Consider the following 72,089-nt stretch of genomic DNA (forward strand, 5'->3'; position numbering starts at 1 on the left):
TCAGTAGGATTTTAATCTACTAATGTTCAGAACTGGGCCGTCAGTCACTAACACTACTTTAACTGTGTGGAAGGTCTCACACAGTGGTCAGCAATTCAGAAAGTTAAGTGCTTTAAGTAGGTGCTTAGTCACTATTGTCCTTTCCTTTGTACCTCCCTAGATTAAGCCTTATTTTGTCAGCATCTTTGGATGGGCTGCTCCCCTTGCTTGCTCCAGGGACAATTCTAATGTAGAGTTGCCTTGGTCACTTGTTCTGTTGTTTTTAGACCATTTTCAACTTGTGAATTCTGATTATGTGGACATGGTACTTGGGAGCATGAATTTATCTGTCAGTGCTCCTGGCCTTTCCCATCTTTGCTAAAGCTGCCAAGGTGAGACACAAATGCTTCTCTTCAGAAGGGCCAGACACCAGCTACCTTGAAGTGGTCATAAAGCAGCATATAAAGAAGTCCTCCCTCTGTCCCTCCACTCCTGACTGGTTTCTGATCTCCCTTTTATGTGATTGAACATGTGTAATGGCTGTCAACTAAATAACAGGGTAAATGCTCATTTGGCTTAAGTGCCTACAGGATAAGAACCTATCCAAGAGGGGTATGCAAACCCTAGATGCGTTGTTGATACTACTTCCTTGCTAGCTGATGAACTCATGAAAGCTCTGAGCACCACTGGAAAGCCAAAGACCACTGTCATTGCAGTAAGATCTATTTGACGCCTCCCACAGAAGGAGCCAGTGGGTACTAAAAGACTGCTTACTACTCAGAAAAAAATGCTATACACTTTCCACAGACACCATAGATCTCAGGACTGATACAAGATTCCTAGCAAAAATTAACCCTGAGCTCCACTGTTAAGACCTCAACCTACCAGAATGACACTAAATGACTACATGCGCCAAACCAAGAATTTCCATTCCACTGAAGTTTGTCTCCTTCCTTGCATCTATCCACCCACCCTGGCCAAGAAGGCCCCAAAGTGACACTATCAAGATGGATTAAGACTTGTATTGTGCTGGCTTATGAACCTTCACATCTACAGGTTCTCAGGGGAATAGTAACTCATCTTGCATGCAGTGCAGTGAACATTCAGTGTTTACACTGCCTCTCAGGAAAGCAAAGCTGTTTCCTACACATCCATCCCTCCTTTTATCCGCTTCTACAATCTCTGCATTGGTAGAAGAGTATAGGTAGTTCAGGTCTGGGCCTCCAGAGAATCAGTAATTTTCCCTTCCTAACCAGATGAAGTGGCTGTTGGATCCCCCGCTCCACCGTAAGAGAAAGAAATGGACTTTTTGTGAACTTAACCATGATACAGTCTTTCTTCACAATCGACAGAAGACATCCTACCCACCCAGATGAATTGTTTTTTACAGTCTATACTACATTCAGTTTCAAATTGAAGTTAACAAGATTTGGCTATTATTCAATTATAAGTACTAATTGGCAGAAACAGAGCAAGTTCCTTTTAAGCTTAAGCCATTTCTGCCCAATGTTGCATATACTCAACAGGGAGTTGAGGATCAAACTGAGGGAGTACCTCCTTCCAGAGTCTGCAATACTCTTTATTAGCATAGTCCTGTCTTATTTGGAGCAAGAGGAAATTCAATCAATTTAAAGTGATCATTAAATTGAATCAATTTAATGATTGAATTTCCATTTACTGTAAAGGAAGAACTTACCATGGGAAGCCCAATATTTCTACCTGCCCCCCCTTCTTTGATGACAAGTGTTGTCTTGTATCTGTCATATCAGTCTGCATCAACTTTGTCCATGTTGGAGAAAAGCATTAGGGGAGAAAACACTCTTCAAACTGAGCGTGTCACCACTTGATGAATGATGGGATGCTGCTTTTCCACCAATCAGCAGAGTCTCTGCTTCCTTGATTTCCATGGCTCTCTTATATAACTCAGCAGCCTTCTCAAAATCACCTCCTTCATAGCTTTGGGAGAAAAATCAAAGTTGTAACGCACACAAGTACTACTGCTGAAACACATGCAAAATACAGATCACATTTTTCATTACAAAATAAAATACGGGATCAGCAAATGGAAGCTCTGGGCCAAATTTGGCCTCCTGAGATTGCACAAGCTGACCCTTCCTCTCCCATCCAGTTGTCAACCCAGAGTTAAGTGACTGTGACAATTCAACTTGCTGGGAAGCCAGTGGGGAATGTAGGGTCTGAACTCCCACCTATCATAATTTCTTCATTGTAACCACCCTGTGAAACTAGGTGACACCCAGAAGTGTATTTTTAAGTTCCTCTTATTCAACTCTTGTTCCTGGCCTGCATTTCATTGAAGTAGCAAACCTGAGTTTGGACTGTATTGTATCAGATTGCGAGAGATTATTGCGAGACTATTGCTTCTCCATAAAGTTCTCTGCACACAGAATATTAGCCTTTTGAGGAAAAAGGATCTACCTTAGTTATCTGCAGGGAATTTGTTCCCAGACCCCCCGTGGGTACCGATTTAAACGGTTAAACAAATCTGTGAAGAGCGCCTCAAAGGCCTTCCATATACAATTGGAAGTGTCTTCCAATCATTTCTGGGAGGTCCTCCAGCCATGGACTCGGCACCCATATAAAGTCAAACCCATGGGTTTGGCACCCATGGGTGCCAAACCTGCAGAGAAGGCAGACCCAATGTACCTCAGACATCTCCCTAACATGCTAGTTTTCTATGTGTAGGGAACTTCTTTATACAGAAGAGAATACATGTCATACGAGCTTCTGCTCAAGAGAGGGGTCAATTCAGTAAGAACAAGGTCTTTGTCATGCTCTGCAGCGACACCAGATTTATCCTCTTTGATCTGTTTCCTGCTTTCGAAAGAGCATGGCCACATTTTCCCCCATCAATTGCTTTAGTTCTTATGAGACTGGTATTATTTTATATGGGATATCCCATTGTCTGGAGCATTAAAACAGCCTTTATTTCTATGAAAACCTAAGCTGTAATATATGAAACGCCTTATTTCAGGTTGAATGTGATTCTAGAAATGCAGGCTCATGAATACTGTTAAAGAACATCAGCCTTATTTTTCAGTGTATACCCATTTTCTTGAAAGCACCCCCCAATAAAAATAAGAGCCCTGCCAAATCACAACAAAGCTACATGAAGTTCAGTACATTATTTTCCAAATTTCCACCATGGTCAACCATCTGAAGCATGTGAAGTTTCTCTTGCCACAGTTACATCAGAAAGTACAATCAGTTTGTTACAAAACAATGAAGGATGCCACACACTTTATTGAAAAGTGGGCTGATTCCTTATGTTCTGATACTGAGGGTGGTTCTGCACAGAAGGCTGCAGCTGCCACATACAGAGAAGGACCACTGGCTGGCAGCAGTTCTCAAGAGTTTCAGCCTTGAATCATTCCCAGCCCTACCTGAGATGCCAGGGGTTAAGTCTGGGACTTCCTGCATGGAAAACACGCACTCTACCAGTGAATTATGGTTTTGTTATGGCTGTGGAAGATCTGATGTGCAAGCAGAACTCCCACCCTATAGCAAAGCCTTCCTGCACACTTTAATGAAGCCAGCAGATCCATGCAAAGGAAACACACTTTAATCTGCTTCTCCAGCTCAAGTGAATACAGGAGTGAACAGGAGTGAAATGCACACTGTTCTGATTAGATAAGCAGGGGGCCTCCAAGTGTTGCTTTAATTTATTCTTTAACAAGATAAGTTCAAGTAAAGATTACCTTAGCACAGCCAAATTTTTCAATGTTTCTCCTACACGAGGGTGCATACGCCCAAAACTGTCTTCATAAACCTTTAGTGCACGCTCATAAAGCGGCAAGGCTTCTGAGTGTTTTTTCTAGACGGGGTAGAAAAGAGAAAAGTGACTTGCTAGAACAAGCATGACAGAACATTTGTTCTTTATATTAGTCAACATGAAAACACTGGGTCTTGGCTTAAATCTGTTTTAAGGTTCTGAATAGTCCCACTTTTCATTAAAATGTTATGTTTGCAGTTTAGCCAAAAGGCAGAAGTGGTTATAATAACTTTTTCCTTTAGGCTCAAACTGTCATAAACATCACAGAGCTGGAAACAAAAAATTTGTTTCCAAAGCAAGCCAGGCTGCCAAACCAAAGAATCTCATCAGAAGAGGCAAAAACATAAAATGCAAAAGAAGATTATTCCTTACAGGGAACACTGGTTACATTTTTTCCTTAGAATCCCATGTCTGCTCTCCCCACCACCTCAGTATCTTATGAAAAAAAAAGTGCAAAAGAAAGGATAAACCTCTACCATTTGACAGTAAAGAACTGCCAGGTTCACCAAAGCAGTAGCCACACTCGGGTGCTTTGGACCAAAGGATTTCTGCCGGATTTCAACAGCTAACTCATATAGTGGCACAGCTTTGTCCAGCTTTCCCTAGGAAGTAAAGCAAACATTATCTTGCTAGAAACATTCAGACAGGCTTGTTTCAGAGGAGCAGTGCATACACTCTGTCTACTTTGATCATAAATCACTGGTTAAAACTAACATGAAAAACTAGAGGCTATTTGCATAGCTATGTATACTTTCCGGGCTTTACAGTAAACCCAAGAAAAGTTTAATACTGAAACTTGTCTAATTTGCATATATCTGATGTGTGATCTTAACTTCTTCCCAAGTAGCAAAGCCTCCCCTGTTCACTTCAGAAGAGATAGCAGATTCATGCATACAAAGGAATGCACACTCTGATCTGCTTCCTCAGCTCAAGTCAAAATCAGGTGGGAGTAGTTATTGGCAGAATTTATTCTGCTTCTGCTAGTCAGTCACAAGAAGGGACAACAACCAGATACAGTTTCTTTTGGATGGAGTCATGCTTCTTCTGAAAAAGAAGGTTTGCAGTCTGGGAACCATCCTGGATCTGGGTCATCTTCAAGATTCCCAGTGGGCACTACAGCCAGGAGCATATCTCATGCTATGTATTCTTCAGCTGATACACCAAGCTTGGGGCTCTTGTAGAACTCTTGCTTGGCGTTCTTCATGGAGAACTGTGACTCTCATTGCTGTGCATGTGCCAGTAGCCACTCAACTCCACTACTGCACATACTTCATGCAGGGCTGGGGAGCTGGAAACAGTTTAGAAATTGGTCCAGAACACAGCAAGTTGACCAGTTTCTGGGGTTAGCCGCTGAGCCTCAGGCTACATATTGCTTTAAAAAGAAGAATTGGCATCTTGCCAGTCTTGGAGGAGTTCTGTTAGTTACCAATATGTCATCAATGGCGGTCTCTCAGTTATGACCCAGGGGAACTCCCCTCCACTAGAGATTCACTGAGTGAATTTGTCCAAATACATATGCCTAGGACTGCTCAAGTTCACTTTCTAGATAATTATTAATCTGAGTTTGCTTTGTCCAATATTTCTGCATTTCTTTTGGCTAAAGTTTTGCTGTTATTGATATATTATTGATATTACGGCATTGTTTTATTGCACAATTCATACTATTCCTTGCTTTGAAAATTTTAAAGTGAAAGCTAGACTGTATAGAAAGAAAGAGAACTAGATGCAGTGAAGCCTTGTTTTTGACTGGTCAAAATCCAATTCAGCTCATCCCCAGAACAAAACGAACACCTGATAGATACATGGCTGATAGTGGCAGTGTAGAAGTTCACAAAATGATGTGAGTGGAGCATGTAGTGTCTGATTCTCATGTGTCAGTCATCATGCACAGCAGCCTCTACATAGAAGCCTTTAAGCATCAATAATGCAAGAACTGATCCAGAATTTTGACCGAAGCACTCTATGGAGCATGTGTGCAGGGCTAACATCACCTCCATTCACCCAGCACATTCAAAACTATTTCCACTGTAGCCTTGAAGAGCATCTTAAAAGGATACTGTGAACCAAAGACCTTAAAGGGATATCACACCAGACAGACACTTCAAGCAAGAAAAACAGAATTAGTGCATGCATCATGCATTGACTCTTACCAGCTTCTTGTAGAGCATGGCAAGGTGCTTCACAGTGTAAGCCAGAGAGGGGTGGTCAGGCGCTAATGCCTGCCTTCTAATGTTCAGTGCCCTTTCGTACAACTCCTCCGCCTTGTCGTAGTGCTTCTTCTCATTGCTGAGAGCGGCAAGATTGTTCAACGACTGGGCACAATCTGGATGCTCAGGCCCAAGAACCCGTTCTCTCATTTCCAGGGAACGTTTCAGGAAAAGTTCTGCTGTCCTAGAATCAAATGCACATAGCAATTCTGGGCACGGTCCCACAGTCAATTCAAAAGATGCTACCGACACCAGCAGCAGTCACCAATTTATTTTAGAGGAAATGTTAGCCTGCTATGGAGGAACTGGAAACCTGGCATTGCAGATACATTAGTCAGTCCCACAAAGGAAAAGCACCTCTATCAAAGACCGTCAAAGTTTAGGTAACAACCACCATTTTTAAAAAAATGGTTGTACACCCTTTGCTCCACCAGTATGGTAGAATTCAACTCCATAGCCATTATGCTCCATTTCTGACAGGTAGAAAGAGCACATCATATACTACAATTATGCATTTAATTTGCCCTTCCAATTCTTCTTGAAATGAAAAAGATTCTTCCTAGCCATGAATGCACTTACTCGAGATTATTTTGGAGGTAGTAGAGAACTCCAAGCTCATTGAGTGTCCGAGCATTATCAGAGGTGTCTTTTCCCAGAGTGAGTCCTTCTAGCTGGAGGGCTCGTTGGCGTAGAAGAGCAAATCCATACTAAAGCACAACAAAGAGAAACTTGACAATCTAATGTTAAGGATCTATAACTAACCCCCACCTCTACCAAAATACACATTCCTGTGGGTATGGTGTAAGCATCTTTACAACTTTCCAAGCAAAGGTGAAGCCATACTTTACAACAACATGTAACTGTAATATATTGTGATACCCAAAGGTGTGAAGTGCATGAACCCACTTTGTCTAGAATAGCTATTCCAGTTCACAATAGCCTGCTTCCGCTTTCCGGGCTTGAAGGGACTAGCACTGTCAGTACTACTTGTACAAACTGTCATAAAACAGAGCCTTATGATGAACCAACTTCATTTACCAGGCTGCCTTTCCGCCTCGCAGCTTTTTGTTGAATTTTGAAGGATTTTTTCCTCAGGTGTTCTGCTTGTTCATATCTAAAATGAATGGCAAAGACTCAGTTAACAACATGGCAAAGAGTTCAACAGATTTTGAAACAGTATCACTTCCCCAAATTTCTGCTTTCTTACAGTCTTCTAGAAATTCAACAGAATCTCAGAAGTTGGGTGATACTGCATATGCTTGTACAGTGCAGATATCCAAGTCATACGTTACCTCCTATGCTCTATGCCAGTAGTTCCCAAACTTTTTAGCACCAGGACCAACTTTTGGAAATGACACTCTATCGGGATCCAACTAGCTGTACTAGACTAAAAACAAGTTTCACTGTACCTCAAAAGTTGTGCTCAAGCTCTGTTGTTATCCTTTTCACTATGGTGAGGGTAAACTGCCTTCTGGAACTCCATGTTCCATTCTGGTGGCCTTGTATGCTCCTTCATCTAGCCTTCAATAAGAGTCAAGGCACACTTGCCGACTTGCAAGTAAACGTACACATGTGGCTCAGTTTCGCTTTCCATAGGGATCAATACTTTTCCTTGTCAGTTATCAGCTTGTCCATTTCACAACCCACCAAAATTCAAGTCACGACCCAATGGTGGGTCCCAACCCACAGTTTGGGAACCACTGCTCTATGTAGATGCAATTCACGCTTGTGCCTGTGACCAGCAAGTGCAATTTCACTTTGTCTAGGCTGTTACTGAGATAATAAATGACTGACCTTTATGTGGAAGCAAGCACAATGAAACCAAGCAAAAACTATTCCTTAACATGATTTGAAAATAACTTGTGCACAGACCCATAAAATGTTTGGCACTAACGACTCGCAGGTTCAGGGTTGTTTGCAATTTAACACCTTTTATCTCACACAGTTTCCTGAAATGTACATTGTGGAATAATTCATTCCAATCTCTTACCTCATCCCTGTTTAAATTTTCAGTAAACCTTAAGATACAGTAAAAATCATGTTACATCAAACCCTCTATCAATCCAAGAACTTCCTACAACTTCTCTCCATCCCATCCTTCAAAGTACCACCAAACCCTATTTCCTTACTACATAGATTTTCCAACCCAACTGCCAAGGAATCCCACCACCATGCCAAATCAAGAGGCATGCTGAAACAAGAGGAAAAAAAGTTGGTTTTCCTTACTTATTCTGTTTCTGGAACAAGGTGGCAAGGGCGTCAAGTTCACGAGCAACTCTAAGATGCTCAGTACCATAAGCGTTTTCAGAGATCTCAAGAGCCTGCTTATACAATTGCTCCGCATTGCCAAATTTCTTCCACTGCACATACACGCCAGCTAATTGATGGAGCGACTGGGCGACTCTGGGATGATCAGGATCTAGGGCAGTCTCTCGAATCTCCAGGGAGCGTTGCAAAGGAGCAATTGCCTAGAAAGGTGTTTTTAAAGTAAGGAGATAAAAAAATAAGATTCTGCTCAAAAGATCTCAAGTAGCATGGCTGAGAAGACAAGGGAGCGGGGGTTGACTGTTGGTTAGACTCCATTTAAGGCATGTCTCCATACAGTGAAGATAACATGAAGAGAATCATGAGAACAAACACCTTTGTGAGGATTCTTTGGAGTGACTGTGGCTGAGTGGTAGAACACCCATTTTGTATGCAGAAGGTGCTAGGTTTTATCCCTGGAATCTCCATGTTGGGCTGGGAAAAGATCCTTCCTGAAACCCAGAAATCTGCCAGTCTGCATTGACAATACTGAGTGAGATGGACCACTGGTTTGACTCAGCAGAAACCAGCTTTTTACACACTTCTTCCTCTGCACACTGGAAGAAGTATGCCATTACAACAAGCTCTATGCATAGTTTCAAACCAACCTTCACATCTGTGAAGATGAGAAACTTGGGTTTTCTCCCGCACCCCCCGGGTTAAAATGAACAACTAGAGTTCTCTAGGAATTCAATTTTGCACAAAATGCTACACATGTCCAGAGCAGGAGAGAAGACAAAATATATACTACACCTTGCAAATGCACTCACCTGACTGAGAAGACCAAGGTCCTTGAGAAATCGTCCCAGAGTCTCATAAAGATCAGCCAGAGAGATCATACTTTCTTCTCCTTCACAGCTTTTCTCATACAACTTCAGAGAGCTAAAATATTCTGCTGCCATAGAGCTCTTGTCTTTTCCAAGAAGCTGCCAGTAGCTCAGCAGCTCTGCAAAATGGCCCCTATTCGAAATAAATGTATTTTAAAAATAAGAAGAAAAAAATTCACATTCAGAGAGGCTGCCATGCCAGCTGCCATTGCAGTATGCCAGTGCAATGTGCAAATAGGATTGGGCCATTAGAGAATCAACTTCTGTAATTTCTGCTTATCTTCAGTGTTCTTCAACCTTGGGGTCGGGACCCCTATGGGATCGTGAAGTTGTGGGGTTGTGGCAACTTACAGGAAAGGAAAAGGTTGAAGACCACTGGACTAGAGTACCAGGTAAAGAGGAAGGCAAATGGTGTACCCTTCAGGAGATTGTGTCCAAATCCTGCTCAGGTTCTTAGTAGTTGTGCTAAAACAGCTTTCACTAGTGCCAGGCTACATGGTAACTTTTTCTGTTCTCTCTATTAAGTATTACCCCTGGGGGCTGGGGGCCAAGAATAGGCCCTCAGTTTGGCTGTACTTGTCGTAAGAGGCGACTAAACAGCCACCGGGTAGATGGGACTCGTCAGCCTAGGAAGGCAGCTCATCTAAGAGAAGGAAACTCTGATCCCAAACCTCCACTGCCTTGTGGCTACATCCAGTTCTGGAAAAGGCTTCAGGAGTCAACCTCGAGGCAAAATCAGGAGCCGGAGTCCCTTAGGCAGTTCATGGCTGAACACAGTCACGTTCTGGCAACTCCTGCGACGCCGCTGGAACCAACCGTATTGGCTTCTGCCTTTCCATTGGACCATTCCAGCGACGTGGAGAGGGGGGATTTGCTGCATGGGTAACAGCCTATCCTCCATACCTTCTTTACCCAGGCTTCGCGCACTGGAGAGGACACTCCAACTTCGCCATACGGCGTCGGCACAACACGGGAAGCAGCAGTTTACCGGTTATAAGTCTTTGCTCGATTGGCGTAGAGCATGACGCCAGGGGCTGCTTCCGACGGTGGGAGAGATCATTGCATCTCATTGGGCAGCTACCGCCCGCCTTAAGCTGGGCAGTCCCCAGCCAGTAAGGTGTTGCCTCGCCACGGTCCGTTAACCTCATGGGGTGCGTGGGGTTTAGGGTGAAAACCGACAAGCGGATCGACAACTCTGCACCATGCAACAGAAAACAGAAAACTACTGCCCTAAAGCTGGGCACCTGGAACGTTAGGACAATGACACCTGGCTTCTCTGATGACCTGCAAGAAATAGACGACGCACGCAAAACAGCTGTCATCGACATGGAGCTGAGCAGACTGCAGATGGACGTCGTCGCCCTTCAAGAGACTAGGCTGCCAGATTCCGGATCTGTCAAGGAGAGAAATTTCTCATTTTTCTGGCAGGGAAAACCACCAAACGAAACCAGGGAACATGGCGTTGGCTTTGCGGTCAGAAATACCCTGCTGAAATCCATCATCCCACCTACTGTGGGAAGTGAAAGAATTTTGTCCCTGCAGCTCCAGTCATCAGCAGGACCTATCACTCTCATCAGTGCTTATGCACCGACTCTGTCGTCTCCAGCAGAAGCCAAAGACAAATTCTATGATGACCTGGCCACCACTGTCAAGAAAATCCCTGTAAAAGAGCCATTGTTCATCCTCGGCGATTTCAATGCTAGAGTTGGTGCTGATAACAGTTCATGGCCCACTTGCTTAGGTCAGTTTGGCACTGGGAGGATGAACGAAAATGGCCAACGCCTGCTAGAGTTTTGCTGTCATCACGGTCTCTGTGTCAGCAACACATTCTTCAACACAAAGCCCCAACATAGAGTCTCTTGGAGACATCCAAGATCAAAGCACTGGCACCAGCTCGACCTGATCCTCACCAGACGCTCCAGCTTTCCCAGCATCAAGATCACACGCAGTTATCATGGTGCTGCCTGCGACACTGACCACTCCCTGGTGTGCAGCAGAGTGAAACTGCAAACAAAGCGACTGTATCACACGAAAAAGGAAGGAAGACCTCGCATTGATACCAGCAAGACCCGGGATCAGAGAAAAGTGGAGGAATTTGCACAAGCGCTTGAGGAATCTCTTCCAGGCCCGGCCGACGCAAACGCATCCAGCAGATGGGAACATTTCAAGAATACCGTTTACAACACCGCCTTGTCCATATTCGGCAAGAAGACCAACAAGGCGGCAGACTGGTTTGAAGCCCACTCTGAGGAGTTGACACCAGTCATTGAGGAAAAGAGGAGAGCTCAAGCAGCATACAAGGTCTGTCCCAGTGAGCGCAACCTGCAGGTCCTCCGAACTGCTCGCAGCAAAGTCCAACAGACTGCCAGGAGATGTGCTAACGACTACTGGCTCCAGCTCTGTTCCGAGATACAGATAGCAGCTGACACGGGCAACATCAAGGGGATGTATGATGGTATCAAGCAGGCCCTAGGTCCAACACAGAAGAAAATTGCCCCTCTGAAGTCTGCCACAGGCGAGGTCATCCAGGATCGGGCGCAGCAGATGGAACGCTGGGTGCAGCACTACTCTGAGCTATATTCCAGAGAAAATGTAGTCACCGAAGAAGCACTGAACAACATTGAGTGCCTGCCTGTGCTGGAAGAGCTTGACAGTGAACCAACCCTAGAAGAACTTCACGTGGCCCTGGACTCCCTTGCCTTTGGCAAGGCACCTGGAAAAGACAGCATCCCTGCTGAAGTCCTAAAATGCTGCAAAGAGATCATCGTCACTGAGCTGCATGAAATCCTCTGTCTCTGCTGGAGAGAAGGTGGAGTACCTCAAGACATGAGGGATGCAAACATCATCACGCTGTACAAGAACAAAGGTGACAGGGGTGACTGCAACAACTACCGCGGCATCTCTCTCCTTAGCGTTGTAGGAAAGCTGTTTGCCCGAGTTGTACTAAAGAGGCTCCAGGTACTTGCAGAGAGCGTCTATCCAGAATCGCAGTGTGGATTCCGAGCCAACAGGTCCACCACTGATATGGTATTCTCCCTTAGACAACTGCAGGAGAAATGCAGGGAACAACGACAGCCACTCTTTATAGCCTTCATAGATCTCACAAAGGCTTTCGACCTGGTCAGCAGAGACGGCCTCTTCAAGATTCTCCCCAAGATTGGATGTCCACCCAGGCTCCTCAGCATCATCAGATCCTTCCACAAGGACATGAAGGGCACTGTTGTCTTTGATGGCTCCACATCAGACCCTTTTGACATCCGAAGCGGAGTGAAGCAGGGCTGTGTTCTTGCACCAACCTTGTTTGGGATTTTCTTCGCTGTCCTGCTGAAGCAGGCCTTTGGAACTGCAACAGAAGGCATCTATCTCCGGACCAGATCAGACGGAAAGCTCTTCAACCTCTCCAGACTGAGAGCAAAATCCAAAGTCTAGCTGAAATGTCTGCGTGACTTCCTCTTTGCCGACGATGCAGCTGTCACTACCCACTCTGCCAAAGATCTCCAGCAGCTCATGGATCGTTTTAGCAAGGCCTGCCAAGATTTTGGACTGACAATCAGCCTGAAGAAAACACAGGTCATGGTTCAGGATGTGGACTCACCTCCCTGCATTACAATCTCTGAGCATGAACTGGAGGTTGTCCATGACTTTGTGTACCTTGGCTCAACGATCTCCGACACTCATTCTCTCGATGCCGAGCTAAACAGGCGCATCGGTAAAGCAGCTACCACGTTTTCCAGACTCACAAAGAGAGTCTGGTCCAACAAGAAGCTGACGGAACATACCAAGATCCAGGTCTACAGAGCTTGCGTCCTGAGTACACTTCTGTACTGCAGCGAGTCATGGACTCTTCGCCCACAACAGGAGAGGAAACTGAGCGCTTTCCACATGCGCTGCCTCCGACGCATCCTCGGCATCACCTGGCAGGACAAAGTTCCAAACAACACAGTCCTGGAACGTGCTGGAATCCCTAGCATGTATTCACTGCTGAAACAGAGACGCCTGCGTTGGCTTGGTCATGTCGTGAGAATGGATGATGGCCGGATCCCAAAGGATCTCCTCTATGGAGAACTCGTGCAAGGAAAGCGCCCTACAGGTAGACCACAGCTGCGATACAAGGACATCTGCAAGAGGGATCTGAAGGCCTTAGGGATGGACCTCAACAAGTGGGAAACCCTGGCCTCTGAGCGGCCCGCTTGGAGGCAGGCTGTGCAGCATGGCCTTTCCCAGTTTGAAGAGACACTTTGCCAACAGTCTGAGGCTAAGAGGCAAAGAAGGAAGGCCCATAGCCAGGGAGACAGACCAGGGACAGACTGCACTTGCTCCCGGTGTGGAAGGGATTGTCACTCCCGGATTGGCCTTTTCAGCCACACTAGACGCTGTGCCAGAACCACCTTTCAGAGCGCGATACCATAGTCTTTCGAGACTGAAGGTTGCCAATACAATTAAGTATATTTGGTTATAGTGAACAGGGCTGGAGGGCATTATGAGAGTGGGGAGTGGGCAGTGATGGGGGTGGAAGATAGGGTTCTGGGAGGGGATGCGGGATCGATGAGGTCCCCAGCCTTAAGCTTTTATTTATTGTTTGTTTGGGTCATTGCATGAAAAAGGTTAAAGACCACTGACTTATCCCATTATTGCTGGAAGAGCTGGATGACTCTATCTGTATTTGGGGGCTCCTATAAAGGGTTGCTCATCCCAAAGAACGGTCAGCGCATTACTATCCTGCTAGAAAAACCAAGCTAACAACATCAGTGTAGCCATTTTCCAGGAATTAGGGACCATGCATTCACCAAGGAGCTTTCACATCTCTTTTTCTTCAGAGCAGCTTTGTTTGCTGCTTGGCAAAACCTGAAGGCATTTCAAAAGTGGTCCCCGGTGCAGCACAAGGATCTGTTCTCAAACATAAATGGCTCCATATACGTGACCTCCCCCACCTCCCTGGTGAATATGTGCACATCCTTGCACAAGTCTACAGGCTCTGTCTAGAATGTCCCTCACACTTCTTTCAGTAAGTTCTAAAACCATATAACAAGAACCATATAACAAGAAGTCTTGCATTACAAACCTTCAGGCAACTGATTTTTAAATCAGCAAGGTATATTTTGAATTAGAAAAATATATTGAATTAGAGTATGGGATGCTGCTGCCTAACCCAGCATTATCCACTCTCATTGGGAGGGCTCTCCTGGATCTCAGATGCAGGTCTTTTCCACACTGGACATCTGAGAATCTTTCCAGTTGGAGCTAAGGACTAAACTGGGCACTTTCTGCTTGCTAAGCATGGGTTTTATTATGGAGCTGTCTCCTTCGCTAACTGAGCAAGCCTCTTCAGCAAGGGTTGAAATACCAGCAGCACTGGCTCTACCCACCTAATCAATCCCATGGGTCCCAGAGACCCATTGTGATCAATGGCACAATCTTGACTAGCACTTTCCCCCCAATTAAGCACCTCATCCACTACTTCAAGAACAGGCCAAGGAGGTCTTAAGTTCCCTTCCTTCTCTCCCCATTGCAACAGTACCAAAGGTCCTGGCAAGGTCCTCTCCTTCTGTGCCTCCTGGTGCTTATTCCTCGGTTGAGGAAAGACAAGGCTTAGCACCTGAACTGTAAAGGAAATCTGCCAATGCAGTCTTTGTTGGTCTTCACTTGGAGGGTGGGCAAGCAGGCAATGAATAAGCAGCAACAGAGGCACACAATTATATACCTGTTTTACTTGTCTCTGAAGTACAAAACCATTTGCTTCTATCACATGCTTGCTTAGAAACTAACCCTTAGCAATAAGGAATATAAGAACAAAAACAAGGCACAGTCAACTGTTTTCCTTACCTTTTATAAAGGTTCTGGGACACAAAGAGATTTAAGAGGCACTTGTGCAATTTCTGCTTGTCACCTTGCTGCTGGAAGAGCCAGGGAAGCTCATCTGCACTCCGCCAAGTCACTCTCTCTTGACTGAAGAGGGATTTAGGCATGGGAAAAAGAAAAAAAAGATCATCTAAAATTATGTTGACTCACAATGCAGTCAGTGCAGTTAAATCCTTTGCTTCTGTAGTTTCATATATGGTAATGCAGCCTTGTGTGTCGTCATATGGAGGGGGAGAGACTCCACTGCAGTTCACTTGCTCAAGAGCCACAAAAGCTTGGTACTAAGCCTGAGCTATTGGCTTGCCTAAGACCCTCAAGTCGGTTTACAGCTGTGGTCAGACTGGGATAGAGTTCAATCTCTGAACGATTATGCCATAAAAACATCTATTCATCCTTAAGTTAACAATAGGAAATGGTTAGAAAATAACATGATTCATTTGCTCTCACATCCTGAAAAGCATACCTCAGCTGTATGGCGAAGTAGTCTATCAGTTTCTGTCTGTAAGAACCAAAAGCATCTGGTGTACCTTCCATGTATACCAGCTTCACTGTTTCCCAAGCCTGAAAAGGGACAATGGCTGCATGGTGTAAATACATCTTGTAAACAGGTGTTACATGAATTGACAGTCTCCAAATCACATTACACAGGAAGCAATAAGTAAATCAAGGCTCATGCTTTGCGCAGGACAGAAAATCAAATGTCAAATGAGGAGTTCAGGCCAAAATCAGTAATGGATCTTACATGATGAAAGTAATACAGTGGGCCCTTCTTATCCACGTGCTTGGCATCCGCAGATGCTGAGCTCACGTCACAGAAGTCCTCCCAGACACAAACAGAAGACTCTTTTGGTTCGTGCCAGCAGGTTCTGGTCATGTGAGGGAGAAGTTCTGGGGAGGTTGCACGGAACCTCCAGGTACGTTTTGTGCTGCCTTCTGATTTAATTATCCACGGATTTTGGTATCCATGGAATGGATACCTGGAACAGTCCTCCCACAGAGGGCCTGCTGTACTTCTTGATTGCGTGGGTGAGATCCTCCCATCCACCTTGGAACTAGGTCATTCCTTTTTTTCCATTTGAGCACAAAATTTACAACACAAGAAGCAGCATTAGGGAGGGGCAGTAGCTCAATGGCACAGTTACACAAAAGTTTCCTGTTTCATTCCCTGACACTACAGGGTATGGTAGGAAAAGGTCACTGTCTGAAACACTGGAGAGCTGCTGCTCATCTGTGTTGAGAACACGGAACCAGATGGACCAATGGTCTGATTCAGTAGACAGAGAGCTTCATAAGTTACTTCATTTGTTACTCAGCACAATTCTTAAAAGATTTTGTAGAACATGTTGAAAAATGTGTGTGGGAGGAGGGACGTTATGTATATTAACTAACTTTTGAGTTGAAATCTCTGAATGCAGGAGAGCTGTAAATATAAGCAGAAACTGTCTGATGACCAACTCAACAATGCCTTTGCCAAAGCAGAGAATTTTACCTGAAGGTGCCGAAATTTCAACAAGCCGCAGCCATATGTCAAAAAGCACATCTTGTGCAAGTGGTAAACTAGGAGGGCCAGCAGTGCCCAAGACATTTCAGGACAGAGCTCCATCAGTTCTGATTCACTTATCCCATTGTGGCTAATGGCGATGAGGCAGAGAACCTACAGAGCAAAAAACAAGAGGGGTTTTAATACATTTATCATCAGCTGTTCATTGAATCTACCACATGAACATGGAGCCAAATACAATCTCTGTCATATGAATCTACTCAACTGTTAAAATCTGGAAGGGAATCTCTTGTCCCTCTGCTTTTTGCAGGTTGCCTGGCAGTGATGCGCAAAAGGGCCTTCTCAATAGTGGCACACACACCCCTACCCCTTATTGTGGAATTCCCTTCCATCTAGCATATGCCTCTCTCCCTTCCTCCTTGCCAGTGTTCTCCTTGCCTGTCTCTTTTCATGGGTATTTCCTGAAGTTTTCTGATCTGTACTATCTTTTCTGATGTTTGTTGCTTATGCCCTTTGGTTTGTTCAACGGCCACTGTTTTGTTTTTTTTCCACTGTGCTTTTGTATTGGCTGGTTTTTATCATGCAAGCCACCTGGAGTCCCTAAAATGAGAAAGGTGGAATCATTTTTTTAAAAAAATTTTATTACAAGTCACAACAACAAAACTAGTTACCCTTTCTTGCACAGAATCGGCTATGTTTATGCTTCTGTGGGGAATATACACAGTGACGTTAAAAGGTTTCAAAATACATCAGGCCAAATTAACATGAACATGCAAGCTGCACCCCACAAAACTATAAGACACCAAAATGACAAAGTGTCCTACCCTTCTTGGGCACAGGATATAGATAATACCTCATAATGACATCTGCTTACTGCTACACATACTTAAGAATCAAATGTGTTCATACAAAATGGAACAAAACACAACCCCCTCCTCCCCAGAAACAAAAAAATCCTTTGGGAGAAAACACTGTAAACTGCCTCCCTTCAGAGGCTTTATGTTGTGCCAGAACAAGAGAAGAGCTCTCAACACACAAAGAATCCTTTTGATAGGGAGATGAGATGCTCTAAGGATTTCAGAGAAATGTATATGCTTCAATACAGAGGAGGAAATGGAGATTGGAAATGTTCTGAAAAATTGCCAGTTATGACTTGAGGGTGGGGAGAAATGGGTTTCCTACAATTAAAAAAATGTTCCTGGCTGCAAATCCTTCATGGTAAAGAGATCAGAGTGCCTTAAAAATAGGTAGGTTATCTGAAAAAAGGCAGAGGATTACAACAACAAACAGTTTTAGTCACTGGAGTCATGCAGGAGAGCAGTACAGTCAGAATGGATTGGTTTATCTAGCAAAACAGACATCTGCCTCTAACATGCATCTACAGCAAGCATTAAAGCAGTCATAAAAGCATCATATTTGCCAGAGCAAATTAAACTTCAACAGTGTCAACCTCTGCAAATTTACTTGAAAGGAAGTTCTCCTGACTTCATTTGGCATTTACACCTTAGTAAGGATGCATTAAATTACAGCCTAAGGCTGCAAGCCTGTATATACTTAACTGGGTATGTCCCATTGAATTAAATTGGAGACAATTAAAAAGGAGACATGCATGGTCAAGTTACATCAACAACCCAATCCTAAGGTTAGGGTCCCCTGCCAGAACTAGCATTCCAGTAGCAGAACATGCTTTCTGGCATTGCAAATGCAGTCATGTTGGAGTGCACTTCCAAGCTGCCACCAGAGACGACAAACAGCACCCTGCACATGCAGCAGCAGCAGCCAGGACAGGCTCCCCTAGTCATAATAACATAAGAACAGCCCCACTGGGTCAGGCCATAGGCCCATCTAGTCCAGCTTCCTGTAACTCACAGCGGCCCACCAAATGCCCCAGGGGGCACACCAGATAACAAGAGACCTGCATCCTGGTGCCCTCCCTTGCATTGGCATTCTGACATAGCCCATTTCTAAAATCAGGAGGTTGCACATATTCATGGCTTGTAACCTGTAATGGATTTTTCTTCCAGAAACTTGTCCAATCCCCTTTTAAAGGTATCCAGGCCAGACGCCGTCACCACATCCATTGGCAAGGAGTTCCACAGACCAACCACACGCTGAGTAAAGAAATATTTTCTTTTGTCTATCCTAACCCTCCCAACACTCAATTTTAGTGGATGTCCCCTGGTTCTGGTGTTATGTGAGAGTGTAAAGAGCATCTCTCTATCCACTTCATCCTTCCTATGCATAATTTTGTATGTCTCAATCATTTCCCCCCTCAGGCATCTCTTTTCTAGGCTGAAGAGGCCCAAACACCATAGCCTTTCCTCATAAGGAAGGTGCCCCAGCCCAGTAATCATCTGTCGCTCTCTTTTGCACCTTTTCCATTTCCACTATGTCCCTTTTGAGATGTGGCAACAAGAACTGGACACAATACTCCAGGTGTGGCCTTACCATCGATTTTTACAACGGCATTATATTAGCTGTTTTGTTCTCAATACCTTTTCTAATTATCCCAAGCATAGATTTGGCCTTCTTTACTGCCTCCACACACTGGGTCGACACTTTCATCTACATGTCCACCACCACCCCAAGATCTCTCTCCTGATCTGTCACAGACAGTCCATGCATGTTGGTGGGAGGGGGGGGCATTCCTAATTGAACTGACAGAGGGCAGGAAGTGTGTTGGAAGCAGGAGGGGGTATATTCCAGTGCAGGCAACGTGCGCCAAGATGGTGTCCCCTCTGGAATTTCCGAACATGTATTTCTTTTAATTTCAAGCCCTGATTGCAATTGAACAGTTAAACTAACAATGCATTGGGGGGGGGGGGACACTTGTGGGCTTTGTTTAGGAGTAGCATCTCAGCTCTTTCTGCTGGGCTTACTGGTTGTTATAACCATTTTGACTACACTGTCTGAGTGTACACCCAGTTGAGTTCAGGCATTTCCTTTCAGCCCGCTTGTACTTTTTTTTACACCCCCTTTCCCTCATTTTAATTTCTTTCTAAAAAAAATAAAAACTAGTCCCATTTTTACTCTTTGCTTACGTAGGCCATATTTACGGGTAATTCAGTGGGTTGTCACGTTTGACCACTCACAGATGCTACTGTGGCTTTGCTGTATAATAAAATTCCCTGGGGTACAAAACTCTCCTAGGAGGGGGGTTTTCCAGACAGCTCCCCCCTGCCTGGTCTTTGTAGGCTGGAATGGTGGCAGAGGATAACCACTATAATTTTCCTCCCCTATTCAGCTGGTGATCCATACAGGGAAAATGGGAAGCAAGAAGGGGTGTGTGAGAGCTAACTACTAGATGCTACTCTCAGGCAACCTGTCTTCTCCCAGGTTCCCTTCCCCTGACAACATTTCCCAAAACATACAAGCACAGACACAGAGAAACACAAAGCTCCATCAGACAGCATGCTCACCTCTCTCATTAGACTTTTGTCTTTATGGCTTTTCAAGGATTCCTGAATAGACCTCAAAACCAGCTTGTATAGCGACACTGTATCGTGGCACTGGAAACACTGCTGAAGGATCACATCCATATTTTCTACATTTCTAGCACTGAGACAGAAAAAGCAAATAAACAAGAACTAAAAAGAAGAAAAATTCAAAAAAAATCCATACAATCAACTTGGAATTTCACTCAAAGCTGCACATTTGAAATGACTATGGATCATGGCTATTTACCACCAATTGCTATGCACATGAATAAAGGAAATTCATAATAGAAGCATCTATGAATGTCAGCCAGGTTTTACTATTTCAACAAATTGTTTGGGGCTGTATCCAAACAAGCCCATTGGTTTCAACACTGAAGCAGCAGAACATCAAGCACAAAAGACTTTGAGTAAAAAAAAAAAAAAAAAGGCCGAGGTTCCAAGATGGCTACTGAGTGAGGTCCCTGTGATGAGAGCTCTTATTCTCAGAAGAAATTCCTTGGGAAATATGCGAAGCTGTTAGATAATACTTACATGGACATATCAGCAAGACTTTCTTTTGGATACTCTCCTCCTCCTATTTTGTGTGGGGACTTCCTCCTGGTGTGATTGAAAGGGATTCTCCCGGAGTGGATATGGGCAAAAAGAAACTACAGAGGCTTCCTTCCGGACGCAGACCACCACAGAAAGCCAAACAACTAAGACTGGATGATATCCAAACCTGGACAGAAACGGCCTCAGAACTCCAAAGGAACTTCATTTAACAGATTTAAACCATTGGAAAATTTGACCCATGAGACTGAGAATACAAATAACGATGTGCTGATCCAGGCTGAGGAGTCTGGCATCGTGGCATCTCAGTCGCAGAGTGTCGTCTCCCCAGAGGCCGATAGTCATGTAAGTAAACATTGTGGAAAACAATGTGGAAAATCAAAAGGCTAGGAGGGAGCTACTCTGAGGCACAGGAGGTGCAGGAGAAATCTAGGGAAATCTAGGAGAAAAACCAGTTGTTGTTTCTTTTGGCTGAACATTGCTTACATACTGGGCAGACTTTGCAAGCCATATTTAGTAAACTAACAACCTTATCTGGACAAATGGCTTTAACTCAGGAGATGCAGGCTGCCTTTGAGAGGAATGCAGGCTATAACTCCCAGGAGAATATGCTGAGTCCTGTTGTGCCCTTTAAAACACTTACTGGACATGATAGCGATGAAACCAATGTTATCAGACAACTCCAAGCTAATCAAATACAGCTGGATATTACTGAGAATGTATTCAACAGAAAAAGGTGGGACTCAACACAGTGCAGTGCTTTCGTTAAGCAGTATCCTAAGAACCAGGACAAGACAAATAGATCTTAAACAAATTGATTGGATGCCAAGTCCAAGAGGAAGTTGCTTCTGGAATTCTTTAGCCCAACTATACCTCTGATGCTATTTAAAATGAAGAACTTCCTGGGATCATTCAGCATTTATGCCAGAAGAGTTTTCAAGGAGCATCATTCAAAGCCGCTCTTCCCAGCTGCTCAGAGACAAAGGCAAATGCAGCCCATTATCTCAGATACAAGGTCAGAATTTCTGGGCAGGAAGCCAGGACAGAAATCAGTCCTTAATTCAGATAAGAATTAAGTCTTATCGCAGTCCTTCCTGGCAGGCAACCGAGATTTACAGCAACCTAATAATTGCCTGGAAATGCCAACTAATACTGCTATATTTGAATGGAAGAAACTAAACACACGGCTGTCAAATCTTCTGGGTATGCAAAAGAGTAATTTAAAAGAAACAAATGATCAGCCTATGCTCAATAAGAGGAATAAGGACAAAGGATCTAACTTGGTGACAGACTCCACAGAGCCACAACTAGCCCAGAGACTGGATGCTTTAATGGATCCTATAGTTGTTTCAGTTAAGGGCTCTTCAGACACTGAGGTTTATCCTAAAGTGCCAGATCCTAAGTTGGATGACTCAGTGATGACTGTTTCTCCAAAATGTTCAACAAGTTGTGAATCTTCACAAAAAAAAAAAAATCTTACAAAGAAGCTGACAGGAGGTGGAATAGTAAATAAAACCAATCTTAGAGATCCTGACTTGGATTGCTCTGATGGACCCGCTTTTAAAGATCCCATTGAAGCTGTTTTTGCTAAATCGTGACCCGGAGGAGGAGGATATTATTAACGGAGCTGTGACAACTACAAAAAAACTCCCTTGCCCTAAACAAAAGAGGGTTGTAAATGTATTGGAGAAAGTTAAAGAAGAATTGCTTAAGAATACTGATGTGATGAGACTGGAAGAGGAAAGACAGGCCAAAGTACCTGCTAGCCTGCAAGATCCTTCAATGAACGCCCAAACACTTCGGATGGACTCTACAGCCTTTGTGGGCTTCCTTCAGCCAAACAAGCATATTTTGGAAGATTCATCAAGACACCAATTTCTACACCCCAGTCAATCTGGAAGATGATGCTAACAATCACTACAACAAGTGGCAACCCATCCGATAAAGAATCAGTAAAGGAAGGATCGCATATTGGCCCACCATTGGACCAACTAGAGTCTGATGGGCTCGTGATTGACCGGAGAGTTGTGCATACCATCAAGGACCTACCTTCAGAAGGACAGCAAAAAATTATTGACTTCTTAGCTGAAGTTAAAGCAGACCTCCTCGAATATTCTGTTCCATCACATGACATCTAACAAGCACATCCACATCTGGAGACAGAAACTTCCCTTCTAGACATTGATTCAAATTGACACCTAATTCCAGCTAATTGCACGCACACCAAAAGACCAGTCAAGTTACTTTCATGGAATGTCCCAGGATGGGTGTCTAAGCTGAAGGACGGCAACTTCTGTAAAGAGCTCAGGGAAAATGATATAAACTGTATACAGGAGACGTGGACATCCTCTCCTATTAAGTTCGAGGGTTATTCAGTGTTTGAGCTCCCAGCACCTAAATTTCACAACAAAGGTAGGCCAACGGGTGGCCTTGTTACTCTAATTTGATCTGCTTTCCAAGCCCAGCTAGTATTTTTGGCTAATGGCCCTTGCAATGTAGTAGCTGTCAAGTTAGCCTATAAGGAACAAGACATTATATTCGTCAATGTTTACATCCCACCTACTCAAACTAAGTCAGAGAGGGAAGAGTGATGGGGTTTTTTGAACCAGGTCACTGAAATCTTAATGCACAAATTTGCTAGAGCCTGGTTTCTGGTGCTAGGTGACATGAACGCAAGGATTGGGCAGGGCCTTCAATGCACTTCTCATGTTTCTGATTGCACCATAGATTTTGATTTTCCTTATCTCAGTTCAAGTAATAGGTGCTCTAGGGACATGACATGTAATGAGTCTGGTCACCTTCTGGTTCAATTCTGTATGCGTTGGGGACTGACATGGTTAAATGGGCTGCCAGATTATAAAGTGTCTGGGGATTTTACTTTTATTTCACCTCGTGGATGCAGTGTGATCGACTATATATTAGTTCCCGGACCATTACTAACGTTGGTCAAAAAATTCACTGTTGGTGTACCAGGTTTAAGTGATCATTTGCCTCTATTTTGTCCCCTGCTTTGCTCCCCCCCAGACCAGCAGAATTTGTCTCAAGACTATACGTGGAACTCTGAGGCTCGTCATCTATTGTTAACTTGTAATGAGGGTGCCATTGATAAACTAATGTCCCTCCTTAGAACAGACCATTTCCTGTCTAGGTGATCAGATTTACAGTTTTCTGCATCACCAAGTGGCTTGTTCTGTAACTATGAAGTGTTAATAGATGAGCGACTAACTTGCTTAAGGCGCACAATGAGAAAAAACATGAAACCAAGCCGGGCTGGTTCAAATGCCTTAAGCAACACAATATACCCCTTGAAAACAGACGTTCGTGGAGCTTATCAGGAATTCAGGGAAACAGGAGATAAGTATTAGCTAAGTATTTTGAGTTATGGCGTCAGCTACGCATAATGGTTGGCCAAGCCCAGCAAAAATTAAATCTTACTAAGTGGGACGCCATGCGTAGAGCTATTGATAGTCATAACAAGAAAAAAATTTTCTTGGTAGGAGTTTTCCTTGGTAGTAGGAGGTTTTTTCCATCAATTTATCCCAAGCTCATCTCCCATTCCACCTTCAATATGGGTCAATCACTATAGATCATTATATTTTGAAGAGCAGCAAGCCACATGGCGCAGAATCCAGAACATTCTAACTAATGTAATGATTGGCCCTCAGTTTCTTTGACTGAAATTCTCAATTAACAGCCTAACCTAAGCCCAAGAAGGCAGCGGGCCCTGACTCTATCGCACCTGAATTTATAAGGGCTGACCCAGATTGGTGGGCTCCAGCTCTTGCCAATCTTTTTACAGCAGTTGACAGCTCTGGTAAAATACCTGACACCTGGAAGAAATCAATAATAGTGCCTATTTTCAAAAATGGGGATAAAAATACCCCAAACAGTTACCGGCCGAGCAGTCTACTATCAATTACAGGGAAACTGTATGCCATGCATCTGCACCAAAAATTGCTTTTCTGGCTGCATAAGAATGATATATTAGGGCCTGAAGAATCAGGTTTCAGGTCTGGGCGGTCTACACTGGATAACTGTACTGTTGTTCACACTTGATAGCGAAATATACAGCTAATTGCAAGTCTGCACTATACTCTGCCCTCTTGGATCTAAAGGGGGCATTTGCTTCGATCAGTAGGGATCTTCTGTGGTTCAAACTGGTAGCCTTGGGTATGGACACAAGATTACTCTTCTTAATCAGGAATCTTTATACTGACACCTCCTGTCAAATCAGGTTATCTCCCAATGGGGCCTTGACAGATGTAGTGATGACAAACAAAGGTGTTAAACAAGGCTGTGTGTTGGCCCCCACCCTTTTAAACTTGTTTTTAAATGACTTAGCTCCCCTTTAACATACAATAGATGCCCATCCACCCAAAATTGGTCAATTAGCTCTGCCTCTACTACTATATGTGGAAGAGATGCTTTTATTAGCACGTACAAAAATTGGTTTAAAACGACTAATAATGACATGTTTAAAATATTTTAAACAAGCTGAGACTTAACTTCGACAAATTGAAAAAAGTAGTTTTTGGCTGCTCTTGGAAACCGACAATATGGATCTTTGAAGGTCATGTTATCCAACAAGTTAAAATGTTTAAATAGCTAGGAGTCTTGTTTCATTACAGGCATTCATGGACGACACACTGACAACTAGCAATCCAAAAAAGTAATATTACAGCCCAAGCTATTACTCGATTCTTTTATGCTTGGGGAAATTCCTTTATTCCTGCAGCACTCCAGACATTCAACACGAAGGTAGCAGCACAGCTTTTATAGGGAATCCCCATTTGGATTTCGGTCTTCTGCACTACGGCTGAGAGGATTCAGTCTCTCTTCCTTTATAAAATCTTTGCAGTACCACGATGCGTACCGTACACTGTCTTATGCCTGGAAGCTGGGCAACATAAAGTGGAGTCTTTAGCCTGGTTGTGCCTTTTCAAACATTGGCTCAGAATTGGCTCTGCTGCTGCAAAGGACCTTTTACTGAGAAACATTTTAGAAGACTCCTTTCACTCCCCAGGACTGATTTTATTCAGTAAGAAAGTTCAATCTTTGGGGCTTTCCTTGAAATTGCTGGACATGATGCCATGGACAATAGCGTTTAAGACCCTTCATACCCAGATATGGGACACTGAAAAACAAGACCTCCTAACTGATGCCCAAAAAATCTGTTCCCCACTTCATGTTGGATTACCCTGGGCGGCTGATTTCAGTAGTAATTATTTAAATTTCTTAACGAATCTGCATGAACGCAGAGTGTTTTCCCTAGCTAGATTTAATACCCTTCCCTCAAATGAGATGAAAGCTAGGTTTAATGCCAAACAATCCAAAGCATGTCGCTGTGGCACAGGTTCCCTGGAGACAGTCCCCCATATTTAACTAAGTTGTATCTGCTATTCAGATCTAAGGAGCCGTTTTTTACTTCCTCTTTTAGTGTCGCTTAATGGAACTGATAGGGACATTGTTAGACAATTACTAACTGGCAGGAATGAGGCTGTATCAATTAATATGGCTAAATTTCTTTACCATGCTTATATAAGAATTGTGTCCAGAAACTGAGCTTAATCAATGTATAATATAGACAATTTTCTTGGACCATTATTTGGGTTTCTCTGTACATATGCCAATAAAGGTTTGAATTGAATTGAACTGAATAAAAAATAAAATAAAATTCCCAACACACACACAGGAAAGCCCAGCTGAAATGAAATCCAAATGCATCATTTGCAAGATACCCTTGTACTGCCAACTGCCTCCAAGTGGAGGCACAGACCCTAGGATGAAACAAACTCCAAAACTGCCCCCCACTCCCATAACACCATGATGGTACTTCAGCCCTCACCGAACCAGGTTCATTCATTAGCACAATGATCCCAATGAAAGGTAGAACATTTTTTCCCCCCTTGAGAATGCAACACTGAATTAAAGAGCACGCTCTCTCTCATACAGATTGAAGTAGTTTTTCGCTTTCATCTACAACCATTTTTTCGGTAACAGACCACATGCAAAGGGCAATGACTTCAGTGTCCTTCCAACTTACCCAGTTATTATTCTGCCCAAGAGTGAGATGTAAAGGGCGTTGCAAGCCGCAACAGAATGACAGTGTTTCTCCAGCTGCTTCTCCTGGAATAATTTTGAACAAACAGGGCAAACATGAAAACAAAGCAACTTAAGAAAAGATCTGAAAATTAGACACAAATATACTGGCTAAAGCAGAGCAGAAAAATAGTACACAACTCCTACAGCAAACTTATTCATGACAATACATAGAATGGGGGGCCCCTTAGGAACAGTGCCTTCTTTTGTAATTATGAATTTAGAAAGGAAATGATGTTAGCACATTATTTTATTTAAATCGTCCCTATCCTGCTTTCATACAAGATGATTAAAGTTGCTTACAAGAAAACAACAAGCGAAACACAATAGACACAATATAAAACCATGAATAATTTCCCCCAATTCTGATTTGTTATCTGATCACAAACCACCATTCATCAATTTGGACAGCTTGCCAAACCATAATTAAGCAGACTGTAGTTTGCTATAGAGTCTGTAATGAGCCACTGTAATGAGCCACAGCTTAAGCATTAATGGGGGAAATTTTGCAAAATGGATGTGGCCAAACAATATTCAGATTTTCAGTTTCTCTTTCACTCAGATTAAATACAATATTGAAGAAACTAGAGCCCACGGGTGAAATTCAGAGGATATACAGGCATGCTAAGTCCCACTGAAATTAATGGGACAAACAGAGACCTGCTGATTTCAATGGGATTTCTACACATAATGGGTTGTGCTGCTTGATCAATTATGTAATTATTACTAATTGCCATCATATTAATTAATTAAACTTATTAATTTATCAAACTTTTAACAATGTCAACATTATCATCAACATACAACACACACTGTTTTACTTTGGGTGTGTTCTTAGTTATCCTTCTATTTGCACAGAGGGGCCTATTCGCCTGTGGAAGTGACAGTTCAAGGTTCATGAGCACAGAAATCCAAATGGAATTTTGACTTGGTGTGGCCATGGAGCAAGATCAGGGCCTAGGAGAGGGGGGTAAAGGGGGTAATTTGTACCTGGGCCCAGGGTCAGAAAGGGGGCCCAGGAACCATAGGAGGGGGCCCAGTAATTTCCTGGGATCTTATATTTTCCAGTCTCACCCAGACTTACTGCCCATGTGGGATGCTGGGGGCATTACTGTGAACACATGGTGGCAACTACTGCCAGGAGGCCATACACAGCAGGCCCAGAAATGCATATATTCCTTAACAGTGTCGCATCTGGGAGGAAACTGACCTGCTACAGTAGCCCTTTGGCTTGTGGATCTGCTAACCATGAAGGAGTGTACAGGAACTCAGCAACACAGCTGAGAGACTGCAGCTACTGCAGATGTCAGTTTTGGTGTACATAGGACACTTGCCATTCTAGTGTGAGCCTAAGTACAATGATACTAATTTCTTGCAATGACTTTCTATATTTGAAAGATTTTAGAGAGACTTAGGAGTGTCTTTGCCAATTTTCCATATTACTGTATCTAGTTGCCAATACCGGGGCAGGCAGGTAAACCTGAGCTTTGCATTGGGCAGACTGGTAGATCTGGGCTCCAAAGACTATTGCGGCTGTTGCCACTTTTCCCCTGCCTGTTTTGCCCCCATTCTGTCCGCTCCCCATTGCCACACTCCACTCTGTTTCACCCCCTCCCTCTTTGGGAAGGGGCCCAAAAGAAACTTTGTACCCTCTGATAAAATCCCTCTCAGAGGCCCTGAGCAAGATACACACATAAAATGGTCAATACCTCATTGCAATACAAATGTACATGGAAAAAACTGCACGACTGCATGCAGAATAGCACAAAATGCCACCTTATTTCTGCATGTGCTCCTTAGGATACAGCACCATAATTTTGAGAATTCAGTTACAAACACAAGAGGCTCCAACTGCTTTTTTTTTTTCTTGACGTGAAGAGATCCACTACGACAAAGCTTGAGAACTCCAGAGCTAAAATATGCACACAATGTTAAAAATACATGCCTGTTCTTTAGTCAGCTTTGGGTCTGCACAGCTGCATTCTTCATTAATGAGAGCTTTCACATCCTTAGCGTTTAATGGATCAAGATGAAGAGTTGGCCACAGCCTTTCAGTGAGAGTGTGACAAATTACTTTCTAAGTTACAATGCATCATGCATGAAGAACAAATGCAAATACAAGAATAGTTTCTAAAAACCAAATGCAAATAATCAAAACCTATACTTCTGGTTTGTATTTTCTTGATTAACCCTGTATCACAACTACACTGATGTAACGGGAAGGATATGCTTAACAGTGGTCAACATTTCAAAGCTATGGGCATGCAAGGGCTTCCCATAAAAAATATGCTTTGAACATTCAAAGGGATTCTCTGCTGCCTGAACGTGGCATTTCTATACTTGCAAAAAGAATGGAAGGGCTCTTATGGATGCAATGAGCCACATCATCCCTTTTTTCCTTCCAGGCCAAATGGAAGGAAAGGTGGGGCAGAATGTGGAATAGTAAAAAATGTGAACTTAATTTTGGAAGGTAGAGGGAAGGACCAACAAAGGCAAGACAGAGTGGGGAGCAGAGGGAGTGCTGCAACAGAAGACAGCAGCCAGGTGGGTGAGACACTGAGGGCGCAATCCTAACCAGGTCTACTCAGAAGTAAGTCCTATTTTATTCATTGGGGCTTACTCTCAGGAAAGTGTGGTTAAGATTGCAGCCTGAGAAGTTCTACTGAAAAAGGGGTTGGAGAGGACTGGCCAAAGTCAACCTCTCCGAAGTCTCAGTCTCTGGTGGGATTTACCTCGTCTAGGACCTCTAGGCCTGATTACTATTCAAATTCTACATACCTGAGCCTCAAAACACAAGGGCAACAGAAGCACTGCCACAACACACTTTTGGGTCCCCAGCCCTCTTCCTAACTTCTGCCAACTCAACCATGCAAACACAATTGACTTAATGGCATCTCTAAAATAATGCTTACCTCCATGCTTGTGGACAGGTTTCAACGTTCACTGATACTACAACTCTTACGTTCACTGGCAGGGGATCAATCAGCCACTTCATATGCTTTTCAGCTTGCTGAGAAACAGTTTAATCAGGAATTCACTAGACAGATCACTGATAGCCTACATTTCATTCCACTGAAAGACATGCTTCACATCTCCACTTTTTCCTCTTTCTACTGCTTCCAGTAGACACACTGGCTGAGAGTCTGACAATTTCAAGGGGTTTCCTCTAACTTCCCACGGAATACCTGGAATTGGGGCCACCACCTCCAAGGAGCTCTTCCTGACAGCTCTAGCTGATGAGTTATGCAAAATAGTGTTGTTTCCTAATCCATTCCCCACTCCCACCACATTCTATTACTGGATGTGATTCCTTCAGCCCCGTCCACAAAGTTAAAGAAAAGCCTCCACTGATTTTAGGAAAGTTCAATTGTCGGAATCAGAAATGATAAATTTATTCGTACAGCTCAGTACACAGCTGTTATTCAATAAACATTATGTAATAAATACAAATAGGCTGATCTGACTGATTTCATATGTTGGAGAAGAGGATACGTTGGCCTGAATCATTGATGGACAAATGGATACCTTTTATAGACTACTGGATCACACACCGTCAACATATCAGATCCGAAAAGAATTTACTTCAGTAATACTGGTGTTATTGTATAAGCTTAAAAGACTGAACAATAAGCAAATGCCATTCTATGCCATTTTAAATTCATGTTACAGTAATGTAAGCACCAAGAGCACTGCAACTGTTACCTGGATTCGATCAACAGAGTCTATTATTATTATAATACTGCCTTGGTGATAAGCAGAAAGTTTCTCCAGCCAACGGGGAAATTCTTCCAATAGCTTAGCTGGATCCAGTGTCAAAGGTGAGACTGACCAGGAATGCTGCATAAGCTGCAAAATTACAAATCATAAACATCTATAAAACACTTTTAGCATGTAAAGTATTTCATATGTATTATAAGTGATATAACCCCATAGAACCACCCTGTAAGGCAGGGGTTCTTAACCAGTGGGCTAAGGGGTGGGAGAGATGCTCCCATAATTTTTTTTTTAAATTGCCTTGATTAAAAAAAAATGTGTAACTAAGGACACAATCCTGACCTGGGCTTGGGCCGGTGCAAGTCCCTTTTGCTGGTCCAGGAGGGTCGTAAACGTGCCATAAGGAGGCACTGAGCTGACTGGGCCGACGCAAGGCTCTGAGGTTGGTGGGGAGGAGGCAGGAGGGAGGCATTCCTTGGTGGGGAAGCCACAATGCAGCCCTGAGGTAAGGGAACAAATATTCCCATACCTTGAGTTGGCCTTTGTGATTGCCTCCCCACTACAGGATGCAGTGCACGCCTCACTGGCACAGCTGCACTGGCAATGGAAAATTGGATAGGACTGGGCCCTCAAAGTGTAAAATAGGGTTACCTTTAACGTCAGGCGTTTGAGGATCAGTGCAGGGTCAGAACTGCTAGACATTGGTTTCCCAACAAAATGGTAAAGAATGAGTGTATTTGGTGCATGCTTCTGCTGAAACTGAATCCTAATGAGGAAAAAGAGAGAAATCAGGGAATGCTCCTAATCAAAGCACACTTCTTGAAGCTGGATTTTGACACCAAAAATGGCACACTAGGTCTGTTGCAATGTTGATTATTCATGCAACGTTACAATCGTATTTTAACATTTGAGTCAGACATATTTATATTAAAAAAGATAGGAAAGTTGCAAGAACAGGTGGGCCAATTATTACAACCAGTATCCCCTTGTTAACCCTGCTCATCATTTGCCATATTTTCATTGGTCTTTGACAGAATTTTAATTCTGCTCCCATTGCCAGATACCTTCTCTAATGTTTTATGGGAAAAGTTGTATAAATGTTTTATAAATAAACTGAGTAGCCAACAGGCTGAACAGGATCTACCCAGGTGATTAATCCACTTTGTCCAAAGAGGATGCACGTCCATTATTCTGTCAATCAGAGACAGCCTCGGAAGCCAGGCAAGATGTGTTCTTGCTGTAATCCTGCCACCCCACTTCCTTTGGGAGGTCCTCTCTGACATCATACTGAGTCCAAAGCACAGCTTGACGACAATGGGGGTGGGCATCTAAACTGAGGAGAGAGTGGCTTGTTTCTATTGCACTGGTCCTCAAAAAGTACCAAGAATTGGTTTGCAAGTGTCTCCATAGCTCAGCGGAGCATCAGGATGCACCCTTTCTCTCAAATGTGCCCTGACCACTACACTGACTTCTAAAGCACTCAGAAGGTAGCAAGACTTTTTGTTGGGTTCTCCTGCTTCCAAAGTAAGTGGAAACAGAGAGAGAGTTCCTGCCCTTCTCTAGGCTTCAGAAAAGACTAAGGGCTATACATTGGCTATATAAGGGCCAAAGGCAGCTGAGAAAACACCACAGTCAGGGAATTAGAGGGCAGGTCTTCTCATAGATTGGGAACTGATTGAAGACCAAGAAACAGAGAATGGGTGTCAATGGGCAATTTTCACAATGGAGAGAGGTGCCCCAAGGATCTGTCCTGGGACCGGTGCTTTTAAACCTCTTCATAAATGACCTGGAGACAGGGTTGAGCAGAGAGGTGGCTAAGTTTGCAGACAACACCAAACTTTTCCGAATGGTGAAGACCAGAAGCAATTGTAAGGAGCTCCAGAAGGATCTCTCCAAACTGGCAGAATGGGCAGCAAAATGACAGATGCACTTCAATGTCAGTAAGTGTAAAGTCATGCACATTGGGGCAAAAAAATCAAAACTTCACATATAGGCTAATGGGTTCTGAGCTGTCTGTGACAGATCAGGAGAGAGATCTTGGGGTGGTGGTGGACAGGTCGATGAAAGTGTCAACCCAATGTGCGGCAGCAGTGAAGAAGGCCAATTTTATGCTTGGGATCATTAGAAAAGTTATTGAGAACAAAACGGCTAATATTGTAATGCCGTTGTACAAATCGATAGTAAGGCCTGGAGTATTGCGCCCAGTTCTGGTCGCCACATCTCAAAAAGGACATAGTGGAAATGGAAATGGTGCAAAAGAGAGTGACTAAGATGATTACTGGGCTGGGGCACCTTTCTTATGAGGAAAGGCTACGGCGTTTGAGCCTCTTCAGCCTAGAAAAGAGACGCCTGAGGAGGGACATGATTGAGACACACAAAATTATGCATGGGAAGGAAAAAGTGGATAGAGAGCTGCTCTTTACACTCTCACATAACACCAGAACCAGGGGGCATCCACTAAAATTGAGTGTTGGGAGAGTTAGGACAGACAAAAGAAAATATTACTTTACTCAGCGTGTGGTTGGTCTGTGGAACTCCTTGCCACTGGATGTGGTGCTGGCGTCCGGCCTGGACGCCTTTAAAAGGAGATTGGACAAGTTTCTGGAGGAAAAATCCATTACGGGTTACAAGCCATGATGCGTATGTGCAACCTCCTGATTTTAGAAATGGGCTATGTCAGAATGCCAGATGCAAGGGAGGGCACCAGGATGAGGTCTCTTGTGTGCTATCTGGTGTGCTCCCTGGGGCGTTTGGTGGGCCACTGTGAGATACAGGAAGCTGGACTAGATGGGCTTATGGCCTGATCCAGTGGGGCTGTTCTTATGTTCTTATACCCAACACTATGTCCTAGTTAATGTGGACACAATCCACCTCATTTTAGCAGAACTGCTGAGCCTTCACTAGGCCTGGTGGAATTGGTTCTGCTGTGAAAGTCTTTAAATGCTGCACTTTGTTTCTTTTCTGTCTATCTAAATGCTACTTACTGTTGTGTGATGTGTCAAGGAGGGGGGGCATGACTAACTTTATAGAAAACATTTGTTTAAAATACCATTTTGACAGAAGGAGAGATTTCCCGGAGCCTGGTCCTCCAGATACAAGAAGGGGAGGAATAGGTGCTGGGGCTGCCACAAGGTCATTGAGGCGTTCATAATACTGTGAACACACACAACATAAATCAGAGTTTATGAGAGTCAATTAAGAAATAAAGCAATTTATGCCTCAAGAATCCAAGCACATATTCACGTATCTAACATTACAACTGTGGAAAATATGAGGAGATATGACAGCTCCTTGGGCCTGCCAAAAATCAAGTTCCAATCATATTTACTCATCAACCCCACTATTCAATATAAGTTGACAAATTTAATTTATTCTGAAAACCTGGGTTGACTTATCCATGGATTTCACATAAGCGTCTCCAGCCAGGGCAAAGAGACAAGACAAGAAAGGAGTGCCAGAATAGCGATGCTGCCTTTTCCACAGTAACTGTACCTGCACCTAGTTTTCCCACCTGCCATGCCCACCCTCCACACCATTAATTTTTTCAAAGGAAGGCTAAAATTAATTATGCATGAATGACCATCAGTTTTTTCCCCCTGAGTTTTACACTCGACATATCCACGGGTCATAGTAAATTTCTTCATGTTCCCAGTGGCCCCTCCTACCTGTTCTCTTGGTCGCCACCATCTTGGATCACGAAAAATCTCACAAAATCCAAGATGGCGGTACCCTAATCTCACAATTTCATGAGATCCAAGGTTGCAGCACCCAGGGAAACCGGTAGGATGGGTGACTGGGAACATCCCGTGGCACCCCCTGTGAGTGTGCTGCAATATCTAAGGCGTCATGACGCATACTTGGGAACCCCTGATTTAGATGGAGCAATGGTCTGACTCCGTATAAGGCAGCTTCCTATGTCCCAGTGAAGGGTTATTGAATAAAGGTAGTCTAGAAACGACCATGATTTCATCAGCCGCGTTTTTAACAGCTGTACATTTCTTACCCTTAAATATTCTTTCAAACACGTTGGCACCCACATCCCTAAACATAAGCAAAACCCCCGATTTTACTCTGAGGCTGCAATCCTATACACACTTTCCTGGGAGCAAGCTCACTGAATACAATGGGACTTACTACTGAGTAGGCATGCGTAGGATTAGGCTCTAAAGCACACATAGCTAATATGCAGGCTGCCCCACTCATTTACCACTGACTTGATTTAGAAGCAAATTCCATTCATTTTAATGGAAAAGATTTGCATGCAAGTGTCTGCAAGATCTCAGTGTAAGATTGTAGGGTCATACAAGCACTTGTTTTAAAAACTATCTTCTACACAGAAATGAATAGGAATTTGTCAGGCTGACTGATTCCCCCATAACGTTTGTGCTGTAGCAATAAAACCTTAAGTAGCAGTAAATGTAATACAAGAAGGAGGTGCTAAGAGGCTGAATTTTGCACAGATACAGCCACAGTTATCCTTACAGTCTACCATTTGGACCAGCAGGGATGAGTTCAAGGGCTGGCAAATGTACTAGGTGCATTCAAAACCCTTGGACCGGGAATGTCCTGGCCTTGGGGGAAGTATTTTGCACTTCAAGAAGCAGAGACTAGTACTTCAGCAGGAAGGAAGTATACAATAAACTGGCAAGCCATCAGAGTAAAATTTCCTCCTCTCCAAAGAGAAAAAAGGACTTCTACAGAAACTTTTAACATAGGTGTTTTGGGCAGTTTTCCCAGAACCATGTGTGTCATCTGCTTAACACATATGGTCTCCTCCAGACTCAGTGCTGAAAACCCCCCTGGCTGTTTCTCAAATTCCACTCCATCTGCAGAGCCGCAGCCTTGCTGCAAGGGAAGAGGGAACAGACACAAGCACTGATTTGCCTAAGCAGAGCCAGGAACTCACTTTCTCAAATCCAAGCTCACAAGTTGAGCTGGAAGCTTGCTGGAAAGCCTCCACCTGTTCTTGCTCGTCATGTGCATCCCAGAGCACATCGCCAAACATTTCCTCTTCAGGAACAGAAGAATCACTGCTCTCCACTGTGTCCTTCCTTTCCACCTGTGTAATTTCACAACCCAGGATATCCTGTATAAAAATATAAGCAAGTGTTATGAAGTCGTACATTGGAATTTATCTTATACTGAGCCAGACTGCTGGTCCAGCCTGCTGAATATTGGCAACACAGACAAGTATCAGCTCTCCAGGGTGTCAAATTGGGGACTCTCCAAGCCCCATCTGGAGTTGCTAGGGATTGAACCAAGGACAATCCGCATGCAAAGCAGGCACTTTGGTCCAATTTCCTAAGAAGTGGCCCATTTCCAAAGAGAAAGGCACTAGTATTTAAGCCAACTTGAAATCACTGCTGCCCCTGCACCCTAGATGGAAAACAGTAAGCTGAAATGCTGAGGAAGAAAGCACCACTCTGCAAGTACCCAGAGGTACTATCCTTCATTACTAGGTCACATGTTTCAGTATTGCACTGACAACAAGTTCCATGCACTGACAACAATTTGCTAGGCTTGGTACCTGCTGACCTCCAACTCAAATAGGTCCTGGATCTAAACACAGTTGGGAGTACTATAGGATGTTACTAGGAAACAGGTAACTCATGGACATCAACTTAGAATGTGTATTTTATATTGTGAATAGCTGTCCATTCTTTATATAAGCAATGTGATGCACTAGAGATACCTCTTCACTTTTAATAAAGGTAACATTGAAATGAACCAAGTTGTGTTACGTTCCAAAATCCTATCCAACTTTCTAATGCCAGTGCAGCCGCAATGCAGACCTGAGGAAAGGGAACAAACATTCCCTTACCTAGAGGAGGCCTCTATGACTGCCCCCCTATTGCAGGATGAGGTGCATTCCCCTGTTCGCAAGGCTGCAACAGCACTGGAAAATTGGATAGTATTTGGCCCTTACTCTTTTATTATATGAATTTTCATGAAAATGACTGGGTTGGGCCCTCTTTAAATCACTAGAGAAAGAGAGAGAGTTCTATTGGTCATCACCTTACAACATTCTCCCACACCATAAAATACTATTTTGCCACCATTACAGGCTCCCAATGGCTGGGTTCATGGTTTCATGTTATGTCTAAATCAGGATCTTAACCAGAGGTATCCATACATAGAGAAACTAAGAAACTCAATTAGGGAAGTGCTATGTTTTAAAGACTTTTCATTTCAAAAAACCTGTTTTATGGTCTTTTCCACATAACTATAGACTGCATGTGCTCCTTCCTCTAGTCCTCCCATGTGGGTGATAATCTAGGGAGAGAGAGAAAGAGAGAGAGATTATGAAAAGAATTCTCCATGCAGTTGTTGACACTGAAAATTAGGTACTTTTACATGCCTGGCATAAGTATTGCATCCTATTCCTAAAAGATGTACATATTTTTTTTTAAAAATGGAAGTTCAATGCACTATTCTCCACACCAATAATAAACAAATCTTGAGATTCCATAACAAGGCAAGGCAAGCTATTTTTTCTCTCAAATTAACAAAAACAGCACAAGTCTTTGGTAGGATTTTGTGAGGATACTGCAGCATTTGCCCTTTGTAGACATTTAGTCGGACCCATAAAATGGCTCCACCCTTTCCCAGAATGACTGCAGAACACCACTCATGGTGTGTCATTCCTCTAACACCCTAAAGGCACCATTTATTTGTTTCCCTTTTATAATCTGAAAATGGTTTCTCCCATTCCTGTTATCCTCACAACAACCTTGTGAGGTAGGTTAGGATGAGAGACTATGACCCGACCAAGGTTACCCAGTAAGCTTCTTCCAGCAGCACCAATCCCCCCCCCCAAAAGACTGACACTTAGCGTTAACAGAACTTGTTCGAATACTGAGCTATAAAAGCAACAAGAAAACTAATTGCAATAAACATACCAACCTCAGGCACTCTCTAGTTACCTTTGCTTTGTTCACGTAATGAACTTGCTCAGTAAACTGCTGCACAGAATCCGAACTGACTTGGCCCTCTTCCAGTCGGTGGTAAATCAGATGGGGTTTTCCCTCAGGATTTCCCAAAAAGACTTCTTCACACTCCCCCAGCAAACAGCTAGATGGGAAATCAGCATTCCTGTGCTGTAACTAGTCTGCTGCAGCAAACAGTTCAATCAACATTCCCCCCCCCCCCATACATTTTCTATTAGAGCGCACATCAAATACGGCAAACTTTCCAATCACAAAATAAGCAATGTGTTAAAACAAAAACAAAACACAACTCAAAGACTGGAGTTAAAGAATTATCCAAAAACAAACCTTACCCTAATCTACAGTTAACTGCTATATGCATTAGGCTGCAATCTTAACCATACTTTTCTGAGAGTAAGCTCCACTGAACAAAATAGGACTTACTCCTGAGTAGACCTAGTTAGGATTGTGCCCTTAATTTTGAAACCACAGAAGCTGAACCCCAAGAGGCGCTTGTGCATGCTTGTAAGGCAGATGTCCCCAAACTATGGCTTAAGGGCCACATATGAACCACCAACATATTTTAAGTGATCTGCTTTGTGGCATATATGCAGCACCCCCCACTCCTACCTATCCTCCCACCACCTCACCTGTCTTTCTCTCCCTGCATGAAGATGGGGAGGTAGGAAAACAGCATGAGGAGAAGGGGTTAACCCCACCCCGATACACAGTCCCAATCTGGATTAGGATGAATTTTTTATTAGCACACTTTAGGAAACTGGGTAAGCAAATCAGGCCCAGCAGTGGCATCATCCAGCAGAAGGAAGTCAATGTGCAGCAGTGGGCAAAGGTGTTGGGAGAAGAGGAAGGAGTGGGTTCAGCTGAGTCTTGAAATTAAAACAAGAGGGGATTCACATCAAAATGACTGGATTTGCAAGAAGCCCAGTGGAACCAGAGAGATGGTCCAGGGATCCCCATTCATACTAACTACATGAAATAATGAGCATGGCTGAGATCCAAAAGGACGTGTGGCATCATGGGCTCCAGGTGTGAGTTCCAGTTATCTCTTGTGGCTCCTCCTGAAGACTGGGTCACCCTCCACAGCATCATTTGATGCAATATGACAGGCTGAGATTGGAAAGAAAAACTGGCTGCTTCCCCTTCCATCAGGGGTCCCCAAATATTCAACTGCTGTCTGTGAGGGCCATATCACTCAGTTTTGCTCTAGCAATGGGCAGGAGCATTCAGTCATAGAAAATGAACTACACATTTTGTACATAACTCTAAGAATGTACACAAAGGGAGAAAAATTTTTGCAGCTGGCTGAAGCCACATTCCGTATGTACACCCAAATGCTTCCTTGTAGCATTGTTCTCTTGTACCCCAGTAGTGGCCTCTTTCTGCTTCCCAGTTTCCCCAGGACTCACCTTGGTAAAGTTAAATGCAAGAACAAAATAGCCAAGGAGCACTTCTCAATTTCCCATTTTCTCACAGCTTCAAAAGTGCTTTCAGTCTCTACTGGAAAATGGACAACCTGGAAGAAGTACTCCATTGTCTCACAATATTTCTGAAGCTTTGGAGAGTATTTCTGAAAGTGAAGAATATAATCAGGTTTGTTATAGATTCCAGCCTCCAAGAATCAAGCTTAGCAAGCTAAACCATGGTTTCTAACTATGACCATTTAACCAACCAAAGCATGTACATTGAGGATTTTAAAACAGGATTAAGGAAATATACCATGTTTGGTGCTAACCATGGTTAAGCACTTTGTTTACAGTAAGCTACGGTCATTCTTCAAAGATCACTTTTAGCAGTTTAGTAATCCTTGCTAACTGGGCAAATCACCAGATAGTGCCATTCTGTATGATATGAAAAGTTGCACTATTTCTGAGCCAAGCCATGCATCTAGCTTTGTACGCTCTCTGCAGCAGCTCACCAAGGCCTCAAGTAGACATAACGGGTTGTAGCTTACTTTCCTTCCACTTGGGTAATGGGAACTGTGCATGTGGAAATTATAATGCAAGGTTCTCGCGCATCAGGATCCAAACGGAATCTTTCTTGGATTTGCATTTGCACAGCACATTGTACAAGCTGTCACTGTGAGCATGTTGTCACTGTCAGCACCTCAACTGTGCAATTACTTCCAAATGTGCTTGCATTGTACCACATGGAATAGCACGTACGTACTTACTTCCCCATGTGCTTCTTAGGATGCAACCCCTTATCTAGCCATGTCACTCAAGTTCCTTTTTAAAATAAAGATATAAGGATTGAGTTTGTTTGACTGGTGGCTCCCTTGACCAACTGGTCAACTCCCTTGACCAACGGCTCCCCATTAGGGCTACAATCTTATACATTATATAGGGCAGCAGTTTTTTTGCAAGGATTTCGCTGCTCCCCTGATTGCCACGGCTCACAGTCTGGGAACCGCTGAGCTTAGATGTCTAAGACACGGGTTCGACTTCTGAACTACAGTTATGGAACTCAGGATTCAGTTTCTCATGTGTGTAGCGGAGAATGTTCTAAATTCCGTTTAATGAGACAAGGCAGAAAAGTGTGTAAAAAAGAAAAGTGCATGCTATTTTCTTACCTGCAGGAAGATGTCCACTTCTGACTGAGTCTCCCCTGTACTAATGAGATATACTCTTACTGTATTACTCCACAAAGAGTGAGAAAACAATGGAGTGACCTGTAACAAACTGGCAACTGCTGCATCCCAATCGTCTGGAAGCAGAACAAGCAAAAACCCACATAAGCAACATTGCATTGCTTGGTTTTGAAACACACACACACCCTAGTATGTTGCAGCAACAACCGACACCTAATGGCTTTTAAGATACTAAATTCACTAGGTTGAGATCCTATGCACCACTGCATAGGGAGTGGAGCTCCCCACTCCCACTTCCCCACAGTGAAGTTGCCCACGCTTCCATCACAGAACTGCCTCACATAATGTCTAGTTTGACCATGAGTCTCAGCTCTTTTTCAACAATTCCTGCTTCAGACTGAACCATCCAAGTGCTTACCTCTGTTAACATTTGCAAATGGCCCTTCCACATCTATGGAGCTGTGTGCAAACTCGGGACCTCTGAAAGACTGCTGAAGTTGCATCATGCTGCCCATGGATAGCTCACTCCCCAAAGCTCCACCTGTCCAATACTCAGTCTGAGCTCCGGTAGCTTACAATACAACAAGCGGATACCAATTTACAACAAATTAAGAAGCAGAATGGCCACAATCCATAGAAATACTTCCCCCCCATGAGTCTGCATACCTTCAATGGGATTTTTTTCATCTCAGTCCTAAACACATTGGTCCCAATGCAGCTAAGGGTGCAATCCTACAAGGCACTTGGGCTGAACTCAAGTCCCTTGCGCCAGCCTGGGAGCATTGCAAAAGTGCTGTAAAGCACATTTGCGCCACTCATTGGGGAGCTAGGCTGGTGCACGTGCCGACAAGGAACTCATGGAAAGGGTGAGTTGCATTGGCTGAGATTGGCTGACATGGGGTCTGGGGGGGCATGAGGAGGGTGGGGAGGAGGCGGGAGGGAGCGTTTTGGGGTGGGGAAGGGCAGGCAGGTGGGGTGCGATAGGCAGGGCCAGGATACAGCAGTTATGCTGGATCCTGACCCCATTCCAGGGAGGCCCAGGACAGTCCTGGGCTGCTCGAATTTGCATCACCTCGCCAGGTGACACAGATCCATGTAGACCCATTAGGGCCACTGCAGCATGACACGGGGTAAGGAGAAATGTTTGCCGCTGTGCCGCTTTTGCCCCAAACTTGTGCTGGATGCAGCACAAGCCCACCTGTTTCCAGCATAAGTTGGGTTGCACTCTACGTTAGTCATGACTGAATCTCAAACGACTTGCGATGTTAAACATGGCATTATAGTTCTATCAATTGTTTTTTTTCTTTAAATAGCAGCAGTGGGTGGTCCTGATCAGGATCGGGGGCCACATCATGGAGGAAGAAAGGAACAAGCCAGAGTTCTCCTCTCCCTGACATGCTGGTTTTCTAACATCATTCTTCAGCATTTAAAAGTTACATTATGATATGCCTAACAGTTACAAAGAAGAGCCATAGGCCTTGGGTTTCTTCTGTACCATGCATATTTATAAAACACTTTTGCATGACTGGCAAAAGCAGCAAGTAGAATTCCTACCAGAAACCTCTGTGCAGCTATCATCTGAGTCTGATTCTTCAGGATCAAATACTTGGATGCCTTGGGCTTGCAGCCTTTGCAGTTTTGCCTCCAGTTCTCGTTTGGCCCTCAGTAAATCCTGAATTTCATTTTCCTTGGTTTCTCTAAAAATCTGTTGAGAAAGGATTCTACACATGAACACAACCACCAGGCAAAATCTCCGCTTGCAAACATGTGTCACTAACATTATATCTGCATCCCTTTAATGCTGGCATAGAATGAACACACACGCTGAATTTACAGAGAAGATTCACCATTTCCACTCAAGCGTTCCATACCAGAATCCCAAAACCCCACTTCTGCGATGAGTGACCAAAGGCAGTAAGAAAATACAGAGACATTTACCTTAAATTGCCTCTTGACTTTGTCCCGGTCTTGTTCAAACGTAGCAGCTCTCTCCATGGCTTGGTATTTGGCCTCTAAAGCACTTTCTTTCTCTCTGAGTATTTTCTGATATGTTTTCTGAAGTGCCTGAAAAAGATCAGTTATATTTTTCCCCCAGGAAAAAGGTACAGTCTTCAAGTGTTTGACTGCTAACCTTTTAAGTGTTAGAATAGAATTACACTGCCAGCTCCATCATTAACTCAAAACTCTTAGGTTTCTTTCCAAGGCAGAGAGAACAGCAAAAATGTTTCTGTCAATGGACCACCTACAATTTTGATAAGGAGAAGAGAATGTGACTTAGGCAAGATGGGAAAGTGCCCCTCTGCACCTGTAACACAGCCTATAAGTCTCAGAAGGGACCAGACAGATGCAACATTCCATAGTGAATACTGTATTCACGTGCAACCCCCTTCCCAAGCATGCCTGCTGTCTCAGGGTATCACCACCCTTCCATTACCTGCAGCTCAGCCCGCAGGCGCTTGTTCTCCTTGTCCAACTTGGCCTCTTTCTTCATCATGGAGGCCACCTCATTGTTCTTGCTGATGCGGAAGATCTCGTAGTCTTTCTTCAGACGCTCGTACTCTGCGACGCACTCCAGCTCCTGCACCGAGGCTGTGGATTTGAAGCTGGCCCCAATCAGGCCTCCAGGCCGTGACGTCCCCACGCGGCGAAAGGAACTGCGCAGAAGACGGGCTTTGGGTTTCACTTCCACAGGGATCTCGCAGGCTTCACCACCGGTTCCCTCATATGTGTCTTCAATCACCTCCCCAACAGCGCCTGCTGGGCTGACCAAGGATGAAGCAGTCCCCATAGCTGAAGAGATTTCACCTTCTTGCCTCAGGATGGAAATTATTACCTAATATGGGGACCACACCAGAATTCCAGGCACTTGCCGCTTCTAAGCAAACCTGCCAAGGGCTGTCACTGACGCTGAAGGCTCAGAACGAGCCACACAGAGGCCATGGAGGGCCTCCCATCCTCTCTCCTAGCCCAATGACCACAAAAGCTCATCTCGGCCTGCTTCAGCTAGCTCATTCTTTGCGGATTGCCAGAATTTTTATCCTGCTAACACATTTTAAGCTTTGCATCTTCAACTAATCCAGCAGGGCAATCTTTACATAGGTATATATTTCAATTAGTGCCCACACATGAAAAATTATAGTGTTCTCCTTCCCTCGCCACCTCGGTGACACTTCCAAAACCCAGTGTGTTCTGCTGCTTTTACACCACACCTACAAAGTCACAGCTTTAGAAGCCACATGACAAAGATGTGGTTTTGTCTACTGTCCCACCTTGGTTCTGAACTTAGAACTGTCCGCACTCTACATGCACTGAAAAAACAGGAGGGAGATGCCTTTTATTATCACTGCCCTGAAATACAAGGAGGCAAAAAGTCTCTACGCCTCAAGGCTGCATTTCTATGCGCACTGCTTTGCGTTGAACCGAATGGGCAAGACTGGGCTGTGAGGCTGCAATCCTATCCACGCTTTCCTGGGAGTAAGCCCCATTGACTATAATGGGGCTTACTTCTGAGTAGACAGGCACAGGCTTGGGCTGTGAGTGCTCTTGGCTGGAGGCTCCTCTTCCCTCAAGCAGAACGCCACTTGAGAGGGCTACCGGCCCATCTCTCCTTACATTCCCCACCCAGCCAAAGCCTGCCCCCCCTCCTCACGCAGAGACGACTGGAGAGGAGGCAGGCGGTCCTGCAGACTGCCAGGGGGAGGAGGAGAGGCAAGGCAGGAAGCCCCCACACACAGGCAAGAAGCGCGCGAGTTTCCTGGAGCCCGCCCAGAGGAGTCAGGCAAGCCTGAGGGCAGCGGGCAGCAGCCCTGCAGCGCCCTCCTCTTCGCAGTGACCTACTGCGCAGCCCCCCCGACGGCTGTGGAGAGCCGCAGCCCGGCTTGAGCGAGGCAGCAGCGCTGGGAGAAGGGAGGAAGGCAGAGGGCGGCGACGTGACGGCTTCCGTCCCTCCCTCCTTCCTTCCCTCCCTCGCCAGCCTGGCCGGGGAAGGAGGGCGCGCGTCCACCTGGCTTGCCCAGCCTCCCGCCCCGAGCTGGAAGGGCGCGTGCCCTGCAAGCGCTGGAGCAAAGGGTCCGCCTTTCCTGGATGGGGAAGTGGGCAGCACCGCAGAGGGAGGGAGCCCATATCAAAGACCTCCCTCTCTTGGCGTCACATAGCCGCCCCTGCATTAGTACGTAGATCAGGTGGGAAAGGCTCTAGTCCAGTGGTTGCCAAACTGTGGGTCTGGACCCACTCTGGGTCCGGACCCACTGGTGGGTCGCAACCTGATTTTTGGGTGGATCACCAAAAAGTGATGGAAAGATCAGATAGCTTAATTGTCTCAGGGCCCAATCCTGTCCAACTTTCCAGTGCTGCTGCAGTGCAGCCCTGAGACAAGGGCACAAACGTTCCCTCACCCTATAGAGGCCTCGTAAGTACCCTCCTACTAGATGCAGCGCACACCCCATTGGCACGACTACACCAGGGCTGGAAGGTTGCATAGGTTTCAGCTCTAGTCCTGAAGCTATACAAAAAAGATACTGGAGCTCAGCTCCTGCAGTTTGCAAGCATGTGTAAATCTAGGGAGAAATGTTTGAGGGTCTTTTTTTCTGGTTATTACTTATAAATAAATAAAATATTTCTTCCTAAGTCTTCCAAAGCCAGGTGGGTCCTGACAGTGGGTCCTGGTGCTAAAAAATTTAGGAAGCACTGCTCTGGTCCCATGTTTCTCAACCAGTGGTACTCGTGCCACCGGTGGCTCTTGAGGTAGTGTTTGGGTGTACACACATGGCTTTCAGACCCCACCACCTGGCAACCTGACTAGCAATGCAACCTGACAAGCAGCAGTAAGAGGCTCTGCAAAGTGGGCAGAGCTCCAGCATGCATTTTCTACACACTCAAAAAAGCCGTATCATCCACCCTGAACCTCTTATTGGTGTTTTGTCACTTTGCGCCTGGCCTCCCAATTCAGAAGTAACTGGTGATGACATCATTGCTAGTTACTTCCAGTGGAACTTCCAATAGGTGGACCATACTAAGTGGTATGGTGGGGGACAAATGTTGAGAAATGCCGCTCTAGTCCCAGATGCTCCGTATTGTGCTAGTTTTCTGCTTGCAGAGTGTTTAACAAGCAAAACAAAACTTTCTTGCAAAAAAAATAACATTTTACTAGAAAGAAGTGAATTGCCTGCAAAAAAAAAAGGATAGATCAATCAAGGCACAGTAGGAAAAGACACAAAATTAATATAGCAGTTGAGTGGGGCTTCACTTAGAACTCAATCACATAACATTAACAAAGGGTTTGGCATTATAATTAAATCTAAAAGCAGTTAAAATGCAGGCCTTTTCCAATGAAATGCAGTGCACCAATTCCCCCAGCTACCTGGAGGGCACTTCTGCTCGCATTCATGCCACGTTAACACCATCCCCATTCCTTCTCCTTCTGGATTACTCTCCAGACCCTGCAAAGCAATCAGGTTGGGAAGAGATTTTAGCAGCTGAGGGCTTGCTGAAATAAGTGACGTTCATATAGCCTTTCACAATTACACTTGCAAATTTCAACTGGCATGGATTTGTTAATGCATCACCCTTTGTATAATTTAGCAAAGCTTCCAGGTGTTTGTTATTTCTGTACAGCTGTTGAAACCCCTGCCTCGGGGTTTATGAAGACAGGGCATCTTGCCTTACAAAGGGTTTGAAATGATCCAGGGAAAAGGGAAATTCAGAATTCCTATCTCATATTCCTCAGATCATATTCCTGGGATACGCAGAGTATCTGTGTGACAGTATTAATCCGCACCATACGTGTGTGTGTGTGTGTGTGTGTGTGTGTGTGTGTGAGAGAGAGAGAGAGAGAGTCTCATTCATTATGGGGACCTGTGTGGCAATCATGTCATGTGACATAATGCTGACTCATCTCATGAATGAGCATGTGATGGTGGGACTTTGTTACCATGACTGTTCTGGGATACACATATTAAAACAGTCATGCGCACCCTGAAACAAACACGTTAAGCTCCTTTGATCATGCACTCTGTGTGTGTGTTGCTCCTTCTCTTGTCCAGCACTTCCTTTTGATTTTTCCTTCCAACAGATCCACCCAGACCTCTTTGAAATGCCATGAACTTGGGAGGGTTCAAAGGAGCAGAAACCTGTGGTTGGAGTGGGGGGCTTGTTCAAGAACTGCGAAACAATGGGGATTATTAGAAGCACTGGGCTTGGCCTGTGCTGCATGTACACACAGCATTAAAGCTCCATTGAACCAAACAGTGGTCTGACCCTGCAACCAAACAAAAGGCCATTTCCCCGATCCTTCCCCCAACATAAAAAGAAGGGGGCAGAAATAGAGAGGCGGGGGAGGGGCAGAGAAAGAGGCAGGGAAAGTCATGGACAAAGCTGCCCCATCACATCTTGCCTTAAGGACCTCCTCAAGACAAACAAGGGGGGGGGAGAAAAGTGAGCTACAAGCAAGTCCAGCATGGAAATTGCCTCTCTCTGCCTAGGTGCTGCCATCATGGGGTTCAGTAGGGCTTATCCTCAGGAAACTGTATAGTATAGGAAAGTAGTCCAGGCATGGAGAGCTTACAGTAGGCATCTTTTTTCCCCAGTTAGGGAGAGGCGCCTCTGCACATTAACACATTCAATGCCCCAATCCTATGCATGCCAACTCAGAAGTAAGTCCCATTGTGTTCCATGGGGCTTACTCTTACAAAAGTGTGTGCAAATGCTTGGAATTACATTTGGAACTGAGATATCTTTGTCTGCTTTTCTGGGTGTGGTGGGTGGCTGCTTGGGTGACTGCCCCCACTGCCTATTTTGGGTCATAATCTGATGCCCACTTGCTTGGAAGCCCCATTCTGCTGTAGCTTTTGTCTAGCAAAACATGTACTTTGCATTATTTAGCAAATTAAATGAAAGTAGATTTGCTGCTCTGGCTGTGCAAATAAAATTGCTGCTCTCTCTCTCTCTCTCATCCAAATGTTGAGTGTTACGAGATTATGAAAGCAACCAGGGCCCTGAATTAAGCAGATGTTGAGCTGACAAACCACGCCAATTCAGCAGCTGGCCACATTAGTATTTCACTAGAATGTTAGGATAAAGAGGTATGGAAATTAACAAGGAAATAACACACATCTGAAATCAGGCTTTCAAAGAGTGGACTTTCATGCTCTTTGTATGACCAAAATGCAGATCAATTATAGCCATTAGGTAAAAGAAGTGCTTTAAACAAAAGGCACTTACGTGGCATGAGGCTCTTCTTCTGTTTTCTCCTTTTGAATTTGGCAAACCTCTGTGCATAGTTAAGAATTCTTGCAGCAACTGTTACCCTGCATGTGCCTGATCTTGTCTGATCTCGGAAGCTAAGCAGGGTCAGGCCCGGTTAGTACTTGGAAGGGAGACCGCTTGGGAATACCGGGTGCTGTAGGCTTATACCATAGACTTTCGAGACTGAAAGTTGCCTACCAAATGAAATCAATGGCAGTTGAGCATGCGAACTCTGGGACTGCAGCTGTGGCTCAGCAGTAGACCCAAGGCTTGCATGTAGAAGATCCCTGCCACCTCCAGTCCAGATAGGGTTGGGAAAGACTTGCTTTCGATCAGTGTAGAACCCATGCTATAGACAATGCGATGTAGACAATGCAGAGTTGAATGGACCAAGGGTCTGACTCATGGCCCAATCCTACCTAACTCCCTGCTCAGTTGTGCAGCAGTGGTTCAGCCTCCGCTGTATCCCATGGGACAGTTTTGGCTGCTGAAGGTCTCCTTGGGGTAAGGGGTCATTTGCCTTCCTTGCCCCCAGGGTAAGGGCCAGTGGCCACTATGGGTCAATTCAGATCTGCGCCAGCTCTATAGCTGGCACAAGTCCAAAGTTGATCTGTGCATGTGGATCAGGTCCAGGAAAAGGGTTTGGTTTCAATGTGTGTCACTGCTGCCGAATCTGCGCCTCCCAGGCCCAATCTGCCCATTCCTGCCCCAACTCCATCCTGTTCCACCTTCACCCACTCTGTTCTACACCTGCGCTCTTCCTGTCCATTCCACACCCTTACCTGCTCCTTTGGGCCTTCTGAGGTCTACCAGCATGTGCAGTAAGTTTTCCCACTGTCATGCTGGCTGCTTGTGCTGGTGTCCCGGGCTTTACAGCTGCTTGTCGCTTGTTCTGCCAGCACAGCAGCCCTATAGGATCGGACTGTCAGTTGGCAGCCTCCTGTGTTTTTTCATAAATGCTCTGAAACTACAAGCCAAGCATATTTTCTTGGAAGTAAAGCCCAATGACTTTCAACATATTTTTATGTAACTGAGCTTATGACTGCAGTCTTGCAGTGTAATCCTCTGCATGTTCACTTCTGCCCAGTGACGCTTAGTCCTAGGAAAGTGCATATAAGATTGCAGCATAAGCTTAGTTTTTATGAGCTTTTTATGAGGTTTGCATAGTATTATGTATTGTTCAGCAAAGTCTGTTTGTAAGTGTAGCTTTGCCTTTCGCCATTTTACTTATGGATATTTTTAGAAAACTGAGAACTTATTGCAATGTGCAGCAATTTTTTTGGCTTTATTTATTGATAATGTCTCCAGATGCAGAACAGCTCAGCACTCTTCAGATGTTTTGTTTTTCCTTACACTTCATCTGAATATTTATATGCCTTATGAAGATTCCCCAAATACAAATTAAATTAATGAAACTTAAAACTCGGATAAACCAACTTGTGAGTGAATAGGGATGGAATATGATTTTGCCTTGCAGACTCATGGCCCAATCCTATGCCACACCAGCCCGCATGCTGGGGTGGAGGTTGCCTGGCCTACAGTGGGCCTCCTCAGACCTACACCAGCTATTTTGCTGGTGTAAGCCTGAGGAGACTCAGGGGGTAGCTTGGGGTGGGGCATGACAGCAGCACAACTTTTGCACTGGAAGTCCAGTGGTTACCATGGTGATTCACAAGAGCCACCACCATAAGCCTTGGGTAGGATTGGTCTGTCAGTTGGAATTATGGTTGACTGTCTCAATTGTCTCTCTCTCTTTGAAGGTTTCCTTCTTTGGTATGCTATCTCTAATGGCTGACGTGGGGGATGGCTCAATTAATCTTGTATATTCTGTATTTAAGTTTTGTTCAGAAATATGACATGTGCACTGCTACATTACTGCAATTCATCTTCCTTTTTGTTCCACCTTGGGTGCACTTCTTCTTAGGATACTTCATCCATCTGTCAAAGTGGGCTTTGTACTTACTGGAACACTCTGGTTCCTTTCTCCAATGCAATTAGGATGAGGGCCCAATCTTATGGGCCTCTAGCACCAGCACTGAGGTCTCGTGACAGCACTGAATGTTGCAAACATGCTGTAAAGCACATCTGCAACACCCAGAGAGCAGTGAGTGCTGGCCCAGCTCCCAATCAGCACTAAGCCCAGCGGAAGACAGACACCACCCGGAGCACAGTAAGAGCGAGGGCCTTGGGGGTGGGGGGGGAGGCATTCCAGGGTGAGGGCGGAGTGGGGGGAGGAACTAGAGCAGGAAGAGGTGGGACTTGTGGAGCCCTGCTCCGCTGTATCCTATCCTCCATGTCAAGCTGCAAAGCCCAACACGGAGGTTCTCAAGTCTGCGCTGGCAAAATAGCCAGTGCAGACTTGAGAAGCCCCACTGCAGAGCCTGGGCTTTCCCAGGGGAATAGGATGCAAGTCTCTGGATGGATGGATCCTCTGGCAGCTCCAGTGGTACCACTGGATGCAGCGGTAGCCATTTTGGCGCTGCTGCACCCAGCAGCCCCACTGGGGATAGGATCAGGTTGGGGATAGGATGAGGATCAGGTTATAGGGAACTGCTTTGTTCCCTATATTCTACAGCAACTGCTGTGTGACCAAAATATGACCCTTTCCAGCTGCCAAGAAAAAGAAATCATTTGTACCTAGGTAATATCGCCTTTTGGTGCCAGGTCTTAAATGCAGGATTCTGTCTTCATTGCTGGTTCCCCTGTTGCCTTCTCCAGCCTAAAGACTCTCTCTCTCTCTCTCTCTCTCTCTCTCTCTCTCTCTCTCTCTCTCTGAGCCAGAGGTTAATCAGCTCAGTATTTCTCTAGTAGGGCTTCAGGCAAAGTCCAATGGAACTGATTAAAAGCATTTAATGAATTTTTTTACTAGATGAATCCTTCTCCTGAAAAATAGACTCTCACCCTCACTCCAGCCTTTCGCTGGACCAACTCGGTGTATCAAGGGTGTGAGCTTCTGAAGTCACCCAATCTCCACTAAACCTTGGAGTCAGGAGCAAACATGAAAAGGAGCACACTGCTTATACATTTGGTTTCATGGCTCTGTGCTGCAATTTTATGCACCAAATCTTTCATTTTTTCCCCCCAAGCATCAGTCATATGCATTTATTTCAATCAATCAATATTTTAAAGCAACAAACAGGCTCAAGATGAGGCCTTCCTACTTTTCAGTGGCACTAACAAATATGCACGAGATGGCCTTTGTGAGCTGTATGATGCTCCTTTTAAAATGGACAAATTCGGAATTCAGACAGATTTTACTAGCAATGGGGCTCACACAGCTCTTGGCACAGAAATGGCACAGAAGTACGTTTTTTGATCAATGCAATCTAGAGGACACCAAAACATCTTGGTCTTGAAATTCAACAGTATATGCCACTAGAGGGCAGCAAGAGTTAGGTAGTAAATGGGGAGTGGCTCCGTCCAGGAATCCAGTAATTGAATGAATTGAAGTAAGGGTGTCCATCAGGAATGCACTGAATATTTGTCCGTTTCATTTGGGAGAAATGAAAGGAGCTTTTTGGAAAGCCAAAATATTCCTGATTCTCCTTCCACATACCTTACTGGCCACTTGATTAGATATTTGTTTTCTTGTTTGGGTGGGATCACATTTGCGAGAAGCAGGAAAAAAATGATGCCAAAGCAGCAGCCAATTGAGGATCACGTCATGAGGACATCATGACATGATGTAGCCAATCAGATTTGGTGATGTTACAGTATGACATCAACTGAGGGCAATACCTCCTATATGAGCATTGTGGTGATTCTGAATGGGTCAATGTGGAAGATTGCCATGGGTGTTGGGGAGCACATTTATTTGTTTGTTTGTTAAATTTCTACCATGTTTTATCTCCCCAAAGGGCATTGTGACACCACTGCTTGGTGTTGGATCAAGAACTTCGGGCAAGGCAGTTTCCTAGCCCTACTTGGAGATGCCAGAGATTTAACCTAAGTCTTTTCACAAATACCATAAAGTCCTTGGGCTGAGGCTGAGGTCATGGCTGCAAATAGACCACCTTTGCTCTGTTCTCCAGAGAAACTGGATTGCTCTGGTACTGTTCTCAAATGGGTGCAGTATCCGTTGGATGGCGGATAGGCAAATAACAGACAGGAGAATTCAGAGGGCTTCGGAAAAAGCTTTTACTATGTTTTGCAAAACGGGACCGCCACAAAGATTTGGTGGACCCAGAATGGGCTACAATGATACAGTTTTTATAGGGTTTTCTGAACAGAGGAGGGGCAAAAAAGAACACAAAGAAAGAGGGGTAAACATCCTTGGAAAATTACCAAGTAATCAGGCAGAAAGCATGGTCAGCATCCTTATCAGTTTGGAATGCTCTGTTAGGACAGGGTCTCCCACCCTTGGTCTATTTGTTTATTGCCATCTGTCCATCCTCGGAGGCCCATACTAGGCTTATCTTGTTTAGCCAGCTTGTTTCTGAGAAGGATGGTGATGCTAACTGGTAGCATTCCTGAACAAGAGTCAGAGAGAGGCTTAAGCCAGAGAAGCTGGACTTTGAAAACTGGGCCCTGTGGGTATTTCAATGTTGTGAGCTGGGCATTTTGGGAACAGTACAGTGGTGTCTCTAGGGGGGTGCGGGCCGCACCAGGTGACGCGCTGAGGGAGGGTGATGCGCCAACTACGCACCCCCGCCCTCCAAAGGAACCTCCTGCTCTGAAGTCCAGCCGGGCAGAGGCTTCTGAGGTGAGCCTTGCAAGTGCGCGTGATGCTGCAGGATCCTCCTGCCCAAGTTTGGAGGTTTCTGAGGCGCCGCACGGATGTGTGAGCCTGACACCTGCAGGCAATGTGTGGAAACCTCCAGCTCGGAGGGGCTTGCCCCTGCAAAGGAAGGGCTGGAGGTTGCTGGGGCGTCTTGTGCCCTCCCCTCTTCCTCCCAGCCCTCTCCTGAGCATGCAAAACCAGGGGCTTTGCATGTTCCCTCCTCCCTCTCTGTGCACCAGGTGAGGGAAGTTCCTGCTGCCTGCTGGGAAACAGACTCTTCTATCCTGCCTGGCATTTGCTTTATTTTTGCAAATGACTGCTTTTTGCAACTCACTGGGCTTGCAAGAAGCAGGCTTTGTTTTTAAAGGGGCAGCAGCCCTTCCAGCCCAATCCTCTGCATGTCTACTCAGAAGTCAGTCCCATCACAGTCAATGGGGCTTACTCCCAGGAAAGCACAGATAGGATTGCTGTCCCAGAGCCCTAGTTGTTGGCAACCTTCAGTCTCAAAAGACTATGGTATCGCGCTCTGAAAGGTGGTTCTGGCACAGCGTCTAGTGTGGCTGAAAAGGCCAATTCGGGAGTGACAATCCCTTCCACACCGGGAGCAAGTGCAGTCTGTCCCTGGTCTGTCTCCCTGGCTATGGGCCTTCCTTCTTTGCCTCTTAGCCTCAGACTGTTGGCCAAGTGTCTCTTCAAACTGGGAAAGGCCATGCTGCACAGCCTGCCTCCAAGCGGGCCGCTCAGAGGCCAGGGTTTCCCACTTGTTGAGGTCCATCCCTAAGGCCTTCAGATCCCTCTTGCAGATGTCCTTGTATCGCAGCTGTGGTCTACCTGTAGGGTGCTTTCCTTGCACGAGTTCTCCATAGAGGAGATCCTTTGGGATCCGGCCATCATCCATTCTCACGACATGACCGAGCCAACGCAGGCGTCTCTGTTTCAGCAGTGCATACATGCTAGGGATTCCAGCATGTTCCAGGACTGTGTTGTTTGGAACTTTGTCCTGCCAGGTGATGCCGAGAATGTGTCGGAGGCAGCGCATGTGGAAAGCGTTCAGTTTCCTCTCTTGTTGTGAGTGAGGAGTCCATGACTCGCTGCAGTACAGAAGTGTACTCAGGACGCAAGCTCTGTAGACCTGGATCTTGGTATGTTCCGCCAGCTTCTTGTTGGACCAGACTCTCTTTGTGGACAAGCCGTTTACAACAACGCCTTGTCCATATTTGGCAAGAAGACCAACAAGACAGCAGACTGGTTTGAAGCCCACTCTGAGGAGTTGACACCAGTCATTGAGGAAAAGAGGACAGCTCAGGCAGCATACAAGGCCTGTCCCAGTGAGCACAACCTGCAGGTCTTCCGAGCTGCTCGCAGCAAAGTCCAGCAGATTGCCAGGAGATGTGCTAACGACTACTGGCTCCAGCTCTGCTCCCAGATACAGATAGCAGCTGACATGGGCAACATCAAGGGGATGTATGACGGTATCAAGCAGGCCCTAGGTCCAACACAGAAGAAAATTGCCCCTCTGAAGTCTGCCACAGGCGAGGTCATCCAGGATCGGACGCAGCAGATGGAACACTGGGTGCAGCACTACTCTGAGCTATATTCCAGAGAAAATATAGTCACCGAAGAAGCGCTGAACAACATTGAGTGCCTGCCTGTGCTGGAGGAGCTTGACAGTGAACCAACCCTAGAAGAACTTCACGTGGCCCTGGACTCCCTTGCCTTTGGCAAGGCACCTGGAAAAGACAGCATCCCTGCTGAAGTCCTAAAGTGCTGCAAAGAGATCATCATCACTGAGCTGCTTGAAATCTTCTGTCTCTGCTGGAGAGAAGGTGGAGTACCTCAAGACATGAGGGATGCAAACATCATCACGCTGTACAAGAACAAAGGCGACAGAGGTGACTGCAACAACTACCGTGGCATCTCTCTCTTTAGCGTTGTAGGAAAGTTGTTTGCCCGAGTTGCACTAAAGAGGCTCCAGGTACTTGCAGAGAGTGTTTATCCAGAATCACAGTGCGGATTCCGAGCCAACAGGTCCACCACTGATATGGTATTCTCCCTTAGACAACTGCAGGAGAAATGCAGGGAACAACGACAGCCACTCTTTATAGCCTTCATAGATCTCACAAAGGCCTTCGACCTGGTCAGCAGGGATGGCCTCTTCAAGATTCTCCCCAAGACTGGATGTCCACCCAGGCTCCTCAGCATCATCAGATCCTTCCACAAGGACATGAAGGGCACTGTTGTCTTCGATAGCTCCACATCAGACCCCTTTGACATCTGAAGCGGCGTGATGCAGGGCTGTGTTCTTGCACCAACCTTGTTTGGGATTTTCTTCGCTGTCCTGCTGAAGCATGCCTTTGGAACTGCAACAGAAGGCATCTATCTCCGGACCAGATCAGACAGAAAGCTCTTCAACCTCTCCAGACTGAGAGCAAAGTCCAGCTGAAATGTCTGCGTGACTTCCTCTTTGCCGACGATGCAGCTGTCACTACCCACTCTGCCAAAGATCTCCGGCAGCTCATGGATCGTTTTAGCAAGGCCTGCCAAGATTTTGGACTGACAATCAGCCTGAAGAAAACACAGGTCATGGTTCAGGATGTGGACTCACCTCCCTGCATTACAATCTCTGAGCATGAACTGGAAGTTGTCCATGACTTTGTGTACCTTGGCTCAACGATCTCCGACACTCTTTCTCTCGATACCGAGCTAAACAAACACATCAGTAAAGCAGCTACCACATTTTCCAGACTCACAAAGAGAGTCTGGTCCAACAAGAAGCTGACGGAACATACCAAGATCCCAGAGCCCAATCCTATGCATATCTACTCAGAACTAAGTCCCATTAGAGTCAATGGGGCTTACTCCCAGGAAAGTGGTGGAAGGGCTGCTGTCCCTTTAAAAACAAAGCCTGCTTCCTGCACACCCAGTGAGTTGCCTGTTTGGAAGGGAGGGTTCAGTTCTGCCTTTGCCCCCTGTTTTTTTTTTTGGGGGGGGGGGGTTGGAACTACCCTTTTTCTGGGTGGCTGGATGCACCCGGACTGCAGGCTGCACTCAGAAGCCCAGAGAGAGGACAAGGAGAGTGATGGTGGGGAGGTGAGGATTTCCTCCCTCCCCCCCCATTATGGAGAGGGGCAAAAAAGTTTGTTGCCCAAAAAAAGGCAGCCACGCGAAATCTGAAATAATGCTCTGCAAAAGTAGAAGGGGAGGTGGAGATCTCCTGTCGCTCGCCAACTGCAGGAAGGTGGGAGCAAAGGGCTGAGCAAGTTGTAGCCCTGATGCTGTGTCTGGGAGGGGAGACATTTGCGAAACCCCCAGCAAATTTGCCTCTTCCTTGGGCTTCTCCCCTTTCCCTTCCTCCCTCACTCCCTCAGCCTGTCTATTTTCAAGATTATTGCCTTCTCCAACATTTTCTACATTTTAAAACTTCCTTTCCCTCCCCCTCCTGTTCTTTCTCACCCCAGATAGATAGAACAGAACAAAAAAAGGGAGGGGGGAAATATCTGTAGATGGAGTTGCAAGAGAGTCAGAAGCTGGAGAAGGGGGGGAAGCCCGGAAATGCCTGCCTCTCTGTAACATTGCGTCCCAGCAGGATCTGCATCAGGGCAGTACTACAAGGGTTACAATGCAATTCAGTCCATGCTTACTCAGGAGTTAGCCTCAATGGATTCAACTGAACTTACTCCCAAGTAAGGATGTGTAGGATTGCAGTCTCCTCCTTTGATTGAAACTGAGCACTGGAAGTTGTTGTAGGGTATATCACAGAGCAGCATTTGCACCACTGCATATATATTTCACAGGATTTGCATACTGTGCTCCAATGGCAAAACTGGGAATTATTCAAGATGTTTTGATTTCTGTTTCGTTGAGGGGAGAGCTGGGGAAGAACAAGGAGTGATGCTATTCAAGCTAGTACTATTGGTAGGGAAATAATGAGACAGGAACTCAAATCTCCTAGAGCTGAGAACTGCTGTAGTTTTGGAGGCTTTAGAAGAGAGTGACACAGTGTATCTTTAAGCAGAAGCTGGGTAGCCTCTATCTAGAATGTTGTAGTTGTGGACAGTCTGCACTGGTAGAGGGTTGGACTTGATGATCTTGAAGGTCCCAACTCTGATTTCTATGATTCTCCATGTGACATCCTGTGATGATTCTTCACATCATGCTGAACATTGCTTCTAGTATGATTCCACATGGAAAGCATGTGTGTATAGAACATGCATGTTCTCTGTTGAAGCCAGTAGAATAAACCTGTTGAAGCTGAATCAAGTTCAGTTCCAGAAATGTGTACACTTAGCTAGTGTGTATGATATTGTAATTTAAAGGTGCAATTTTAATTATGTGGGGGGATGGGGCAATGATGTGGGGTGGGACCATGATGCATCACCACACCCACTCCTCAGGGTCATTGCATGGGAGGAGGTCCATTATGGGGGGTGACACGCTGGCCTTTCGCACCGGGTGACGCAAACCCTAGTGACGCCACTGCTTCGGTACAGCCTGTGACTCTTAATCTTTGTTCATAATATGGGCAGGAGACAGAGCAGAGCACATGTGCTCTATGCAGCTAAAATGTTGGCAATTGATCAGAACCTAGAACGTTATATATGCAGCATGAAGACCCACAATGTGAATTAAAGTCTGGATGGACCAAACTGTGGCAGAAAAATATGCCTTTGCTAAGCTACGTAAGTATCTTAGCGCTTTGTACCTTTTCAGACTCTGAGCGCTGATTACAAAAACTGGTTTTTGGAAGTGGGCAGGATGCAAGCAGTTTGACTACAAGAGAAGTCTTCTGTCTCAGTAGGGCCAGACCCTCCATGAAGCCAACTGATGCTTCAGACAGCACATTGATAGGAGATGTCCACCTCCTACTTGTCTCCGCTCTCCTCCTGCTCCTTCCAACTCCTGGATTGGAAAAGGAAGAGGGGGAGACAAAGAAGATGAGGAAATGTGGAGGGGAGGGAAGTGCTGAGCTAGAACGTTGGAGAATGGGAGGAATAGAGGCTGGCACATATCATAGGGTAAGCAGGGGCAGCATCTGGCATGGTGCCTCAGGCATCAGGAGATCTTGGACCAGTTCTCCATCTCAGTGGAACTGATGCTGGAAATATGCAATGAACACACACATCCAAGATCCAAAATCACCTGTGCAGAAACGCCATTAGAAGTTCATCAACATACTTTCCTTTGTTGTATGTTGGCAACCTTCAGTCTCAAAAGACTATGGTATCGCACTCTGAAAGGTGCTTCTGGAACAGCGTCTAGTGTGGCTGAAAAGGCCAATTCGGGAATGACAATCCTTTCCACACTGGGAGCAAGTGCAGTCTGTCCCTGGTCTGTCTCCCTGGCTATGGGCCTTCCTTCTTTGCCTCTTAGCCTCAGACTGTTGGCCAAGTGTCTCTTCAAACTGGGAAAGGCCATGCTGTGCCTTATATTGCAGAACAAGTGTTCCAGTGGTGTAAGACACTTTCCATTTATCACAGAATGTGACACCCTGGTGCGCATAGTCTGACTGCCACCATGAGCAGTGAGAGGCCAGCTCCATCTGCCAGTGGACCATAGATGCCCACTGGCACCAGTAGGTTTGCACAGTGGGGGGATGGAGTGGGGGTGAGTGCAACAGACTGGTGATGGGGGTGGGAAGGAGAGATCAGTCCCAGGAAGGGGGTGGGATTGATGGCGCCAGTGCACCATATCCTATCTCCCTTCCTTCCTGGGCCTGATCCACCAAGACTGATCAACTCGGACTCGCACCAGCTATATCGTTGGCACAGGTCCGAGTTAACCCACTGGGCCAGCAGGGGCTTACCCTGGGGCAAGGGAACAAATGGAGCTGAAACTCCCCCATGAGATTAAGTGAGCACCACATTGGCGCCACTGCATTATCATCACACAGGAAGTTAGTTAGGATTGGGCTGCCCATGAGATTATGTCATAGGTAGCCTTTAGGAAGGTGCAATAGATGGATCATTAGGAAGGAACAACAATTGCCGGCCATTCTCTGCACTTTTCCACGGTGGGGAAGAGAAAATAGAGAGCAAGGTCTGATCTTTGGTTCTGCTGGGGACACAACCGGTTTTCAGATATGCATGGGCTTCCACTTACTTACTTTAATTATAACTGACAGCAAGTACAAAAACTGGGTTTGATTTCAAGTGTTTCTGTTCAATGCGGAGAGATAATGAGAACCAAACCTATCATTTTGACAGCTGCCAGATGTCACCGATTTAAAATCCCCAGACTCTATCCCATGACTCAGCAATTGTGCTCCACATCCATCTTTCATGGGTCTCTATAGCAGCCGTGTCTCATTGTCATTCTCTGATAAATGTTTCAGTGTCAATCCAAGAGTGCGTGAGAATCACAGCAGGGAAAAACTGCCACTTAGACATTTGCACATAGTGAGTGAACTGGAAAGGCTAGCTGCGTTATCCTGGGTTTGTGCCAAACTTTAATGGAAGCCTTGTATTCAGGGCTTGTGGCAACAGCAAATTGAAATTTAGGGATTTTCATGACAATCCTGGAGCTGGTGAAATAATTATACTTGGCATTTATATAGCTCTGCATGTCAGTGGCGTACTTTGGGGGGCAACGGGGGCAAATACGCCAGGCACGGCGCCTGTGAAGGCAGCACCTCCAGCCTCACCCCCGCCTTCCATTTATCCTCCTCTTCTTGATAAAGGAGGAGGCAGCACTGAATCATGCCCAGAGTGGTTGCGAGTTGCAGCCACTCCGGCCGCAATTTAGCCCTGTTCTGGGACATCCCCCCTCCTCTTCTCCTTTATAGTAGGAGAGGAGGTGGGGCAGCCTAGAGCAGCAGTGCGCTAGGAGTCACAACTTTTGGCACGCTGCCGCTCTAGGCCACTCCCCTTCCTCTCCTTCTGGAAGAGAGGAAAGAGGTGGCCTAGAGTGGCAGTGCAACTCCCAATGTGCTGCTGCTCTAGTCCACCACACCTCCTCTCCTCCTATAAAGGAGAAGAATGGGGTGTCCAGAATTCTAGTCCAGAATGGGGGTGAATTGTGGCCAGAGTGGCTGCAACTTGCAGTCACTCCAAGCGCAATTCTGGCCATGCCTTTCGTCTCATTGAAGAAAGACATGGCCCATAGCGGCATCGCGCCCGGAGTGGCAGCCACTCTGGGCATGATTCCTGCTGCTCTGGGGCCTGGGCCGCATCATTCGTCTCCTCTAAGGAGACAAAAGATGCACCCCAGAGTGGCGCAGAATCAATTCTGGTGCAATTCTGGATGTGATTGCGGTGACTTTATGATGCCACTGCAATTACTTCTGGGTCAGGGGCCAAGGTGGCAAGCAGAGTGGTGGCCCCGGGCCGGAAAAAGCCCAGGATCACCACTGCTGCATGTGCAAAGTGTTTCTTATGTATTATCTTGAGGTTGTCCTTATAACAACCCTGGAAGGTATTACTGTCCTCCTATTGCAGCTCAGTCTGGGAGGGAGTAGTGTGCCTGAGGCCACTTTAAAAAGTTCATGGCAAAGGTGAGTTTCAAACAAATAAAGTCCTGATCTGCAGCTCAGTCTCTTACAGCCCAATCCTGGACAGGATTGGGCTGCGTGGTAGAATTGTTTGCAACAGCAGAACAGAGTTCTGCTGTTGAAAAATGGCCACCAACAGCATGGAGAGAGCTCTGTCTACAGCAATTTTACGATCTTTTTTAGTTACCTCTCCATAAGCACCTAGCCTCCAATAGGTCTCGGCCAGCTATTTAGCTGTGGAGCTTCAGGGGGCAAGTCAGGCCAGGAAAAGGTGATCGGATCTTGGCATGCTCTGCTGCTACATGCAGGCTGCTACACGCGTGCCTGTTCATGCCGGGGATGGACAGAGTGGATAGAGAGACGCTAATTTCCTTCTCGCATAACACCAGAACCAGGGAACATTCATGAAAGCTGAGTGTTGGGAGAGTTAGGACAGACAGAAGAAAATATTTCTTTACCCAGTGTGTAATCAGTTTGTGGCACTCTTTGCCACAAGAAGTAGTTATAGCATCTTGCCTGGATGCCTTTAAGAGGAGATTGGACAAATTTCTGGAGAAGAAGTTCATTACGGGTTACAAGTCATAGTAGGTATGTGCAAGCTCTTGGTTTACAGGCTGCCTCTGATTGCCAGATGCAAGGGAGGGCACTGGGACGCAGATTGTGTCTGTTGTCTTGTGTGCTCCCTGGGGCATTTGGTGGGCCACCGTGAGATACAGGAAGCTGGACTGGATGGGCCTTTAGCCTGATCCAGCAGGGCTCTTCTTATGTTCTTATGCTACCAAGATTCCACCCTGTCCACTTTAAGTTCCAGTTCAGCCTACTCCCTGCCTTGCTCCTCCCTGAAGCTTTCTCAAGGATTTGTTTCGGATTGTGGCCTGAAACTAATCTAGCAGGCTTTTGAGTTTAATTACAGGGCAGCTGGTGTTTAGTCAGTCTTTTGGAAAATAGTAGTATTTGGATTTGTTGTATTGTGTATTTTGATTTCCATTTATTACTTTGATCATTACCCTTTATTCACTAATTATCCTCATATATTGAATTTTATGAAGTTGTATTGGTTGCTTTGTCAATCCCACTTCTATTCGGCATCTCCATTTGTTCCATGATTACATTTGCCTTGCTATCTTTTACATAGGTCAATACACTGTGTTTCAGTTGCAATGCTGGGTCTGTGGTCTTTTCTGCTGGTACAGCTGAAACCCATTGGGGTGTAAAAAGAATCTGATTTTCAATGAGCGCTCCAAAATAGCACTTACATTCTTTTGCACAAAATGGGGTTCATAGACATTATTGTACATTTCACAGTGTCGAACTGTTGGGCATTTTAAGCCTCTAGGCCACAGGGATGGCAACAGCAGCAAAAAAAACCCCACCGAATTTCTCCCTGAAATATTTGAAGCAGGCCCTTGCATTAACTCTGTGGGGAGAACTTTTGATCGAAAGTGGAAAGGTCTATGATTACATCCCAAACATGCCATAATGCATTTTATTTCAGGAGTATTGTAGCAATGAACTGTGACCAGAGGAAATGGGAAGTGGCTGGGAGAAAAAGATGAAAAGGGGGTATCAGCAGAGGCAAAGACTACTGCTGAAATGGACACGCAAAGGACCTGTTCACTTCTTGGAAGAGTTCTTGGGAAACAGTGGTATTACTAGGGTTTTCGTCATCCGGTGTGGGATGCCAGTGCATCACCCCCATGATGGACCTCCTCCCATGCAGTGGGTAATGCCTTGGGCAGTGGGCATGGTCATGCACCATTGCCCCACCCAACTGGTTTTTTGGCTATAACTTTTGTTAGAATCAAGAAATTTCAACGCAATTTGTTTCATTGTATTTGCATGAAATTACACATCAAATGATATATAACACGATGGTATTATTCAAATGTACCAAGATTAAAAAATTTTTGGCCAGTAGTGGTGTCACTGCCACATCATGTGCACATCCTGTGTGCCCACGCCCCCCCACCTCCCTAGCAATACCACCATTAAGAAACTTCTAATACATACAGCTCACAGGGAAGAAGTCTAAGGCATTCATGATCTAACCATGTGTGTATTTGTATTCCAAGACTGGTGGGCAGGACGAGATTTGGCTCACTGGATAAAGAGGTTGGGGCCAAAGCAGACATGGGACTGAATGTGTCATTGACTAAACACAGCCTCCTTTTTGGTTTTAACCCATTTCTGCCCAGCCCACAGGTATACACATTTGATCCCTGTTGCGTTTATGCAACTTTGGGCAGAAATGGCTTAATATAACAACCGATGAAGTCCCAATCTGTATCAGGATTATGGTGCAGAGTTTAACAGCCCAACCCTATCCAAATCTCCCCCCCCCCACTGATGTAGCCATGCCACAAGAGCACCCTGTAGGGGGGCAGTCCTAGAGGTCTCCTCCAGATAAAGGAACTGTTTCCTTGCCTGGGGTAAGCCTCAGTTACTAGAATGGGTCTATTTGGACCTGCGCCAGCAATTGCTGGTTCAAGCTGGTTTATGCAGGGGATGGACAGAGTGGATAGAGAGATGCTCTTTACACTCTCACATAACACCAGAACCAGGGGACATCTGCTAAAATTGAGTGTTGGGAGGGTTAGGACAGACAAAAGAAAATATTTCTTTACTCAGCGTGTGGTTGGTCTGTGGAACTCCTTGCCACAGGATGTGGTGATGGCGTCTGGCCTGGACGCCTTTAAAAGGGGATTGGACAAGTTTCTGGAGGAAAAATCCATTACAGGTTACAAGCCATGATGTGTATGTGCAACCTCCTGATTTTAGAAATGGGCTATGTCAGAATGTCAGATACAAGGGAGGGCACCAGGATGAGGTCTCTTGTTATCTGGTGTGCTCCCTGGGGCATTTGGTGGGCCGCTGTGAGATACAGGAAGCTGGACTAGATGGGCCTATGGCCTGATCCAGTGGGGCTGTTCTTATGTTCTTAAGTCCGAATGGACCTGGGAAGACAGATTGAGGCTGGGAAGGGGGAAAGGATATCAGCAGAGCTGCTGCCAGTGATATCAGCCCCCTTCCCACCCTTAACACAACCCTTTCACGCCCCAATCCCTACCCTGTTCCACCCACTACTCACCCCCAATGCCAAGTTACTGGAACCAGGGCTCCCATGAAAAATGACATCAAAAGGATGAGAAATATGTTTTGAAATCATACCAGAATTTGGACTTACCAAGATACTGAACTACCATTTCTCAAAGTTGCATAGCATGACTTTCATCACAACCAAAACATCAGTCAGGCACAAATCTTTGTGTTTTATCACTTAATTCTCCCCCCCCCCCTTAAAAAAATACTCCTTGCTTCAAAGAAAAAATATTGCCGACATTGTTCCTGAGCTTTTTATTGTGTAAGGATAAGATTGTCACTTTGTTTTTGAACATGGTAAACAAAGCCATAAAAAAAGAGTGCTCAGGACTGGCAGAAATGGCAACACCTTTAAATCTGAAAGTAAAATTTCCCCACTACATCTTCATGTTTACAGGAACTCTGAAATCTGTCAACAGTCACCTACTTGGCATTTAAAATGTTAAACAAGAAGAACAAGGCTTTTGTTTGTTAACCAAAGCAAATGATGAAAGATAGCGCTTGGATGACCTTTATGGAGAAAATGATTTATTATCTTTCTGGTAAAGCTGCCCCGTTAATGTGGCTTACTTTAAAGTAAAGGTACTGTCAAAATAAAAGATGCCTCTATCAGTGAGGATAACATCCTTCTGAGCATCACTTCCCTCAAACAGTAAGGACATAAATGTTAGGAGGGAACAGTAGACAGGCTTATAACTTTTTAATAGATGTTCTAAAGTTTTGTACTGAAAGTTAAAATCAAGGCAAAACAGAACCAGTCATTGTATTGTTGCCTTCTACACTAAGGAAAGTAACTGTAGTGATAAAACCTCTAATTTCAATTGGAAAAATTGTCCTAATGTTGCTCTAGGGCTTTTCAGCTGTTACTCTGTACCCAGTCTGTACATGGGTACAAACGTTGGTGTGAATGGTTGTACCTGGGTTCATTTTTAAAGTTACTATGGAGACTAGAACTGTATATGGATTATACTTGCATTGAAAGGAAGGTGTGAATCACTGTACCCAAGAGCAGGCTGACTGTGTGGGCTGCTTGGATATACCCAGGTTCGGTTTTAACATGTTTCACAGTTCTAGAGAGAGATCTCCAGTTGTCATTTTCTTGGCTGCTCTGATCCTAGAGCAGGGCAGGCAAAAGTAGGATGAAAAAGACCATAAAGTAAGTTTAATGTTGGGAAACATGGTGACACAAGCCTTAGATTTATTCTCTCCTGTTCTAGTCAGTAGGACTAACTCTAATGAGCTTAAACTGCATGAGGGGAGATTCAAGCTGGATGCCAGGATAAATTTCTTAACTAAGATTGGTTTGGCAATGGAACTGAACTGGGTGTGTCTTCAAACAGAGGCTTGGTAAGCACCTTTTGGAGATATTCTAGAAAGAATTTTCTTGCTTTTCAAGCAGGGGGTTGGACTAGATAGCCTTGAAGGCCCCCTCCGATTCTAGGATTCTAATTCACTGCCTAATGAAATGTGCAACAAGAAGAGAGGGAGGGAGCAAGATTGGAAGCTGGAGTTGTCAATAAAATAAAGACCAGGGAAGAAGATATGGCCAGGGAAGAAACATTGCGAGCAAGAAAGAACAAAAATGAGAGATTGGCACAACCAACAGAGACGGGGGGGGGGGGGGAGGCTGAAGTTCACATTATCTATCTATCTATCTATCTATCTATCTATCTATCTATCTATCTATCTATCTATCTATCTATCTATCTATCTATGCATGCATGCCTTAAAATACAACACATCATACAATAATGAGGCAAATCTCTGGCAGCTGCCTCTGATCACTCTCAAGAGACAGATCACCTTTGTGTTGCTTTATCCAGGGTGACCAGATGTCACAAGTGTAAAAGGGGATCAGGTGCCCCAAAAGGTAGGACACCCAAGAAAAATGTAGGATATAACAAACTACTCATATATTGATTCAATGTGGTTAATTTAAGCACTGTATTACTTATTATTAAATTTAAAACTATATTACATATCATTTACTACATATAATCTATTCATTACAAGAAGACTATGTGCAGCTTGCAGGGGCTTACTCACAGAGAAAAAGAGGACATTTAAATTTTTTTTCTAGGACATGAGGCTAAAAAAAAAGGACATGTCCTGGAAAAAAGAGAACATCTGGTCACCCTGGCTTTCTCAAATTTTCAAGATCCCAAAAAAGTTTGGAGGATATTAGCCTTATTCAAATATACTAAATCATTTGGGAACAATCCATTAGTTCTGCCACCATACTCCCAAAGCCACACCCCAGCTGTCTACCTGAACAGCATTTGTCTGCACTGAAATGCTGTACCCCAGTTCAAGATCACTGGAAGAAAAGCTCCTGGGATAAACAGTGTTTGCATGTGAAGTTAGGGCAGGCCTTCAGTACCACATAGGGTTGGGACTTGCCATCATGCTCCGGCTCCCCCTCCCATCCCATGGACTTTTTCTACATGATTGAGAATATCTGAGTGCAGCTTCTTTGTTTGGTATTTCAGGCACAGTTTATTAACTTTACAGCCTCCTCTGATGAAGTTCATATTCCAATCTCCTCCTTCCCTCTCATCATTTAGATTAGCAAGTCTGGAGCCCTGCCAGGGAGCTGTATTAAATCCCTATAGTATAAATTGCTAAATTACCCACACTTGTGTGGAGCCTGAATTTCAATAGTTAAGGTCCAGCAGACAACTTACTGGATACAAAAAAAAAAAAAAATGCCTGCTGGTTTGCTTACTGAAATTTTTTTTAATGGTTTTCTTTCTGAGGATTTGCATAATCTCAGTTTGCAGAGCAAGTCTGAAAACCTGCATTCTGCCACACTAAATAAGAGGTCTGAGACCTTTCATGATCTTGTGTTTGCCAGTCAAGACCCCTTGAGATCGCCTGAGCTCCGACACTAAGCTGACATTTTATGGCTGACATTTAAGCGAATAATAGGAAAGAATTGTATGCTGTAGGGTTTGTTTTGCTGAAAACACTAATGTTCATTCCAAAGGAGCATTCATAATTCTCAGTAGAAATGGCCTTATTGTTATTCTAAGAAGTTTCTAAACTAAATATAAGACCATGTAGGTTGAACGAAAAACTGCTTTCCCCATCCCCAAGGATAAGAAGCTTCTGGTGGATTCTTCCATCTCAGGGGTCAAATTAGATCTGACACATAGTTTGGGGTATTTGTTTCTTAAATTGCAACTGTGGCAATGGCAGCTTTTCTTCTAGGATGAATAACATCTGCAGGGACCATCAGTCCTTGGCAAGGGCAAAAGTGGAAGTCCAATCAGTGGAATCGCAACCAATAATATGAAATAGATCTCTTTCATAAAATATGAAATAGATCTCTTTCAAAATGGGGGGAAAAAGATGATGCTAAACTGAATGGTTTTATTGCAAAAATGTACTTTTGTAAATAGTTCAACAACCACATCTCTACAACAACTACAATACCCTTTTAAATTTTTGAACATCTTAGGGTGCAATCCTAACCCACTTTCCAGCACTGGCGTAGCTGTGCCAGTGGGGCATGTGCTGCATCCTGCAGTTGGGGGGCAGTCATGGAGGCCTCCTCAAGGGAAGGGAATGTTTGTTTCCTTACCTCGAAGTTGCATTGCCCTTATGTTGGTGCTGGAAAGTGGGTTAAGATAGAGGCCTTAGTATCTTCAGGTGGCCCTCAAGTCCTATCTACTGTAATATCGGGATAACTCTTCAGTGCTGTAGCTGTGCTGGTGAGTGCCCTGGGGTGGGTGATGCAATGATGCCCCCATGTCATCATCTGTGCCTGTGCTGCCCCTCCTCCATACATGTGGCCCCAGAAATGGCTCAGTTTGGAGCTGTATGGGAACAAGAACAGGCAGGAGGGCCAATTTTGTGTGTCTCAGGTAAGAACTGTCACCATCACCTCCTGAGTGGAGACAGCAGAAAACCTCCACTCTGCCATGGGGAGGGAAGAATGTATAGCTAAGCTATAGCCCCAGCTTAGCTATGCCACTGTAACTTTTCTCTATCTTTATTTTCTTTTGCATTTAACCATACATAATTTCACGGACAGACAGGCAGACAACAGACACATGACATCCAAGAAATGTGTCAGCACATTTGAATTTACAGATGGGTCAGTCAATCAAGCCATTGGTCTTTTCATTTGTCTAGCTTTGGCTTTGGCTATTTATTTTACTCAGAAGTAAGCGCATTGTGTTCGGTAAGACTTAGGCTGTAATTCTATCTTATTCACCAGAAGCAAACACTTCTACTGATTGAATATTTTTCCACTTGGTGGAAAACATGTTCCATTTCCCTTTCGCTGCTCACAATAATATTAGTACACTTGCCTACTCTTCCTTGTTAGTATTTTTAAAAATTGAAATGGTAAGACTGTTAGACTAGAAACAGGCCCTTAAGAGGCACTACCGCCCACACACCTAAGCAAAACATTACTTTGCAACTAAGAATTTCTGCCCTCTGTTTGTACTACAATTATTTTTAAAGTGTCAGCGACAACAGCAGATTGCTGTCTGAGAAAACATATATGTGGGGGAAGAGATGTTTCTGCTTTCTAGCAGAATGTTACTGTTAAGTTAATAAACTCCATCATGAGATCCTAAAACAAATGTTCACTTTAGAGCCCAATTCTATCCTTCCACCCGCCTATGCAGCTGCACCGAAAACGAGTACGCTGTATCCAGCAGGGCTGGGGGTGGATCAGAATGCCTCCTGAGTCCTGCTCCACATGGGTCACCTTGGACCTGTGCATTAGCTGGTGCAAGTCCATGGAGAAGAAAGGGACAGGGAGGCTGCTAAAAGAGGGAATAGGATTCGGCAAGCGCAATCACTGCTGGATCCACTCTGCTGGCAGCCTCCCTGCTCTATTCCTCCCCCTCCCTGCCCAGTTTTACCCCTGTTCTGTCCCCCCTCCTCACTTCTCCCACCATCTTATCATCAGTTGGTCCTTCTGGCAGATGCAGATGGGAAGATTCCAGCCTTCCCAAAAGTGCTTGGGCAGCACATTACTCAGTGCATTGCTGGAGTGTGCTTTACGGCCATTTTTCAGCAGTTGCTACTAGTAGACTGTATGTTCCACTGATGGGGAGACCCAATTGGATTGGGCTGTAAAACCCTTGGTGAGACACCTTCCATTACTATATCATTTCTTCTGCAAGCTGACACATCTGGGCTTTAGAAACGTTTAATCTGAATCTTGATTGTAATCATATACTTGAAAAATAATAATAATGTTGAGTTATGTTGCTAGCCTTGGTACTAGGGAGCAGCAGTTCCAAAACAGGAGAAATTGCTCTTGGTGGATACACAGCTGAAGGCCCAAATTCTTTATGAGGGATTCTTTATGAGGCTACTACCCTCTTCACAGATTAACGGCCCACAGCCCAAACCTGAGCTGCCCGGAGCTGCGGGAGCTGGCGGCTCCATGGAGGGCTCCCGCCGGATCCAGCACCTCCCACGCTACCGCGGGTGGCTCCTCCGGAGAAGGGGACATTCGTCCCCTTCCTCCAAGTAAAGGAAGCATCCCTGCAATGGGGCTACTCACTTTAGCGGCAACTGCTTGGTCGCTGCTAAAGTGAAGGCACTCGTGTAGGGCGAACAGCCCTGCCTGAGTGCCTTGGATCCTGCGGAGCTCTGCTCCATGAATCCACCTCTCCCCTGCCCCGCCCCGCCTTCCCCATGCCCCCGGCCATGCCTCCCCCTCCCCGTAACGCCCCCCCACACCCCTGGACATGTCCCCATCTCCCGTTCCACAGCCTGGCAGTCACAGAGACCGCCAAGCCGCGGAAGCTGGGTGCCCACCGAGCACTGGATCAGCGCTGGCCGGAGCTGAGCCAGCTCCAGCGGGAGCTCGGCGGTAAGCCCCACAAACGTGCCTTACAGGGCATTTGTGACTGTGGTCTGTGCCGCGGAGGCGCGGCGCAGACCACAGGATTGGGCTCCCAGTCCTCTCCTGGCCTGACTCAGAACTTACATGGTGCTGGTACAGCCTCCGTTGCATGCTAAGGGCCAGCTGGGAACAGGTAGCTATAGAAAAGTAACTACTCTGCTGATGCCTTGTCCGTAATGGGCCTACTTGGACCTTTACCCACTCTTTGCCCATTCTTTTGCTGATGTAAATCTGAGTCCAAGGGGACGTGTCAAGCCTGGGCCAGGGGCATAGGATTTTGGCACCACCACCGCTACTGAGATCTGCCCCCAGCCTGACCTCGACATGCCCTGGAACGCTCCAGAACAGGGCTTAAGGGCTCAGGCGAGGACTATGCAGGTCATTGGTGCGTACTTGGGGAGCCCTCCTTTTGTGCTGGCAGCCTTGGCCTGCATGCTGTTGCAGCATCTGCCATACCAGCAAACCAGCCCTTGTGCTGATGGAGTGCGAGTTCCATCAGCATAAGGCCGGGATAGGATTGGGCCAGAAAGGACAATGGCAGTGATGGAGGACTTACCTCAAAGGACACAATTAAACTGAGTATGATTCCTCTCTCACCTCGCTTCACCTGTGAAACATTTAAATGAGTTTCTACTTGATTATCGAAATTTACAGTACTTTATATCAACTTTGGACCATTCTAGAAGTTCTTCCAGCAGGGACCACATCATTTCTATATTCCCAACTGTTCCCGTTCCATAGTGTTCTTGGTGCTGCATGAAGCCAAATAGTCACTTTGATTTGTCTCCCTGATTTTTAATCTAGTTGGATCAAGCCATTTCTGCCAACGATACATATACGCAACAAGGATCAAAAGTGTACACTTGTGGGCTGGGCAGAAATGGGTTAAAAATGTTGATAATGAAAAGTGGCACCTATCTCAACAATAGTGTGTTTTCCCATAAGCTCTAATGTGCTTTTCCTACATTAATTACCTTGTGTCTTAGCACTGTCTGAAAGCAAGTCTTTGTCAGTCTGACAGTCTGTGGGTGTCTGGCTGTCAGTTGTGAGTTTTGTCTTCTCTGTTTAAATAGGAGCTATCAATTTGTTCTGTAAGTGTTGTACTTCGCACACTCTCTCAGTGGCTGCATGCACTTTTGCAGTAGAATAAAGGTTTCATCTTGGCAAGATGCAGCTACATTCATACAAATTGACCATCTAGGAAAAATCTTGCTGTTCGTATATGGGCAAGGGGCAGACACAGTGGCGGACCTGGCGGGACAGGGGAAGCAAAAGCCCCAGGGGCCTTGCTTGCTGCACCCCGCCACTGCTGCCTGCCGCGTTGCCTCCATGTGCCCTTCAGAGCCATTCCACAGGCAGGCCCATGTGGCGCTCCAAAGCACGTGAAAAGCCTTCTGAGGCTTCTGGCGCAATCTTAAGTATTACTTCCGGTTTCGACAGGAATCCGGAAGTATTGCTTAAAATCACACCAGAAGCCTCAGAAGGCTTTCTGAGTGCTACGGAGTGTCGCACAAGGCTCCGTGAGCTTCACTGAATATTGGGGGCAGAGGGAGGGTGGCATGATGCAGGGGGGCGGCATGATACAGACCTGTGCCCTGGGACGGCATGGGGCCAGGTCCGTTACTGGGCATACATTAGGGTAAAAGATTAGAAAAGGAGCTATTTTAAGTTGCATGTTTTGCCAGTTTAATGTTATGCAGAGCTGGCCAATGAGAATATTGTATATTACTTGCTCGCGTACATTATTAGTGATATTTGTTCTGTTGTCACATGGAGCTCCCAGTGGTTTCTCTCATCAAGGAAATGATCACGTTCACATCTGTCTGTCCTCAACAAAGCTTCATTATCACACATGCCCAGGCCATTCACTAGGCCCAGGATCAGCCCAATTATGAGGCCAGCTAGACTACTAGACCCCAGCTAGAGACCCCAGGAAACAGATTGTAGAGGGGAGCTCCCTCTGTCTACCCACTTGCTTCCACTGACCTTCCTCTTCTAACTCCCTAGATTGGAGGAGGAAAAGGGGAATGGAGAGGAAATGTAAAGAAGCGGAAAGAGGTAGGTATATAGGGAGGGTAGCATTAGCAAGTCACCTTAGGTACCAGGAAGTTTTGGTTCTGTCTCAATTATGCCAACAGTCTTTGTTTAGGGAAAACCTGCTAAATCCAAACCTTAGCATTCAGGATGATGTAATGACGTAAGCTCATTGTCCCCAACCTTCTGGGCTATTACATTGCTCTAAGTCTGAAACGCTTGCCTCCAGACTGCTTCCGTTTGGCAATCTTTAGCCCACTCTGGGCCCTCTTGCTTCGTGTTCTTGCCAACAAACAGTGAAAACACGATAGTGAGAGCGCAAGACAGTTGGGCCTGGAGTAGGCCAAGATCTCTGCATGGACGCCCAGACTGTATGATGTCATCCCTTCCAGAGGGTGGCACTCAGTGTGGGCCGCACCTTCCGTACCCCCTAGTGATGCGACTGCTGCCAGCCTATCCACACATTAGTGAGCAAAATGGACCACAGGTCTGCCTTGATATGGGGCAGCTTCCTATGTTTCCCTAAGGCAGTGTTTCTCTAGGTTTGCCCTCTGCTGTACCACTTCACTTGGTCCACCTATTCAAAGAACCACTAGAAGTAACTGGCAATGACATCATCACCAGTTACTTCTGGGTTGGGAGGGCAGATATGAGACAACAATACCCATAAGCAGCTCAGGGTGGATGGGAGGACTTTTCTGAATGTGGAAAAAACATACTTTGGAGTTTTACTGCTGAGCTAAGCCTCCTACTGCTGTTTGTTGCATCACGTTCCTGGTCTCACTGCCAGTTGACCGTGTCCAGGAGTCCTGCGGGGACCACCAGAAACCACCTCAAGTACCACTGGTGGCACCTGTACCTCTGGTTGAGAAACACTGCCCTAAGGGAACACTAGAATAGAGTTGCTTGAATAACAAGGAAAGAAACAAATGAGAGTGAATGCAAAAGAAAAAAGGAAGAAACAGAAAACAGATGGAAGTTAAATGTATGTAATCTCTGAGTCTGGGGGGGTGGAAGAGCATAAAAAGGCAGAAGTGAAAAGGGGTGAAGCAACAACCCTTTCATTTAGTTCTTTTTCCATTTCAGTGAGAGAGAGAATAGTTTGGTCACACAAGAAAGCCTTCAATTTCTCAGTTTCATTGCTCCCATCTCTCATATTTGTGTCTTCTCCTGACCAGGTGTAATGGAAGATCAGATGATCATCAGGTGGATGATGTGGTGTTGACAGCGATTCCCTGTTTTGACAGCTGTTTGACAGCTCTGGGAAGGGCAGTGCTGGCTCCACAGCTGTAATCAATCAAGGCCAATGGAGACCTTGATGGACACCTGAGCTTCATTTGACCTTGATGGGACTTTGAATGGACTCATGGACTGAAGAGATGGCGCAGCTGAGCCTAACTTGGACTTAACAAGGGCTGCAGGATAAAAGGCAGCTTCAGAAGGAGCAAAGGGCTGGCCAAGCAGGACGCTGACCCAGCTGGAAGCTGGACACTGACCAAGAGAGCTACCTGACCCAGACCTACAGGAAGAGAGGACGGCCAGGACCCTGCTGGAGGAGACACACTGCTGGAGAGGAGGAACTCTACTGCAGAAGACTGGACTGTGTTTTGGAGACCGGATTGGACTTGGACTGGAGGCTTCAGACGTTACCCCCGGAGTTAAGTGGAGTTTTGGGGAGGGAAAGCCTCTGGACAAGAGGACTTGCAGGGAGTGTCTGTGTTTGTAGCAATAAATTCTTGTTATTTGCTATAGATAAGGAGTTCTGTGTTCATTCCATTGCACACTGCAGCTGTTGTTCCTGGAAAAGGAGGGTGTTAATTAGCCAAAAAGCGG

At 45.3% G+C, this 72,089-nt stretch overlaps 1 protein-coding gene and 1 pseudogene across 1 annotated transcript; one reads left to right on the forward strand and one right to left on the reverse strand.

The window, feature by feature from the left end:
• Positions 1-1,643: 1,643 nt before the first annotated feature.
• NPHP3 (nephrocystin 3) lies at positions 1,644-43,646 on the reverse strand. Its single transcript, XM_066627590.1, has 27 exons — positions 42,235-43,646; positions 41,739-41,864; positions 41,355-41,505; positions 40,219-40,371; positions 39,783-39,916; positions 38,620-38,780; positions 37,190-37,337; positions 36,465-36,539; positions 35,173-35,352; positions 33,316-33,419; positions 30,918-31,032; positions 30,255-30,398; positions 29,465-29,562; positions 28,498-28,600; positions 26,497-26,579; positions 19,887-20,025; positions 16,456-16,620; positions 15,430-15,527; positions 14,931-15,053; positions 9,051-9,240; positions 8,203-8,444; positions 7,015-7,090; positions 6,556-6,683; positions 5,920-6,160; positions 4,246-4,371; positions 3,696-3,811; positions 1,644-1,935 (listed from the first exon to the last, which is right to left on the reverse strand). The coding sequence occupies exons 1-27, from the start codon at positions 42,586-42,588 to the stop codon at positions 1,755-1,757; spliced, it is 3,954 nt and encodes a 1,317-aa protein (XP_066483687.1). The 5' UTR covers positions 42,589-43,646; the 3' UTR covers positions 1,644-1,754.
• Positions 43,647-47,085: 3,439 nt separating this feature from the next.
• LOC136654948 (5S ribosomal RNA) lies at positions 47,086-47,205 on the forward strand (annotated as a pseudogene).
• Positions 47,206-72,089: the final 24,884 nt, after the last annotated feature.

Source organism: Tiliqua scincoides, chromosome 5, assembly GCF_035046505.1.
Source record: "Tiliqua scincoides isolate rTilSci1 chromosome 5, rTilSci1.hap2, whole genome shotgun sequence".
In the NCBI taxonomy this organism is placed as follows: domain Eukaryota; kingdom Metazoa; phylum Chordata; class Lepidosauria; order Squamata; family Scincidae; genus Tiliqua; species Tiliqua scincoides.

Coding starts and splice junctions, on each gene's coding strand:
- NPHP3 (XM_066627590.1), bottom strand. CDS start 42,588: ATGGGGACTGCTTCATCCTTGGTCAGCCCAGCAGGCGCTGTTGGGGAG. Junction 37,338..38,619: donor TTGCATTTAACTTTACCAAG/GTGAGTCCTGGG, acceptor TTTCCCATCTAG/CTGTTTGCTGGGGGAGTGTG. Junction 3,812..4,245: donor CAGTTCTTTACTGTCAAATG/GTAGAGGTTTAT, acceptor TACCCCGTCTAG/AAAAAACACTCAGAAGCCTT.